A 71,810-nucleotide genomic window follows, 5' to 3' on the forward strand; every position below is an offset into this window, starting at 1 on the left:
TTAATATTAAATAGTGCGTGCTGACGTAACCTGGTAGATTTTCAAGAGCGTCCAATACGCAACGTAGTTAATATTCATAAGTCGTCCCTTCACCATAGTAGGATTCGTACATTCGTACTCTAGCCACAGGTTGAAATCCAGCTGCATGCACGAGACCATAGCAGCACCACACGCACAGCACTTTCAACATGGTAAGAGAAAACATATGTATATATTAAAAAAAATAAGTTTTTTTATTCTTATTATTGCATGTGGATTAACAACCACTTTAGTGTACATAACTCTCAACTTTGCAATTAAATGCATAAAATTGCCACAAACGAGATGCTTCAAATAAAACTGGAATGGGCTGAACAGGTATCGTGCTATTTTTATATTAACGGTGATTTTTTTTTTTTAAATCTGACGTTTTATTTTCGTATTATTCGTTTTGTCTTGTATACGTTTTTTCGTGTTTTGCAATACGCATTTGTTCATGTGTATATATATTTTTAAAAAGCACATAGTATACTGCTCAAGTTATCATTAACATATCAAGGTCTGTTATTGATTTGATAGAACTGCCATGGCTTTACTTCGCCTTCTTTGTCGTGGCGTGTCTGTTCGTTCAGCAGCATTAGCTCAACAGATTACACCGTCGCTAAGAGACCTGTTGATGTCAGTCTGCTTTATCAGTGTTGGAGCTTCATCATGACTGACATGTGTTTGCACAGGCTCTCTGACGCAATTCACTGATGGTTCATTCAGGGATTATAGTGTGTGGATAGTACAAAAGAAAATGCTGACACAAATCAACTTAATTTCCCTTTCATTCAATTAAAAGTGCACAAAATGTTTCACAAAGCATACAGAGAAAATGTAGAAAGCCTACATTTTCAAGTCCGTTACCTTTTTATAAATGCACATTTCAATATATTGTAATAATGTCGTCTTTTTGTAACAGACCTGTGTTTAAAGCTCATGTGATCTTTACTTAAAGGGGAAAGGGCGCGAAGGGTTAAGTTGCTTAGGAATTTCATTGCCCCGACCACAGTCATATGGTGGAAGCTCCTAAAAAATTTAAAATGCAAGTCATCATTGATTCCATATGGGGCTCACAACAACCAATCACAGTCCTTTTTTCTGAAACATCCCCCTCAGAATGGTTGCTTAAGAGTGTGAGTGTTTGCAAAACTGTTCAAATAGTATTTGTTCTATTAACAAATAATGATTATATCTTAGTATGTAAAAAATGTACAATTAAATGCAGTACTATTTAATTTTTATAAATAACTTTTGTTTAGTTATATTATTATGCAGGTAAACACACACACACACACACACACACACACACACACACACACACACACACATACTCCTGGGCATGGCAAAATATGGTATTTAAAATAAAATATATTTCTTTTAGGACCACGTTTATTGATTTATATTAGGAACAAGAAAATCACTAGTCAGGACCTTAGCAAGAATTGCAAAAATAACTAGATAAAGTAACTTACCATGGGATATCCTTTCCCTTTGTTTTCTTTAAATATTTAAGCTGTGTGGGTAAAACTTGCAGACAGCTTTTTGCAGGAAGAAGAGTTAGTGTTGTTCCACTCAATGTTAATGGCTTCAGACAGTTCATGAGTAGTTGAAAAAGGTCTCCCAGTCAGTTTGGGTTTAATGTGAGATCAAATATTCACTATAGGGTTCAAATCTGGATTCTGACCAAGGGCAAAACATGATCCTGATGGACTACTTCTTGGTTGGCTTTGCAGTTTGGACAGGAGCATTGTCTTGCTGAAAAATGATATCTGATCATTCCTCTTTAGAATATAACTTTTCAGTTGTGGGAAGCAAGCCATTCTGTAATATTCTCCTGTTACTCCAAAGCATTAAATGACTTTTCACAGTGAAGTAGCTCACCAATCCCAGCAGCTTAAAGGCTCCCCACAATGGCACTCTTCCTACATGCTTATCTGTGGTAGAGATTTTCGAGGACATCACTCTGGAGCATCACCATGTAATTTGTGTTACATTGTAATTCATCACTCCACACACATCTTCCCATATTCTGCCAAAAACATCATTCTGTCTTTGATGGTTTTCTCAGACCACAATGGTTTTTTAAAGTAGCGCATTTTCTTATATTTTGCTAATTTCCTGACCAATAATTTGTGATTTAAGACAATTAAAACCTTATTGTTCAGCCATTTTTGGCTTGGACATTTTTTGCCCAGGAGTGTATATAAACATCTTACTCACAGAGATGTGACACGCTTTGTAACATTCATTCTTACGAACTTCTCTTTAAGATATTTTCTAACCAGAACTGTTTTAAACACTAAGGCTGGGAAGATTCAGACTCTTACCATGGAGGAGAGGGAGCACATCTTGCCCATGATGAGGAATGCTCAGTGGGTGGAGGTGGTGGGGAGAGATGCCATTTACAAAGAGTTTCTCTTCAAAGACTTCAATCAGGTAATAAATTATGTAAAACTGCCAAGAGAGACTAAGGCTATAAAGCTATTTAGAGTGGCATACTTCACAACACATATAGCCTACCCTATGTCATGCTCTTTTCCCTTTAGGCTTTTGGGTTCATGTCCAGAGTAGCACTACAGGCTGAGAAAATGGATCATCATCCCGAATGGTTTAATGTGTATAACAAGGTAAGTAGATAGGCCCATCATCAGTAAGGCTAGCATGGTCATCGCTGTGATTGCATTAGTGCCTAAATAAGGAATTAGAAATTTTATTGTAATAATATGTAGTGATTAATCATTAAGAAGACCATGAACGTGTGTGAAGAACATAAATGCGGCCAGTTTTGATTTCATGTTGACTGTCCTGTCTGCCTGTTTTATCTCTGGTAGGTTCAAATCACCCTCAGTACTCATGAATGTGGAGGAATCTCGCAGCGTGACATCACCCTCGCAACCTTCATAGATCAGGCCTCTGTCTATTGAATGGATCCTCTCTCTTGACAGCTTGTCAGTCAACCTCTGTAGCCTGTAAAACTGGATCAAAAATATTGTAAATCTTCATGTATCACAGTTATCACCATATAAGTTTTGACTGTGTGTTGTCTGCCTGTTACACCTGATCTTTTCCCGATAAGTATTAATGGTACATTCAAGACAAATTTCATCTTTTAAATCATTTCACAGTACATAAATGATCAGAGAATTGCTAGAACACCACAGAGACCGGTGAAACACTATTACATTACTTTATTCTATGGCTTATAGTATTTTTTAAACTAAATGTATGGTGCCTTTATTTGCATTTGATCCAATGATGAAATGGTTTGTGCCTCAATGAATTTGAATAAACTGAATGTTTGTCAACTTTGTCATGTGAAATCAATGTATTCATTGTACTGCTTTTCAGCATTCAAGTTTTAAAAACCCATTTCAAGTCGGTGTGTTATTTTTCATTCAGTAGTAGTGTTGCATCTCGCACTTTAATACAGGCATTCTGTGTGATTGACAAAAGGTTTAGAGTAAGGTGTTTTGTAAACCTACACAAAGGCATAAAGAGTACAAAATGGCCCGTATTGGAATTAATGGTTTTCTTCAAATAATAGGTGTCCTATTAATGAAGTCATTCTAATTACATACACACATTACAAAAGATAAAACTTTTTTTTTTTTTTAAATGCAGTTGTACTTTTTCTAAACTAATTTAGATCTACTGTAAAGTATATTCTAGTCTGAGCCTTCACTACATTTCTCCACCTACATTTCTCACGTCATGGGAAAAATATCTTTGTAGACAGACAGAATATTTCACATATGATTTGCACTTTTCTAAGCATGACTTTTAGAAATTACCTCTTCCTTTTTTTGGGCCTTAAGCTGTCCTTCCAGTAGCCTTTCTCTACTGCATCTGAAATCGCATACTGTCTGAGAAGGTTGTACTTTTGATGAACTTCATGATTATTAAAGTATGCATGCAATTAGTATAAATAATATATATTTTTAAAAGTAATCCATAAAGTTAAGGAAAGTAAATATAATCATTGACAAATTTTAAAATAAAAATACTGAAAGTAGAAAATTCCATAGGAAATGAACACGGGTCAATTTGACCCCCTTTATGCATTTAATTTTTAACTTGAACGCAGTGTTTTAAAACGTGAGACACTGCAAGAGACCCGATTGCATTGGTCCAACATGTCAGTCTAGTGCATGTTTGCATGAATGAACAATGGAAAAGTATCAATAAAATTTCAAAAACGCGACCCAATCAGACATGTCATTCTGTAAAACAGTGAAAAGTAAATATATTATGCGACCAGAATATTCATATTTCTTTTAGGACCATGTTTATTGATTTATATTAGGAACAAGAAAACATTACAGGACAAACTTGAAACGGATTGCATGATGTGGTAAAGGCCTAGTCCCTGAGGCAGATTTAGCTACTATGTTAACCTAATAGCGCACACACCCTGACGACTGTGAAAGGCATTTAGGTGAATGCTGCTAGTTTTGTGCTTCATACAACCATAACCATAGAGGTCATGTAATGTTTCAAATATTCAGATCAAGGTGCCTCAGTTTCAGTAGTTACAGTAATTACAGATTATTGCATAATGACATTAAAATGCTTAATTTAGGCAAGAAGGGTAACTTTTTGAAGACAAAAATCCACATCTATGTCTTAGCCTAAGGCATGTTACAGTTCTTGAGAATACACTGTACTACAGTAGTATCATAGAAAAAAAAACTATCCTGCCTCCTACTCGAGTCCCCAAAAGAGGTACATGAAAATTACTGAAAAAACATTGAAAGATGAGACATTATATTAGTGATTTAAAATATTTAAAAAACACACAGTGGTCACAAATATTATAAATGCTTATGGGATTATATAGCTGACAAGATCTGATGTGATGTTTCCATGGTACCATGTCATCACTTCCTCATATCACTGACTTCATGCACAAATTAATTTCCCTTTTTGTTGTTCCAGGGCTTAGCTGTCATTCAATTGAACAAAGAAACCAAACAAAACACACAAATATAACTCAAAGGAAAACTCATAAATCAATTGGAAAGACCGCTGAAAACCTTCAAACCATACTGTGGAAAAACTTTGACTCTCTGAAAACCATAACCTGGAGCATGGCATTGACTTGTGATCAAAATGTCCACTTAGGTGACATTTCTCAGGATTTAGACAAAAGGGAAACAATCAATGATTAAGTTTACAATTATTTGAAATAGATTTGAGGTAGATAGGGTGAAATGTGGTCATTAAAAACCCATATGGATGGGAATTTCAACCAGGTAATATTGACTACACAACATTGCCCTGATATCAGGTAATTTAAAAACAGTGAGATATCTTTTCAGTAAGATGGATGTTATCAAATGTCTACTAGATATGGGGAATTTAAAATAAATAAATAAAACTAAACATTTGTAATATAGGTTCACCTGAGCAGACCTACCAATCTAAAATGGTCTGTTATGTTTTCAAGTTTCTATTGAGAATAAAATATTGGGAAACTAACACTGTGGTTTTTCCATGTTGATCAGATTATGGATTTTATTCTAATCTGCATTATTTAACTCTCAGAAATTGTCCAAACTGTTTGTCTATAACTTGGGTGAAAAAAATCACCAGATGTTAAAACATTGTGACAACATTATTCCCTGGTATCTTGAGATTTAAGTGTCAAACACTTCCAAAAATAACAGTGGGAGTGTGATCAAATACATATGGTGTGCACCGGTCATAAAAATAAGAAATGAAATAAGTAAATCTGCACTCACTGCTCACCAAAATTAGACTAAGATATCCCAGACCCTTCACAGATTCACATAGATACTTGTGCAGCTGTCTCCATAGTCTTACAGACAGGATACCGTCACTCCTCAGTCACGAATCCCAAAATATCAGGTGACTATGGCTTATACATAAAATAGTTAGTTGTAAATAGACGACTGAATGAAGTAAATGAATGATTAGATGATTGTGGTGAGCATCCCTTCGGCCAGCTAAGGGTGGAGACCCCTGGCAGTCAATCTCAGTGCACTTTGGAGTTTCCATTCATGTGGTTCTTATGGTTTTTGTGGGGCTTCTTCTGTATCTTGGCCACCTCAGTGCTATAGAGGCAGTCCAAAAAGCCCTGTGAGATCTCAGTCACCATCGATCGGTCAGGAATGGACTGGGCCATGCCATAGATGGCTCCCTACGACATAAAAGAGGAGAGTTTACAATGGTAATTTCATTAGATGAGATTATACGTGCACAACTTGACTGAAGTGGACTGGAGGTGCAAAGAGAGGATTTTTACCCATCTGCTTTCAGGACAATGACCATTTTGCCAGAAAGTATATATACCGTAGTACTCAAAATGTGAAGTTTTCACTTTTGATTGGACAAACATCTATTTAAAGGTGAATTTGGTCAACTTCTAGGAGTGCAACAGTATAGGAATTACCATTCAGATGTTTGAGGTCAGTAAGATTTTTTTGTTTTTGTGAAAGAAATTAATACTTTTATTTCAATTAATCAAAGAATCCTGAAAAATCTATCAAGGTTTTAACACATTTTTCAACATTGATAATACTAAGAAATATTTCTTGAGCACCAAATCAGCATATCAGAATGATTTCTGAAGGATCATGTGACACCAAAGACTGGATTAATGGCTGCTGGAAATTCAGCTTTGCCATCACAGGAATAACATACATTTTAAAATGTGTTAAAGTAGAAAACAGTTCATTTAAATCATTATAATATTTCTCAATACTACCATATTTACTGTATTTTTGCAGCCCTGGTGAGAGTACTGTTAAGAGACTTTTTTCAAAAACATTACAAAATTTTACTGACCCCAAACTTTCAAACAGTATTGTAGATCGACGCAAAGTTGTAAGATTTTGACCTTTTATTGTTAAGCCAAACTTATGAGTAAAATTATAAGTGAATGGTATGTCAAAAAAAAAAAAAAAAGGAAACTCACCATTCCCGTGGTCTTTTCTTTAGGATTCCTCATGATAATGGCTACTTCTCTCTTCACATCACTGACGAACTGCTCTGCTACACTAGGCTGTGTGTGTAGCATTGTGACACAAATATGAATGCTGAAAGGGAACAACAAAAGATGTATGAACAATGATCTAAGAAACAACTTTTCTGACCAGAACCAAAAATGTAAAGTTATTATGGTGAAAATGTATAAACGTTTTTTTTTTTTTTGCATAATTTAATTGTGGCATTGAATTATGACCAACTTTCTTTTTCATTTCATTTTTTCACTGTCAGAACTTGCACAAGTAACTCATTTCTCTTTTTTTAACCATACCTAGATGGGAACTGCAGAGTGTTGAGATTCCAGCCCTTTGAAGTCAGTGCATTAGATAAGCGAAAGATATCAAAAACATCGGAGCCTAATGCCACCACAGACACCTCTGGATCCCCGAATACAAACAGCCCATCTATTTTACGGATTCTGTGGGAAGAGAGTTTTTTTAGATGTTGTTTCAGCACACAATGTCTTTCCTGGCATGTAAATGTTACCTGCCATGCAAATTTATTTGGCACAGTTGACATACATTCAAAGCAACACTTTGCCTGTGTCTCATTTACTATTATGCGTTATATTATAAATGACATTATACTGACCCTGCTTTGATTTTGCGGGCTGTCCCAATGATTTTCTTGGTGGCCTCAACGTATCCGTTCTCACCCATGTGCATCATAGTAGCCCAACAGGCTGCAATTATGCCTCCAGGCCGAGATCCAGCCATGGATGGAGACGCGTAAATTCCTCCCTGCCAATCTGGCGCTACAAAATACTGGTAGTGGCGATATTTCCTTTCACTGTAGAGCACCACTGAGGAGCCTTTGGGAGCATAACCATACTGTGGAGACACAATTATTTAATAATAATAATAATAATAATAATAATAATAATAATAATAATAATAATAATAATAGACTTTGCAGGTTTATATTTTCATTGCAATTACATTTGGACAGATTACTCTCAACAGATTATTAAAAAATATCAGTTGTGAATTTTTTTCCTTTTTGTTTTTAAATCCCAGAATAAATGTTGCGAGTAGCTTATTTGCATAATTGTTTTACTCATTAAAATAATAAAATGTACCTTTTTTTCCAAATACACTACCAATAAAAAGTTTGGGCTTGGTAAGACTTTTTAATGTTTTAAGGCTGCATTTATTTGATCAAAAATACAGTAGAAACAGTAGTATTGTAAAACATAATTACAATTTTTAAATAATGGTTTTCTATATCAATATGTAATTTTCAGCATCATTACTCCAGTTTTCAGTGTCACATGATCCTTCAGAAATCATTCTAATATGCTGATTTGGTGCTCATAAAACATTTCTTATAACTATCAATGTTAAAAACAGTTCATATTTATGTGGAAACTGTGATGCATTTTTAAAGATTCTTTGACGATTAGGGAGTTTGCCACGTTTGATCAATTTAATGCATCCTTGCTGAATGAATGTATTAATTTCCTTCACAAAAATAAATAAATTATAATCTTAGCGACCACAAACTTTTGAACAGTAGTGTATTTTTATTTATTAATTTATCTCAATATCAAGTTCTCACCTTATGTGTATCAGCTGAGATACTGGTCACACCTTTGACCCGGAAATCAAAGGGATCAAGTTTGAAACCCGCTTTTTCCATAAATACTATCAGGAACCCACCCAAGCATGCATCCACATGGAATGGGATGTTGTAGTTTATGGCAAGCTGAAAAAAAAAGTTATAGAATATATTTTAGATGAATTTATACAATGATACAAAAGCATTTTAATAAGCAAATATTACCTTTGCCACTTCAGCTACAGAGTCCATAATTCCATGCGGGAACTGAGGAGCTGAACACACCAGCATTGCTGTGTTTCTAGAGATGGCCCTCTTCATGGCCTATGGTCAAAAAAAAGTAGTCGTTAAAATTAGATGGACGTCAATATTCACAAAAACATTGAATGAATTAGAAATGCACCCAATTACTGTGAACAAACCAAACAGAAGTACCTTCACATCAACTTTCATGGTCTTCTTGTCCAGAGGTACATGAATGAGCTTCATCCCAAAGTAATGTGCAGCTTTGTCAAACGCAGCATGGACGCTCACGGGAGCAATGCTACAGCATAGACAAAACAAATCATTTAATCGTTTTTTACAGTGGATTTGAATAAAGTGACTGCACTGCACTGATTAAAAAAAATAGTTTCTTCAAGTAAAATAAAACAGTAAACAGAATAGAGTACAGTGTTGGTTGACCTAAGCAGAAGAGAGCATCATAACTGCAAAGGCTGGTTTTATTTACTAGGGCGAGACAGTACATACATCTCTGGGTGTTTGATGCCACGTTCATGAGCCATGTCTCTGTATGCCTTGCATGCCATCAGGATGCTTTCTGTTCCACCTGAGGTAACCTTTCATGATAGGAACACACAAAACAAATAATTCAATTTCAGTGAACAGTCCTCTAATGAAAAATTATGGACTGGCAAACTTATTCTGTTGCTGTGTGAATGTAGCCCATGTATGAGACCCTCATAGCATTTAGCTATTTTCTTAAGTGCAAACAACTGTATTAATATGCAGCAGAACCCTTTTTGCAAATGAGTTCAGTGAGTGAGCAATTGGAAATTGGCGTGAATTATTTGGAACCTCCATCAGGGAAGATAGTGAGAAGAACTCACTGTGCCACAGGAGTCTGGCCCTCCATTAAATAGAGCGCATGCCATCCGCACCACTTCTGCCTCCATCTTCCTAACCCCGGGGAACAGGTCTGGGTGGAGGGGGTTTGTCCAGGCAAAGTCACCATACACCTAAGGGACACAAAATCCAGGATTTATTCAGGATTAAATCTGGTAGTGTACAAATGGTAGTGTATATTCAATTAAATTAGGTATTATACTGGATGCAATTTATCACATTTAATACTTAAACTATTATTTTTTTATTTGATTTTATTATGATTCAAATCACTAAAAGCAAATTAATACTTTGAGTGAAACAAAGACATCATATAGCACAAATATTCTGCATGTGATCCACAAAAACGTATAAAATCATTGAGCTGAATCATGAGACTAATCTTTTCTTTAATTTTGTCCAGTTTTTCAGGTTAAAGCAAAATCAAAAACACCCCCTTGAACACACACTCCCCTGTTTGGGATTTAAATGATTTAAAAGCCATTCTACCTTCACCAGGAGATCTGTGAGCTTCTCATCCCCCCAGTAGACTGCACCTGACACTTTGCCTTTCGCCCAGTCTACCTCACCTGAAATCAGAAGTATTAAAAAGAAATTGATGACAGTACAACAGTGGGACACTAACTTGTAATATAAACCAGCTGCATTATATCCTAGTAAACAAACGTGCTTGCAAAGAAACTGCACGCACACTACCGTAGGGCATATTCAGTCTGAGAACATCTGGCTGACACTTTAAGAGTTTCTGATTTATCTTTGATGCCTTTGGGCTCTCCATCATTATAACAGATGGGAGTTGGGACAGGCTGAAGGTGACTCACTCAGTGTCTCATATTCCCTGATCTTGTCAAGGAGCTGTGTGTGGGTGAGGCCTTGTGCTGGTAGGTGTTTGGTGTAGCTCATGCCTTCCTTCAGTGTGCACAGACTCACTGACATGTCATCCAATGCTTTGTTGAGCTGACTCTGAATCTGATGAGGGAAAGGTTAGGGAGAAAACAAAAAGTGTCAAACAAACCTCTGAATGTTTCGTTAAAACCAGAAATATAGGGGACAGAGGAATTGAGGGGAAAATAAACCTTTATAAATAAATTATTAAAAAATATTTAACTTCAACAAAAAACATTAAGGTGTAAACAGAGTATTTTACATAAAAAAATAAAATAAAAAATAAATTCTATATATATATATATATATATATATATATATATATATATATATATAAAACTATTTCATTGCAAAATGTAATTATTATTATTAACAACTATTGTTTTATTAAATAATCTACAGTTCTTGAAACTTACGGAATCACAAAAATAATTGTTTCAAGTCTCAAATTGTTCAAACAAAAAAAGGTTAGGGAAAAAAAGGTTAAAGGGATACTCCACTTTTTGGGGGAAATAGGCTCATTTTACAACTCCCCCAGAGTTAAACAGTTGAGTCTTACCGTTTTCGGATCCATTCAGCCGAACTCCGGGTCTGGCAGTACCACTTTTAGCATAGCTTAGCATAGATCACTGAATCGGACAAGACCATTAGCATATCTCAAAAAAAAAATGACCAAAGAGTTTCGATATTTTTCCTATTTAAAACTTGACTCTTCTGTAGTTACATCGTGTACTAAGACCGACGGAAAATGTAAAGTTGCGATTTTCTAGGCGCTGCGTCATATCATTACGCCTGCTGCACTCATGGTACGGCAGCAAAGTTTCTTGATTATTACGCAGGAATGAGAGTATAGTTCCTAGCCATATCAGCCTAGAAAATCGCAACTTTACATTTTCCATCGGTCTTAGTACACGATGTAACTACAGAAGAGTCAAGTTTTAAATAGGAAAAATATCAAAACTCTTTGGTCATTTTTTTGAGAGAGATGCTAATGGTCTTGTCCGATTCAATGATCTATGCTAAGCTATGCTAAAAGTGGTACCGCCAGACCCGGAGTTCAGCTGAATGGATTCGAAAACGGTAAAACTCAACTGTTTAACTCTGGGGGAGTTGTAAAATGAGCCTATTTCCAAAAAAAAGTGGAGTATCCCTTTAAGAACCACTGTCTAAGGGGTGTTTAGGTTGTAATAATTTGTAATGTTAAGCTGGTTAGTTGCATCTCAATAAATATCAAAAAGAAGACAAGACAGACTCAAATCAAAATCAACCTGCAGTCGGTTCTGACTGGAACCAGACATATTGTAATCTATTCAGGTTAATGACCTAAAGTAAACCCTGGTATAATCACAGGATCATATTGTGAAAGTGTGCTAAAAGCTTTATTTCCACTTAGGCATGGCAATGGTGACTTAATCATCCATCAGTGAGTCAGAAAGAGAAGTCTGAAGGAAGAAAGGGAACTATAAAACCACTAGATGCTTACAGTTGCTCCGACAAATGGGATTTTTCTGATGATTTTAAAGAATTGCTTCTTTACTCTTGACGTCAGGCCTAGAAAACACGAACAATGAACAAATTGTGGTGAAGATGTAACATGAAATGACTCCACAGAGACATTTGTTCAAATCTGAGTTGCTTTACTAAAATTCCAGCCAGTCAATGCTTGAGACTTTCTAAACAATCTCTTATTTTAGACGTAGAGTCAATAGAAGTTTGGCATGTAAAATTAAACAAATGAGAGACCTCTGTGTAAAAGTTTGGGGATTTTTTCCTCAGCTTCCTCAGAAACCATTGTTTCAAATGTGCTACAGATTTTGTTATTTTCAAGTCGCCTTGACATTTTGCAACTTTGTTTTAAGACTTCCTGACTGATGAATACCAAAGAGGGACAACATGATTATTTACCTACTATTTGCTTGCAACATAATGATGTTTCAGATTGTTTCACAGTAACAATGAAAACTGTAGCTTATGACTATGAAAAGACTGTTGATAAATCAACCATTATATGCACTGACTATTATTAACCATATTAGAAAAAATAAAAAAAAATAAAAAAATAAAAAATTCTCTCTTCTTTATTGACTCTTGGAAAGACACCTTCCAGATCCTGTACACATTTTGAGGTTTTGAAATGTTAAGTTTGAGGTCAGTAAACCTGTTTAGTAAAAACCTTTTAAAAAAAAAGAAAAAAAAGAAATGAATTTTATTCAGCAGGGATGCATTAAATTGAGTGACAATGAATACTTGTATAATGTAACAAAATATTTCCATTTCAAATAAATGTTGTTCTTTTGAAAATTCTATTCAAGAATTCCAAAAAATATTAATCAGAGCAGCAAATCAGCATATTAGACTGATTTCTGAAAAATTATGTGATACTGAAGACTGGAGTAATTATGCTGAAAATTCACATCACAGAAATCAATTACATTTTAAAATATATTAAAATATAAAGTTATTGAAAATTGTAATAATATTTCACAGTTTTACTGTTTTATGTTTGATCAAATAAATGCAGCCTTGGTGAGCATAAGACACTTCTTTCAAAAACATTAAAAAAAAAATCTTACTGACCTCAAACCTTTGAATGGTAGTGTAAACCTGACCACATATTTAATATGCCTGATGCATTCAGAAGTTCAAAGACATGAATGATCAATAGCACTTACTATCTTGCTGGAAAAGGAAGCCCTTTAGCCACACCGCACCGAGCGTGGACAGCAAAGTGGTCGCAATGATCTGCCATGGCTCCAGACCAGCACATTGAGTATTCACAAAGCGCCGAGCCTCCTCTATGTACAGCAGCACCATCTCCTTATACACCTCCAAGGCACTCTGCATGAGGAAAGGAGACATGTTATTGTCAATCAAGGCAACTTAACCAGAAATAAACCCAATCTGATTTCCATAAACAGTTGGAAAACTTCAAAGCTTAAGCAGATCAAGACAAGACTCAACACATAGACCAATAATTGGCTACTTACCAGCAATTACAAGCCTCAGCCACATTAATCAATCAATAAACATTGACGGAAGAGTCAATAAACAACCTACTACTGAAATTCTTCAGGGTTAGAAACTACTACAAAATGCTGGCTATCAGTTCCCAGATTAGCATAATAACAGCTATAGCAAATTAAAATCTCAATAAAAACCATTCAAAATTATACTTACTATAGAGAATTGACTCATACTTAATTGTCTCAAGAGCTTGGCTTCACTAATGACACTTAAGACAACTGTGGGAGGAGAATGTCTAACTTCAGCCACACAAATCAGGGAGAGCTTAGTAGATAACTACATTCACAGATATTGTTCCTACTCACCACACCTTATTCATTATGAGAAACTGGCCGCACAAAACCCAAAGCAAAGACTTAAAATGGGCCTTTGCAATAAAAAAAAAATCCCCTAAAAAAAAAATACAAACTCGAGTCTATTATACTGAAAAGTACATATTTATAAATGGCTAGTTTATCTCATTTAAACGAGCGGAAAAAAAAGCATATCTGGTGGACGCATTTCACAATCACTATTTTTTACAGCACAATGTGGTCTTGCTTGATAACAGCGCAGATTGTGTCCCATAACAGAATGCGGGAAACGTGGAGGTCAACAGAACAAAGTCTTAGCCAACCATATTCATGATTATGTCAACTCCAAGTAATCTGCAATGAATGAGCATCTCATTTCTTCTTCAAAAGCCAGACTAAAAGCTATAATTTGCAATCGGAGTATGTAAAGAGCACTAGTTATATTAGAAGCATATATTATCTTGAATGTAGCTAAATAAATGACACGCAATTAGACTACTAGACATATTAAAACTAAATTAAAAGGTATTCATTTTGTCAAGGAGATAAATGAATAAATCAGACAGGAGCTAAACAACACCCCCTGAATGGAGTCCATGACAAGCTCTCCGACAGGTTTAGCAGGGTTTGCAAAGTACAGCGGATTTAGAGGAGCAGGTAAACAGGTCATGTTAGTGAACAACTGAAACTTTGACCAGGACTGAGGTGCATCATATGTTCGGGATCCAAATATAACAAAAGCATGAAATGTGGAACCTCAACTGCACTAAAAACGAAATCTTTAAAGCCAGCATCCCATCAGTCGGTGAACGTGATTTCACCAAGTACGTGTTCCTGGATCAACATCTTTGCTAATCCTGGAACAACATTTCAATCAACCAATCAGATTTGAGAGACAAGTTTACACTTCATGTTAAGTTTAGGCTTACAACCAGAATAGGTGCTTCTTCACCTATCATTTCCCTCTGATTTTAGGGAGAAGTTATGGGTAGGGTTAGATTTAGGGGTAAGGGTTAAGGGTTAAAAAAAATATGTTGATAGAGGAACATGTCTTACTTGGCAAAACCACAGTGACCATCAGTTTTATGTAACAAGACCTACACACAGCTTCTCAGTGCATGACATGCCATAAAATGCTGAGATTATGTTATCTTGTAAAAGGGGCAAAAGGCAAAGACAGCAGAAACACATTGCAAAAGAGATGAAGAGATGTACACGTCTGCTATGTTATAAGTCTTCTGAAAATGACAGATAACACGATTGTGATAAAAGAACATGTATAAAGCACTTGGATGGGTTTAGTTTGAATCAATATGTTTATAAAAAAATATGCTGTGGCCCCTAAACGCTTGCTTTCAGGTCCTAGTGTACTACAGACAATCACACCCTCTTTACTCAAGCTTTGATTATTTGTCCGTTGTTGAGTCAAAGAGCTCATGATTCCAATGTCTTAAAGAGGATCACACATAAAGTGCTGTGTGACAATATGTCTATGATAAAGTGTATAGTAAATAAAAGTTGGAAGTCTACATGAAAAAAATTTGGTTTAATTCAAATAATTTAAATGGCTAAGTATATACATTAAATTACACAATTGCTTTTATATGCAATCACCCATATACACTGACTACTATACCATTCAAAAGTCTGGGGTCAGGACGAATTTTTTAGATAGAAACTAAGACAATTATTCAGCAATGATGTTTTACATTGATAAGAAGTGACAGTGCAGACATTTATAAGGGCACAAAAGATTTATATTCAAATAAACGCTATTCTTTGGAACTTTGTATTTATCAAGGAATACTGAAAAAAACAATTTCCACAAAAGATTTCAAGCAGAACAACTGTTTAACATTGATAAGTTTATGTTCAAATGTTATGTACAAATCATATGTTTCTTGAGCAGCAAATCAACATATTAGAATGATTTCTGAAGGATCATGTAACACTGAAGATTGGAGTAATTATGCTGAAAAATCAGGTTTGCCATCACAGGAAAGAATCATATTAAATAAAATATATTACCAGAGAAGCCAGATATTTTAAATGTTTAATAATATTTCACAATGCTACTGTATTACTGTGTTTTTGATCAAAAAAATGCAGACTTGGTGAGCATAAGATACTTCTTCCAAAAACATTTAAAAAATATTACTGACCCCAAGCATTTGAACTGAAGTGTACATTAAAGCATTAGGGAAAACAATAAACACAAACTCATATAAACACACATACACACATATGGATGACTGAGGCTGTCATTCTTCATAGTATCTGTAATGCGTATTTGGCGTGCTGTCCAGAGGGAGGGCTCCGAGCTCGGAATTCAGCCCGAACCCAGAGTACTCCCCCCGCATGTAAGTGTTTAGAACTAGAAGTGTGGAGAAGGGGTGGTGGGGGGATGCTGCAAACTGTCAATGGATCGAGGTAAGACTGCTGAGTCTATATATATCCTCTTATCATTGATTGCTGAGTGCTATCCACTCGTGTTAATTCTCTGAACGTGCTCCTCCCGAACTTAGTTAATAAAACTTCATTTATTTTTGGGGTGAAATATCCCTTTCATAAAGCCCTGAATTTAATTCACACATATTAAATCCCTAGCATTCACACAGCACCAGACGAGCCAAAAACAGTCTCAACAGATGCTGCTAAACCATAGTCAAAACAGATCTTGCCCCCATTGTACACTCTTGTTAAGAATAGCACTTCCTCTGGGTTTGAGTCTGTCACAGGAAGGTTTCTGAAGAACACATACACAATGAAACATAAAATGTCCCTCTCTGCACCTGGCTGTTCTACAAAGACAAGTGATTATTACAGAGAAACGGTTTTATAATAGCTCTCCTCTCACCTATATCACCTATATCAAACAGTGCATGATGTGACTCCTTTACACAGCAGCACAGAAGACATACACAAAATTTGATATAGGACATGATAATAAACATGACATTTGGGCCCAGACACACTCTCTCTATAAAAAAACAACAACACTTCAAATGGACAATAAACTTTCTACATGATAAGATCACCTGAATTCCCAACAGTGAACGTGATTTTTTTTTTAAATCAGATAAAAGTGTCACCCATAGATCTGATACATTGAACCATCATTACAGCTCTACAGGGTAAATGAAGTATGTCGACTAACAAAACAAAGTAACATAATACGATGGACCAAAACATGCTTATTTTCTATAGTCGAAGCTTTCGTTGTGACATAACCATGGCTTGTTTGTATAGCTGGCACAGACTATTTTTAAAGCACAGCTGATTTCTAATTTACATTATACCCACTCACCCTGTAGTCCATTTTGTTTGCCAAGGTTACACCCCGTCTGGAATAAGTCGCTTCTTCAACTACTCCGGGAGAAATGGGGAAGACAGTCTGAAAGATCTTTGTCTGGCTTGTTTTGAGAGCGGATGCCCCGTTGCATGACACAATCAGAGGAGCAAGCTTATATCAGGAAGTGCTGTATGAGTAAAAGGGGACGCGATTTGCTTTCAGGCGAGACTCCGCATTCGCTGATCTTCATATACTGCAAGCGTCCTTCATCACAGTGATTAGTCCAGCACACATGCTGTTAGAATCTGTGAAAGTCACTACCTCCTGCTGCCGATTCGCAGATTCGACACGGTTTACATGGTCATTTCCAGGGAGGTCTGTGTGTGTAGTAGAGTACCTTTTTATTATTAGTCTGCGAAATTATCTTTTAATGTACTGTATTTTTATATATTGTTTTTGAATGTATTTATTATTATTGTTGGTTCATATTTAATCATTTTATGTAATGTTTTTTTTTTTATTATTATTAATTAAGTTTTAATCATCAGAAAGCAACACATTTACGTGTTTTTTTTTTTTTTTTTTTTTTTTTTTTATAAAGGAAGGGACTGCCTAGAAAACTTAATTCTTATTCATTGAATGAATAATTTTATCATAGGTTATTTGCAATAATGATCTACTGAGTTGGGCTGCATTGATATTTTCTATGATAAGTCAAGTCACCTTTATTTATATAGCGCTTTTTACAATACAGATTGTTTCAAAACAGCTTTACAGAGATAACAGGAAAATAATGCAACAAAGTTTGTTTCGGCTGTACAGCAGATCTGGAAAAAACTAGCGTCATAGTCCAACTTAAGTAAGTTCAGTGATGGTTCATTTTTGTTGTAAGTTATTAATTTTGTTCATTTATATAGCCGCTCTGGAGAAAACATAAATTTGGCAAACTTTTGTGTTGGTTTTATACAGTGTGGTTTCATGCACATGCAGTGCTTTGAATGGTCACTTGATGGCGCTATTGATGTTTTTAAAGGACAGACTGGGTATTTTGGTAAAATGTTTCTACCTTGTTTTGTTTAACCTTTTATAAAAAAAATAATAATAATTAAAAAAACTGTTAATAGGTCGTTCATATAGTTATGGTCATTTACATTTATTACAGTTCGTCATTAAGAAAGTGACAGATTTAATAGCCTAAAATCGCTTTTTTTAACTACAATATGTAGCCTAACGATTTTGTATGCAAATGTTTAGGCCTATTTGTGTGTCTGTGTGATTAAATGTTTGTTTACCTATTTAGAGAAAGGTACATTTACATGTATTCATGTATTTAGCAGACGCTTTTATTCAACGCACTTAGGCCTATAGGAGAGGAACAAAGCAATTGTCAAGAAGCCAGCAATATTCGTAATAATACCATACTGTAAAACTGTCAGGGTTCTGCCCTGACAGCCTTGTTTTGTTTTGTCTTTGTTTCATGTTTCTATGTTTGTCTTGTGTTTGAGCACATGGCTCTGTCTTTGTTTGTGTTTGCCATGTGCTCCGCTTGTCCCGCCTCCTTGTTTCCTGTTACCACGCCCCTTGTTTAGTACACGTCTTGTCCTCGTTTCACTAATTGTGCTCACCTGATCCTCATGTGCTCTGGTCCCTTTATATTGTCCCTCTTTCCCCTCATGTCTTTGCTGGTTTGTTTTGTGCGTTGTCTGCATTAATTGTGTGCATGCCGTCTCGCTTTTTTGTCAGTCAGTGCTAGATTTAGTTTCTCTGTCAGTTCTAGCTTTATTTGTTTTGATTTTTATCTAGTTTTTGTTTTTGTTCCTGATTTTAAGTCTAGTCAAGTTCTAGTCTTTATTTTGATCTAGTTTTATTTTTGGTTTCTCTTGTTTTTGATTATTAACTAATCTTTTATTATTTTCTTTTTAGTTTCCTACAAGGTTGCTGTCTTTTCTTTTGCTAGTTTCAGTTCTTTATACCTCTTATTTATTTTGCTAGATCCTGTTATTTCAGTATTGTTTTTTTTTTCTAGTCTTTTTATCAGTTTTATTTTGCTTTTATTATTGTCTTGGCCTGTTCAGTCTTGTCTCGTGTTGGTTCCTGTTGCACCCTGGTAGTTGACTCTGGCAGCTAGCCTGGTGCTACGTCAAGCCTCTGATTCCCTGAGCCGCTGCCTTGTCTCCATCTTTGGCTGTCTCATCTTCGACCTACCTGTTCTCCGGTTTTGTGTGCCCTGCCCTATTGTTTGGACTGTTTCTGCCTGTGTTTTTGTCTTCGTCAATAAATATCACTCCCTGTTCATTATGCATGTGCAGGGTCCTCCCTTCTCTGAATCATGACAAAAACATTATATGATTAATGGCAACATATGTTTTTACATCGCTTTAACTCGTCAAAATAAGTTAAGCAATTTTCAAAAAGAAAGAAGTTATACAAAATTCAACTAATTTTTTTCAAGTCAGTTTTATGTAGGCCTTATTTAAGTTACAGTTACTTAAACATCCAAGTTGATTTTGCTTAATTTCAGACAGTACTTTTTTTTCTTTTTTTTTTTACAGTGCAGGTTTATTAGACAACTAGATTGGAAATCAAACAGATGAATTGTGGGGGGGGTTTTTTTCGTTTTTTTTTTTTTTTTTTTTTTTGCATACGTTTTTGTGGAAAGTAAAAATATGCGACCGAATAAAACAATACTTCAATATAACTTTTTTCTTCATATCAGATTTCCTTTTCTTTTCTCTTCTTTTCTTTTCTTTTCAAAGAATAGAACAAATGTAATTTACTTGGTAAAGATGGAATAATTGAAATTTATTCTGTGGGACTATTGGTAACCAAGCATGTAGGCCTAAATGATGAATAAAACTTAGGCTAGGAAAAGATTGCAAGTCTGGGTATGGGATGAAGAAAACACAACAAAATAGGCCTATTAATTAAATAATTTGAAAAGTATATCGAAACGATAAAAGCAAGGTAAAAGTTTCTAAGACAGCTTAACAACAAAGTTGAAATTCTGCTAATTTAACCCATGGGACATAAAAGTGCCCAAAACAGATTTTTTTTTCTTAAATTTGTTTTTAAAGAAAATAAAGTTTTAAAATATACCGGACTAATCCATAAAACTACACATGTAATAATACAATACAATACAAGTAAAAAAAAAAAAATGGAAATAGTAGAACAGTGAAGTTCATAGAGAGTTTTTCAAAAATGATCTACAACTCTTAATATGTATTTATTTACTTTTTTTTTTTTAAATATATAATTTTAGTCTATTTTCATCATGCCAAAACTTGGCAAGTTACAGCAATAGAAAGACAAATTCGATTCAAGTCTGTGCTGAATGTGGGTACAATTTGGAGAAAAGCTGCAGTTGAACCCACGCATTCACAGCAGCACCAAAGCTTAATTATTGAGGGTGACCCCCGATTGCTCAAACCAAATAGAGTTTTAGCAAGAAGCTCTTGCCTATTCAATTATAATTGGTGTATTCGGTTCATAACAAGCATATGCGGTTTAGCACAATGGGTGGACTCTAAAAGAAAGCTCAAAAGCACATTAAAACTGCATTACTTCTTCCAAGAAGTGTACTCAAGATCTTTCGGGTCTCGATGCGCACACCGTTCCAAAAGCGCACACGTCTCCAAAGGTGCACGTTTTACCACACAAAAGAGTTGACATTGTTTGAGTTTTAACAAGAGGTGTACATATGGCATCCGGGTTGTAATTAAATGTTTTTAAGTTGTTGTTTTTGTCTTCTCAGTGAAGTTTCCTTTTCTTCTCTATGTGCAGCCTTTTCCGCGTCTGAACAAGAGAGAAGAATTAAATAGCTTTTCTGCCAGTTTGGGACAAATGGATGGCAAAAAGCTGGTCAGCGAGTTTTGGTCCTTGATTGCCTTCTTCAGATGCCCTTCAAACAAAGGCTGGGGATGAAAATAAAGCCCCACCTGGTACTTCTGTTTGTTAAAATAATAAGAAATAGATTTCGTTTCATAAATAACTACAACAGATTGTAAAGTGCAGCAGTTGAAGAAGTAGCCTATCAATCAAGAGAGCGAGGCCAGGTATCACCTGCTCTTCAGTATAGGGCGCATTTATTGTTAAATCATGTTCTTTGCGATATCTATGATTTCCACAGCAACAGGTCGCCTATGTTTGCCCATACTTTGCATAACAAGCAAGATATTACTCTGCACTGATAAAAATCGGATGACAAATCTGACAGTCCCAAACCCACACCTGTCCCGCGATATCCCAATATGGGTCTGGCATCAAAAGTTATTTGTAAAGCGGTAATATTTGGTTTACTTTGGATTATTTCGAGGACTTTATAACAGCACGACAACATTCCCTATCTCCTTGCTTTATTTGTCCATTTTATTGAAAGCATATGGTTATCAGATGTCTTCCAAAATACATATTTAGTTAGACTGGCGATGAGTGCCTTTGTGGACACTTGGGAACCACGGTAAATATTTTGCGCCCATAACAGGGCTCTTGGTCTCTCCAATAAATTAAGATTTATCAAGACTTGGGGCCAAGTGTAAACTCGTGCTATCCGACCATGTTGAAAGTCTTGTTTGCAACTGCGACTATATTTACGACGCGCACCTAATGTACCTAATAACGGACTCCATTTGGAGACATCAGTGCGCACGCATTCTATTCTCTGTGCAAATTTTGTTGTGCATAATTTTCTGTTTTCATTGCACAAAGGAACTGCTCCTGCACATAGACACACGTTATTCCACATTTTCTTCGCTTAAATATAAATGCCCCAGGGTTTTGCGCACTACAACACAATTTACGCACAGGAATCTCACCAGAAGGCGCACAACGGCAATGACACTAAAATAATATTGTTTATCAGTAAATATGTTCAGCTCTGATTATTGAAAATGACTTGTTAAAAGTTATATATAAGTGCCTCTAAAAAGTCCCCGAAGCACGTATGTTCATAAAACCTACATGGTCTCTATGTTAACGTAGTAAGGTTACCAAGTCACCTGCTGCGACTATTCCTGCTCCAGATCCATTAACTTTTTATATCACCCATTCCAGAAGCTGGTGTTTGAGAAAACTTCATGCGTATTCAGTGCCATTATTAACTCAATCGTGATGATATAGCATTCATTGTGGGAAAAAAAAGGCTTAAATGCCACTATATATTTGCAGTAGGCTGTTTCGTATGATTTTTAATATAAACGAGAAAAAATGACTAAGATAGAAAATGACAGACAACTATAGAAAACGATCCTGTTTTAAAATCCTCTCTTAGTTTATTTCTGAAACTATGAATGTACATTTTTGGAAAGGACCGTCTCAGTTCTGATTGGCCACTTGACTCCATTTGTTTGTCCTAGAGCGCAGACAGGATAAAGGGACATCATTGACGAATGGGCGCATCACCCTCTATTGTCCTCTTGATTTATATATTAAGGGAATGAATAAAGAGACTGTATGTTGCTCACTGATAGACAGGACTCTCAGTGCTCTAGACCGACACCCTCACGGAACTTCGGCTTCACCGAGCCAGTCTGCAAGAGGTAAGCATCTAAAGTATGATAGGTTTCTTGTAGATTGTTATTCGAGACCTTGGACTAAGGATGTCCAGTTGTGATTTATGTTTACAGAATGACTCCAAGATCCACGTACGCTTCGGGAGGAAGGAATGGGACCTTTAAATCTAACTGGAGTTCGGCATTAGATCTCAAGTCTGGATCCACAGACATTACCAAAGGTCAACAAATTAAATGCAACAGAGAAAATGAGCTTGGCAGCACAGACTCTGCGACTAAAGGATGCTCATCTACCTTCAGCGAAGAGAATACAAGAAATAAAAGAATGAAGAAAAAGAGGCCAGTTAAATCAGCAAGCAGACAACGTGGGAATCGCAGAGGGAAGGCAAACGATAGAGAAAGGCACCGCATGCATAAGCTGAACTCTGCTCTGGATACTCTGAGAAGCGTGCTTCCAACTTTTCCAGATGACGCGAAACTGACTAAAATTGAGACTTTGAGATTCGCGCACAATTACATTTGGGCATTGTCAGAAACACTGAGAATTGCAGACCACGTTCGACAAATTTCAAATCACGTTCGGGATCAGGGGAACCTCACGGTGCCAAGCGCTTGCTTGGAAGCGCGTAACAGCGCATCAAGCTCCTGCGCGTCCAAGTGGCACTCCACAAACTCATCATCAAATTGGCAAGAAACCCAAGGCTACTACTCTGATATGTTGCTAGAGGAATTTAACTGCAATTTTCAGGACAATCTGACATTTTGATTTGCTGGGGAAAGTCTAATCTGCGAGTAGCAAAACAAATCTGGCAAAAGTTAACCATTGCTGACAACGAGTAGGCTATGACACGCTTCAGGGTAGCTCATAAGTGGATTCATTTGACTTTTCGTTTATGCCTGAAAAACAACAACATAATAATTTTATCATTTTAATTATTCAAACGTTTTATTGCATGCTTCCATATGTCTATGACGATGACAGACAAATCAATGTTGTAAATATTGTTTCTGATATGTCCTTCTTCCCTTTTTAATTCAAGCAAATAAACAAAAAGTTATTTTTTTTATCTTTTTTTTTCATTCGAGTGCTTTTGTAGAACATAAATAGTACAATCAAGTATAATAAATTCCTATAAAAATGCTTTAGTGTCTCGTGAAGTAAGCTTGCGTGTTGTAAATTTACTGACAGGGTTCTGCGCATGCGCTGTACACCAGCTGAGCTTTCCGAGCAACAGGTGCTCACACTCGGGAAGACCGTGCAATATCTCTAATGGAAAAAAAATACATTACAATATCCCAAATAAGTACAAATTAAACCTTCATTTCTTAAGTAAAAAACAAACAAACTCCAGCCACATTCAATGTCTCTAAATATTTAATTTCGTAAACAAGCCTTATTATCATTATGCTTGGTGTGTGTATGTTTTTCCTTATGCACGTTGTGTCAAATAACTCTGTGTTTCAATTAGTATATTCTTGTAAGAACTGAGTAATTGTGATTAGGTTCACTTTTGAGATTTGTTACAACTATTGCACTCTTGACTGAAGTATGAGAGTGTTTGTGCTTTCAATGCAACATTCAAATATTCAGTCATTTATTCTGCTATAATTATGCTTCTGCAGAAAGGCTTTTATTGAAAGTCCAGCACGATTCAAATGAATAAACATTCCTAATCAAAAAAAGCCAGTAAAAAGTCAATCTTTTAATAAATAAACCATAAAGAAATTTCACAATGGATATGCAACATTTTATTAATATCTAGCATGGCTGAACAAGTTATTTCATAAAAAATACGGAGAATCCAAAAGACAATATACATACAGGGAATAGATTTTACATACCAATGTGTGTGAGAAATATGACCATGATTACATAATACATTTCAATGATCAACTTATGAAAAACTGCTAATGCAGTAAGTGGTCTTAATATACCCTAGCACCAATAATATGAGCCTTTTATACAAAGAGATATATGTATGGAATGACTAAGACATTGGAATGTATGATAACAATAGCACTTATCTGGATAGACCCTATATTCACATATTCAGGTGATGTCTAATCACATGTCCTGATTATTGTTGCCGAAGTCCATTTAAATCCATGCACTTCTGTCTGAGCATGTAAGAGTTGTTTCAAACATTCATGCTGCCAACAAAGCAGCCTCACTGAAAGACTATCCAAATAAAGTGTTACAGATTTCTGAAGGAATACCCCACATAAGGGAATGTGCAGTTTTAAAGTAGAATGTTGGTAAGATTCTACTTTGGAAAAACCGTGACAACGTCATAACCCTCTGGAGGAGTGACGCGTTCGCGTGCGTGTTTCTCGCAGTAAATCTTGTCCTCAACAAAAAAGTGTCCTTTCTGCTTCAGATTGATCCCGCAGTCTGTGCAAACGTAGCACTCTGGGTGGCGAAACTTATCTCGAACTTTGACAATCATTCCTCTTTAAAACAAAAACAAAAAGAGAGAGATCAAAGTTAGTCACAGAACATGTTTGGGAAAAATTCCTATTATTATGAGAGGCTGCTCACTGCAGAACCAATGGGTGGAGCTTGACATGAAATCTGCCATGTCCAAATACCCACACTTGTGGTCTTAGCCACTTGAGAGCGCGTGCTCGCGACAGGAAGTAAGTGCGCAAGACTGTCCCTTGTCTTAAAAATGCCAAAATGCAGTTCCCTTAATGTACATTAAAGCCACACTATCTCAAATACTGCTTCGGAGCGGTATTCAAGGCTAAGCGTATCCCATCATGCATTATGTTCGAGAACTCATGTGCCCCGAAATCACGAGATGTCGAGGAAAATATTCCACTGTAATTTAAATTAATCAGATTCATATAATTTGGTAGTAAAACATTTTATTGGTGCAAAGATGAGTATGGTATGTGTAGGCCTGCAGCTGTTTTTATCACTTAATTAGAAGCACCACAATTTTAAATTTGTGTCTTCTGATAGTTACATAGCGACTACTGAATAGACATGTAGAAGTTTATTTTAAAATGCAAAGTGTTGAAAATATAATAAATAAAAGCTCTGTAAACACTTGCATTTTTTGCAACACTATAAGTGTGACTGTGTCCCATCAAGTAATCAAACGTTTTACAAACACTTGCAGTCTTTACGCCTACGCCAAATAGAGGAAATACATCATGCAAGTAGACAAGTGGTCAAGTGCAAGTGTGGGTATTTGGACAAGGCAATCATTTGGCTCTGCAATGAACACCACTTGATCATTATGGAGAAATCCAAATCCAAAGAAGATCATATAAAGAGATTCAGTTCCAAAATGTTCCACTAGATGGCAACACTGGACATGAAACTACAAAGTACTTGCAATTGTTCTTGGATGCATGAATTTCCTTAAAACTCCTAAAAAGATATACCAAAACAGTGAAACTTACACAATCCCTGAACCGCATTTGTCACATAGAGAGAGCTTTTCAGGATTCCCAACTGAGGCTCCAATTTTTGGGGTGGGGGCCTTGACGCTTCTGAAGCCAGAGGGTTTATCTACATCACCTGACACAAAGAAACAAAGATGCTTAGGCTTTTTTTATAGGCCAGATCATCTGATGCCATTTACAAAACATGTTTCACAGCTAATGATTATGAATGACCAGAATTGCAGATAGCCATTTTGTCAACAGAAGCTAAGGCTTGGTCACCTTCATGTAATTCAGACACAATGTAGTATACACAGTGCGTTAGATATTATACCAGTTTCCAGGATCTCCTGCAGAACTTTAAAAGAGGCAGACTGGCGAGGAGGCTCATTGGATTCTTGATTCTCCTGCAGCATTTTGTACACCTCAGAGTCTGCAGGTAATGCAGGCTTTGGCTGGCCAGGTTTACAGGGATCTGAGCTATAATACAGGAAGAAGGTCACATATGACAGTCACAAGACAAACAATGTTATCTCAAAAGTATTATGTCATTTACGCCAATCCCAACTGGCTCGTTTCAGCCCTGACAGCCATAAATTCAAATAGCTATACTTATACAGCACAGAACTGGAATGATTGTTGCAGTTATAATGTCGACTTAGAGTGTTCATGATTAAGACAAACATCTTTTAAAAATCTAGTCCAGAACACGTGCTTAATTCTTAAAACTTTATATTCTTGGTGATTTCGTATGGTTTTGAAAAACTCATTTTCGAGAAAGTTTAAATGTAATCAAGTAAACACTAATAACATATTTTCCTTACACACTGAATACATCTCAATCCTTTCTTAAATCATTAAAAAAAATAATAATAAAAAAAATACACTACCGTTCCAAAGTTTAGGATCAAGATACAAAAAAAGGACCCATTAAAATGATCAAAACTAAAAAGTGACAAAGACATTTATAATGCTGCACTTTTGAACTTTCTATTCATCAAGGAATCTTGAATAAATATTACGGTTTCCACAAGAATATTAAGCAGCACAACTGTTATTGATAATAATAATATTAAAAAGAAAAGTTTCTTGAGCACCAAATCAGCATATTAGGATGATTTCTGAATGATCATGTGACTGGAGTAAATTCAGCTTTGCCATCACAGGAATTAATTACATTTTAAAATAGAAAATTATTTTAAATTTAATATTATAATCACAATGTTACTGTGATATTTTTGCAGCTTTGGTGAACATAAGGGACTTCTTTCCAAAAGATAAAAAAAATATAATAATTGACCCCAAGTTTCTGAATGGTACTGTATTTTTCAAGGTACAATTATTTTCAAATATCATAAATTAATCATTTATTAAACACCATTAGGTTTTTGAGGAGTTGCCCCACATGACATTTAACAACCTGTATTAACCTTGCCTTATAAAAAGGTCAAATTATTTGCTATTTTAGAGACTTATAGTCATGAAGGTGTCCACTCTATGATATCATTTACTGATTTATGTTTTTCCTACATGTTGGTTGCACCATATGGCTTTGTGACAAGTACGTCAGTGTGGTGTGCATCATGCTTACTTCTTACTGGCTTCATTGGAGACAGCAGAAGTCTGGACATCATCCACTGCGCTGTTGAAACTCTTAATGTTCTCAGAGGAATACAGGCCAGCGGGGTTATTGTAAAGGTTGGTGACCACCCTGGGACTGCCAGAATTAAATGGAATAGCACTCCTGTTATGAGCAGAGCCTATTTGTTTTACCTCCTACAGAAAAAGACACCAGCAACTATGAGACTACAAATCTCAAAAACACGGCAAACAGAGGAGAGAAGCGTAGCTTTAAAAGCATAATTCACTCAAAAATGAAAATTCTGTCATCATTTACATTTACACACCCTTATGCCATTACAAAACTGTGTGAATTTTACCCTTACATTTATTTATAAGAACATTACACATTATAGTTTCTGTAAATATGCCATTAGCCAACTGAACATTTCCAACTGTAGTTCTTTGCCCAGATGCTAAAAGACAAAATGTACGGAAAAATACATAAAGAAAAAAAAAATGCCTTCAAAATGTCTTCACAGAAGAAAAAGTCATAAAGGTTTGGAACGACATGAGGGTGAGTAAATGATGACAGAATACAATTTTTGGGTGAACTATCCCTTTAAGAGATTGAAACAAAGCCAAAGACATTAGGGCCCGGTTCACAGACAGGGCTTATACTAAGCCAGGATTAGGCCTTATTTCAATTAGAACATTTAAGTAGCTTTTATAAACATGTCTCCGAAAAGGAAAAAACATTACTGGTGTGCATCTTGAGATAAAACAAATGGCAGTGACATATTTTAAGATATGTCAGTGCAAGTGGCTTTCAGTTAGAACAGCTCAAACATGTATTTTAGTCTGGGACTAGTTTAAGCATTGTCTGTGAAACCGGGGGGTATATCATTTCAATAAGGAATGCAGTAATATATAACTGTTAGACCAGAAAAAAAATTCTGAGAATCAATCATTACTTTTTTTAAATAACCAAGCTGATGTGAACTAAGACCATTAAACAAAAAACAGACATAGAAAAGTTTTGCCAAAGACTGAGGTTTTAATGACACTGTGAAAGTTTCCACTGTTAACAACATATTTAGCAGTTGTTTTTTATTATGTTTCGCTCTCTGCTTGAATCGGGAAATATTTATAACACCAAAACTATGTAGTCAAACTCCACACACTTCCTATGATCACTCACATTCTGACCCTGAGTTTCCAACTTAGCCTGCAGGATGTGGGTCTTGCGTCATGGCTTTGGCTGATAAACTCACCGGTCTCCATGGATAAGGCTTGTTAGGACATAAACAATGACTTCACTTTGGCAGCCTATAAGTGACGTGCCTTTATTTGTTTAGCGGATATGGTCCTGTTATGTATGACAGCCTCAGGCACACCGAATAGCTTTAAAGCTCATTGAAAATAATCAGGGGTCCATTTAAAAATCCCTCAGCTACCAGTTAAGCAGAGCTGAAACGTACCTGTGTATCTGTATTTGACAGATTCATCTTGTATGGATTGGGCTTTCCTTCTTCAGTGACTAGTGGGGACCACATTTTTGTCTCTGATCTAAAAAAAGAAAGAAAAAAAGTGTCATACAGTGAATCAATAATATAAAGTATAAAATCAAGGCTTAGAAGTAAGAATGGCCTGATGACCAGTGTGAGACAGTTTTTGGGCAAGGTGATGTAATTGTACTTATCTTGTATTGTGTAAGTTTGCAAGGCATAAAACACATTGGGTTTTCTGTCATGTATTGAACAATATTGTTGCAAATTCTGACTTGCCACCAATGTAGCGTTTTCTAGCTGATTGACACAGATGAGGATATGTCGAAATTGTAAGAATGTCTTTTGAATGACTTCAGTAAAAACACCCAGCAACATTGTACAATGTATGCCATTGTTTTCCACGGTGTCATTGAATTATATTATACTTTCTAGCTATTATAACACATTAAAAAACTATTGATTTTTGTAACATTTAATGAAATGTTCTTGTACAAATACAAATCCTCATTGTTGAGCCCATTAAAAGGTGCATGGCCAATCTGACCATGACCAGTGGAGTAATGGAACCCTAATGGTTCAAAATATTAAATCTAGATTGTCTGGAATAATTTATAAATAATAATGTATTTTTTAAAAGAAGTTTTGTTATATCATGCTTTTATGTGTGCATTTAGCAGATACCTTTATCCAAAGTGACTTACAAATAAGGTTAAAAAAAAGAGCAATTTGTCAAAGAGCCAATATTCGTAATAGACAACACCTGGTTTATTAGTCAAGGCAAGATTACTCATGGCTAATGATATATATTTGGTAATTCAGACAAACCACAGCATGTTTCCCTCACCTGTCAATGGAAAGCACCATTTCCTCAAGGCAGGCTTTGATTTTATTCTGTGCTTCCAGGTGAGTCATGCCTTCTGTTGACTCTCCATCTATGGCCAGGATCATATCCCCAATGCAAAGATCAGCCTGAGCCGCTTTACTTCCTGGGGTCACCTAAAAAAAAAATCCCAAAATGAGTATCATCATCATTGTCTAAAAGGAAAAATAGGCTTTTTAGTGAATGCAGACAAATCACCCTTTGTTACTTTAAAATGAAATTGTGCCATTTTCCATTCCCAAATATAAACTGAAAGTTTTTTTTGCACAATAACTGTGATCAGCTTTCACTTGTTATGTGATGACTTCCTCTATAAAGTGTAAGGGTGTGCACCTTGTTTATGAGAAGAAACTTTGTGGTTTAAGGTGCAGTCAGCAAGTTTTTATTTAGGTTTAGCTGACTCTTATTCATCCCAATAGTACCAGTGGTTTATATCAGCCTGAATGCATGAGGTTTGTTTTAAGACTATCTGCAACTTGATGCTGAAACCCTTTTTGTCTGTTTCTCTCATGATGCACACATATATTCATCCATATACACGTTCAGAACTTTTTTTTCTAGCTTATAAAAATCAGCCAATCAGATTCCACTCTGCTTTAAAAGCTGGAGCATTTCGTGTGGCAGATGACATACCTGCAGTGCCTACTTATAATGAACAGAACATTATCATGAATTGTTTTTGGAAGGTAACAGTTATTGTTCTTGATGTGAACGGGCCTTAATTTTTTACATAGACCGCTGACAGGAAGTGCTATATGAAGCAAAGTGAATATAAGTGGAAATTAATATTTCTGTATGTAAAATCTTTTAATTAACAAAACATATTGGGTGCAAATTAGTTGACAGGCAACTTGTTGCAATTGAAGGTATGCTACACTTTTGAAACTCGCGCGTATTGTGTCATATTATAACGTGTCACTAATGCCATGAATTCTTGTAATGTTTTAAAAACAGTTTCGGTCTATTTCTACGGAACTATATGGAATCACGTAGCCTAGTAGTTCTATTTAGATAAAGAATCAAACTTCGTGTCCATATAACTTGTTAGTTTTGGCTTCCATGTTTTAAGAGAAAGACAGTGGCCATTTAATCCAAGAGCTCTAGAGTTCACGTGCGTTTCGGTTGGATGCTGCGGCATGCGTGGCACGTTCTTGAGAAGGTTTATCCGTTTTATGAAGCATAATGTTTTGGCCTAGTTGTGTCTATGAACGCCACTTTTTCTCTGTGCTAAATTATTAACAAATCCGAAGTTAACGTCTTACCCTCGAGATTGTAAGAGGCTGCTCGAAATCTTTCCCTCCGACCAGACGGAATCCCCACGGTCCAGGGCCTTGTAAAACAACCCGTACAGGCATTATACTTCCAACACTTAGCCTAAACGGCTGGCGTAAAGTTGTTCCTGAACTGGTGCACTGTAACTGTGCTATAGCCTAAAGTCTGTAGTTTCGTGTTACTGTAGCGGGACAGGGCGTTCACTTTGAAGAGACGGTGACTGGGCGGAGCTTCCTCAGAAGTGAGCGAATAATGTCAGGTCTCTGTGCTGATAAGAGCTTATTTCCTATGTTTGTTTAGGGGTGGGCCGTTACGTCATTTTATATTGAAGTTTACCATGTATGGAAGAGTCAAATCCTGGGGTTTGGTATGTGCCACTCCCAATCCAGTAGAAATCCTGGCGAATTCCTGTTCGCTCAAAACATATGCTTTCCAGGACTATGGGTCACATTCTCAGCATTCCCCAAAAGTGGAGCAAGTGCAGACAAAACGGGCAACGCGGTAGCAGCACATTGTTTGATTTATATCAAAGGTGTGTGAAGAGTTCTGTAAACTTTATAAAGGTAAGCACGTCCATAGAATGGATAGGCAAGAGCACAAGTGAAGACATGCTGCATCATGATTTGTGAGCCTTTGAAATACTGAGGAGGACATTTCAAATGCTCCTCCAGTCAGTTTTCAACATGTTTCTAAATATTTGTGAGGATATTTGCAAAGGTTTGGCCATCAAAAGTGTAACCAAACCTGGACACAAATACTTTCTACATTTAATACATTGCATCTAGCACATTAAGTCGCACAATTGCTGGCATTGTAGCTTAAAACATTATAATTGTTTATGCAAATTCAAAGATGGTTTGAGATATGGGAGTGCACTCTTTGATTTATCTTTACCCAGTTCAGGAATAAGTGTTAAAGTAGCCTAGGTTATGTGTTTGTATTCACTTTTTCAGATAAACTGTAGGCTATTAGTAGTCCAGAGGCTGATCTCTTACTTTACAATTTAAAAATATATATTCCAAGTAAAATTTAAATGGTTACTAAACAGTTAGGATTCTGAGTCAGGATGGTTCTGTAATATGGTCCCAGGGGGCCTGTCTTATCTATTTAGTAACCATGGTGATTTCAGTTAGGATCTCATTTAGAACACTGAACTTATCTTAAGACTTCAGATAGGATGTCTCTGTAGTTAACACCCTTCCTGCAGAGTTTAACCCTGCTTTGGCACACCTGTAACTAGTGATGTAGTACTCGAGTCCGAGACCGGTCTCGAGACCGATTTCTGCTTTCTCGGACTCGTCTCGTCTTGACTCGGTCTCGACCCTTCAAAGACTCGGTCTTGACTCGGACTCGGCATAGGCGGTCTCGTCCCCATCACTAGTCCAATAGTATACATACCACTAGAAATTTTTTATTTGCTCTGCATGTCCTAACTATGATTTAAAAAAGTCAGGGTGGGCTTAACATGTTGATGACAGAGCAGTACTGTTGAAGCAGTTTAGAAAAATAGGCAGAAGATGATGCATGTGGTAGGGATTTTTTTAATGATAGTAAAAGCATAGTCCATATTAAGACGTTAAAGGGATAGTTCACCCAAAAATGAAAATTTTATCATTGTTTACTCACCCTCAAGTTGTTCCAAACCTGTATGAGTTTCTTTGTTCTGCTGAACACAAAGGAAGATATTTGGAAGAATGTTTGTAACCAAATAGATCTCGGTCCCCATTGACTACCATAGTATATTTTTTTCCTACTATGGAAGTCAATGGGGACCGAGATCTGTTGATTACAAACGTTCTTCCAAATATCTTCCTTTGTGTTCAGAACAAAGAAACTCATACAGGTTTGGAACAACTTGAGGGTGAGTAAATGATGACAGAATTTTCATTTTTGGGTGAACTATCCCTTTAAGACTGCTCCTCTAAACAATTCCCAATCTAGCTTAGTCTGTAGGCCTAACTGTTGATTATTAACTGGGGTGATATTAAATCATGAATATGAAAACTGACATGTTTTTATGGTCTTGGTCTCGACCCTTCAAAGACTCGGTCTTGACTCGGACTCGGCATAGGCGGTCTCGTCCCCATCACTACCTGTAACTATCAAGGAGTCCGAAAGTCTTTCAGTAACAGTTTTTCAGGTAGCCTATGCTTAACTAAACTATACAGAATGGAAGATTTTCTAAATGTGATCTTTGGCCCACACGGACTAATTTCTAGCAATGTGTCCCCTCCTCAAACTCAATGCGCTTGAACCTTCTTCACATTTCTGGATTAGGAATGTGCAATGTATTAGGGTTAACTCTTTACCTATAAAGGTAAATGGAAGACTGGTATATGTTACATTCCCATAGCATTCAAATAGGGGAAATAGAGAAATGGATTATGGCAGTTAGATGAAAGATGTCAAATTGAAATTGTATCAGAAACCTCATCACAGCTGTGTTGACTATTTTTTTAATATTTTAATGTCAGTCTAATAACGTACAGTGATATAAATGTACATACATTTTTTTAATACATGGAAAATATAAAAAACAAAGTTAATTATTGCAGAAATGTCATCACATTCTGTAATAAAAACACATTTGTATATGGCTTGCAATAAGAAATTGTGCAATGTAAAATACAAAAAATAAGTAGGCTAATATGAACAATTAGAAATATCAATAGTGCAAAATAAGAAAAAGTAGCCTAAATGAAATAACACTACAGAGTAAAAAAAGCGATAAATATACACAAAGTAAGCTTCTGTTTAAAAGTGAAAAAAAAATATATATTTTTTTTTTATGTTTTTGAAATAATGTCTTAATCTCACCAAGGCTGCATTTATTTGATCAAAAATACAATAAAAACAGCAAAACTGTGTAATATTATTATAATTTATCTGGTTTCTGTTGTAATATATTTCAAGTGTAATTTATTCCTGTGATCACAAAGCTGAATTTTTTTAGCAGCTATTTCTGCAGTCTTCGGTGTCACTTCTTCAGAAATAATGCTAAACAATAAACACAGTGATGCTTAATAATTTTGTGGAAACTGTTTTTTTACAGGATTTTTCTGATGAATACAAAGTTAAAAATAACAGCATTTATTATAAATAGAACTTTTTGTAATATTTAACAATTTCATAAACGTCTTTACTGTCTTTTTTTAAATCAATTTAATTAGCCTTTGCTAAATAAAAGTAGGTTATTAATTTTTCTTCCTTTAAAAAAAATCTTACTTACCCCAAACTTTTGAATGACAGTGTATCATGAAAATATAAATAATAATAATAATAATATAGACAGCTAAAACTGTTTTCAACATTATTAACAATGATGTTAGAATGATTTTTGAAGATCATGAGACACTTAAGACTGAAATAATGGCTGCTGTAAAGTCAGCTTTGCATTCACAGAAATAAATTACATTTTAAAATATATTACAACAGAAACAAATTAATTTAAATTTAGCCTAACATTTCACAATATTACAGTTTATTTTTGATCAAATAAATGAAGCCTTTGTGAGATTAAGAGACTATACTTTCAAAAATATAAAAAAAACCTTAATGTTTCCAAACTTTTGACCGGTATGCATAAAGGGACCTATTTATTCAGAAGGATGCAGATTTTACAATAGCTATTGTATTCAATTGTTTTAGTCTAGCTAGCCTACTAATAAATACGTCTATCAGTGGAAATGTTGCCTCTATACATAAATAACAGAGGACTAGATGAAATACTTTAACGCTGACAAAGTTCAGTTAAAAAGCAAATTTGTCTTTTGATTCAAAGTTGAAGGCTACTACATTTCATACAGCCTGTTGGCGGCACCACCGGTGCATCATAATAGGAGGTCGGAGTTGAATTGCATAAATCAGATGTGATGTGAACTCACGACCAACAGAGGTCATCCTCAACCCTTTGCACTCAAACACACAGACAGTTTTGAAATGTCTTGGTTTCGTTTCCACTTCTTTTTTCCGTGATGATAGCACCGTGAAGGACATAACCACAAACACAATGCTCGTTCTCAAATGATAAGCGCCTATATGTGTGTCTTTGCTCTATCTCAACAATTAAAGCGTTTGAGCGCGAGGTCAAAACATTACTGGAGTTCTGTAAGTTTATTTGTGTAGGCTATTCAAGAGAGTGTAGCCTCTTGAATAGATACAGTGTTTATAGTGCCTTATAAAATCATTATTTTAGTGTTTGCATCAACAGTATAAAGATAGAAAATATCTAAGTTCCCTAAGCTGTTCTTTTTTAACACGGTTCCTCTTTATCAGCGAGCTCTACCGAAAAGCAGAAGTAAAGCATGTGACCTGCTGAAACTATCAGTACGAGTCGATGAGAAGTAGGCTTGTTTAAATCTTGTGGTCAGGCCTCTCTGCCCCTGGTCCCCCTCAAAATCTATCATGAGCGCAGCTAGAAAGGTGTCTCATGATGTCATTGTGTGAGTTCACCAATGACAGGTGAAGCAATAGAACATATAGAAGACGTCACATTCGTGTGGGAGTGGGGGGTATGGCTTTGTTAAGTACGGGGCAAACGGTGACATTTCGAGCTGTTAACACCTTCTCTCTCTCTGTCACACTCCCCCACCCACGGGCTGTGACGCAGTTCGGCTTGACCAATGTGAGCAGGTGTTTCAGTGTGGCCAGATCTAGAGGGTGGTGATGGGGCATATTGTAAAATAGAAAAAGAATAAAACCCCTGAATAATGAAAGCATTTAATACAAGGCTTAGGATATTGATATCTATTATTACATAAATACATGTTAAGTAAATAAAAAAATTTCTTTCATAATATTTAAATAAATTAATATTATTATTCAATGTCATTTATCCTTATTCAAAATGTTTTGTTGATTATTTTCTTACACTAGAATACTTTTTAGTAAACCATTGTTTTTTGTTATTAAACTAATGAACTATTATTAAGATTAAAGTGATTTAAAAGATTTTTAAAAGATTTAATTCCATTAAATATTTTGCGTAATATTTAAGTAAACAAAAAAATAAATGATCATTCAAATTTTGTCAGCTGTTAATGTACAAACAAACTTTGTTTTGTCGATCATTTTATAACGCGATGTAGATCACAACATCTTTTTTGATTAAATCATTATTTTATCTTAATAAACGTATTAAAGTATTTAATTATATTGTAAAACGTTACGTTTTACAGTGTAATCCTTGAATACAATATATGCTGCTTTGGGAAAAATGGTCTGCCAAACTGTCGCTCTCACAAAAGCACACAGCGCAACATATACTGGTTATGTCAGGTGTGTATAATGATATGTAGGAATCTGTACAATGTGTTTTTGTTATTTATTCAGAGTGAGTGTATGAGAGCAAGTGTGGAGATGTGGCGTTAAGTGAAGAAATTACATTGAGTATGGATGGAATTTAAGAATTGAATGGTGGTAAGTTCAGTATCAAATTCAGATCAGATCTGAGGCAGATAATTTGCAAGCACACCATGTTAATGCAGTTCTCTCTGAAGGGTTATAGGGATTTTCCCTCTGCTGAAATCTGAGATTCACTGCACATGAGGTAAGCATTTCAGTCAAACACACAAGCAATATGTAATTAGACAGACCTTCAGGACAGTTATACATGCCTCTTTTTCTCCAAGCAAAATGTTTAATGAGTACCCTTGAATTTGAAGATGTATAAGGTAGGTTTTCTTGGTAGTGAATTCAAATGGACACGTTGCTTTGCTTGGTGTCTTTTATTAAGACATTTAGATCAGAATAGTTTGAAAGAGGCATGTGAGTCCATATTTTTGTATTTTTCAGGGGAAAATTGTATTATCAATCCTTTTCTCTATCTTTACAGAAGTGAGCAAACTTCGGCACTGAAGCTTTCATTCAATCATCATTCATAAACATCCAGTACATTATTAGACTGTAATGTGATCTTTCCTTCAGAACTTCCTCATTCTCCTGGTGAGAGCAGCACACAAGAGAAGGCAGCTCTGTGAGGCGTGTCATCCATTTCCCATCACGCAATGATATGTGTGTTTGTGTGTGTGTGTGTGTGTGTGTTCGTGACGGAGGACGGGGGAGGAGCTTGACTGGAACTGAGAAGTTTGGCTCTGTTGTGTTTTGCCCTGGCTCTGTTCCAGGGCAGAAATGCTCTGACCGAACATGCATGATTCTAAGGTAGACTCACACTAATGACAAATAACTTTGGAATCCCTTTTTACTCCAGCTCAGTGTTGAATGCAGGTAACGAGATAATGATATTGTTGTGCTAAAGGTTTATATGCTCTGGCCAGGAGCCAGAAATCTAACTCATGTTAAACACAAAAGCACTTTTAGCCATAAGGAGGAGTATATTAGGAGTACACAGCAACTGCATCACTGTGGTCATTTCAACCCAACATCTTGTTTTTGATCGATATGCTTTGCAAATATCAGTTGATGTTATTATGTTGGTGGTTATTATTTTCATCTTCTTCATTAGTTCCAGGAAGGTAGAACAAACAAACGTCACTTATTTAATTCACTGACATCTGCTCAAGTATTTCCCCTCAGATCTGTGCGATTATTACCTCATGATGGTAGCTATGACAACATCAGGTTTTTGATATGATCAGAGGGACTCTATTGAGACATTAACCTTTGCCCTCAATAACATGCATAACAGAAAACATTTTCTAATGACAACTAACTTATTAAAATCCTACCAAAATGCTTGTGCTTTCCATGCGTATGACTGAATTGTTTCTGTTTAGGAGCTGCATTGTGGTTTGCTACGGATAGACAGACAGGAAGCCGCAATTTTAAACGGCATTATCTTCCAGATAAGACCATAAGATGAGTCTGTCTTCAAGTGTGTCCTGTATTCACAGGTGTTGACGTCTCTATGGGGAAAGCAGCTCTTGTTCATACTGGCTATAAACCACACAATTTCAAGAAATGTTGTGAGCATTATTGGAATATAGAATGCGATTATTATAAACTCCATGTATTGACGTATAAACGCTTACCTAAAATGAATGACTTAAGGCCTACGATTGTTCCTGTTTTTGTACAAGATTCAAAAGCATTTTTCTTTGAAGCTTAAGTTTCTCTTGCACCAATTCATGTATTAAAGGGGTGGTTAATTGAATAAACTTTTTTTAACTTTAGCTAGTGTGTAATGATGCTGTTTGAGCATAAACAGCATCTGCAAAGTTATGACGCTCTAAGTTCAAAACAAAGGGAGATATTTTATTTTACATAAATCAATTTTTAAGGACTATACAACAAACGGCTGGTATGGGACTACAATGAGCTTCTTCATGGGTTAGTGACATCACTAACCCTAAAATTTACATAAAACCCACCCCCGGGAACGCAATTTATAGATTATCATGACAGAATATGCTAATCAATGACTAGAAGATAGTTAACTCCACATCAGCTACATAAATTCATCAACTAACCATTCAGAAATGTCCTGTTGCATTCTGCATGTTGTCACTTCTTCTTGAGTCTCTCCATCTTTGTCCAGCTCCGGATTGAACATAAAAGGCTAAAAGTTTTAGAAATTTTCAGTGCATGTCTGTGTGAGGTAATTGAAGAAGCTAATGCACACACAAGCTGTTGAAGCCCCGCCGTCTGAACCGCAGCTCATTTGCATTTAAAGGGACACACACAAAAGCCTCACAATTTTAACATGCTATAAACAATTATCTGTGGGGTATTTTGAGCTAAAACTTCACATACACACTCTGGGGATATCAGAGACTTATTTTACATCTTGTGAAAAGGGCATTATAGGACCCCTTTAATCACACTGTTGTATGGATGTAATTCAACAATTTGGCTATTGTTATTGTTTTTATGTACTATTATGTTCATTTAAGTTTATTTCGCATGTGTGGATGTTATATATAAAATACAAAAGAACCTGCTTATTAATTTTACGTTAATTCCAAATTAAATCAAATTATAAAACAGATGTTACTTTATTACCTAAATTTTACTTACTCTTCTCGGGTTTCACCAAAATATTAAACAGCGCAACTGTTTTCAACATTGATATATGTTGATAAGATTAGCATATTAGAATGATTTCTGAAGGATGACACTGAAGACTGAGTAATGATGCTGAAAATTCAACTCGCCATAACAGGAATAAATTACATTTTAAAGTAAATTTAAAATATAAAACAGTTATTTTAAGTAGTAAATATATTTGTCAGTATGACTGATTTTACTCTGTTTTTGATCATAAGACACTTCTTTCAGAAACAAATACGTTTGAATGGAAGTCAGGTGGTACGGTGGTGGTCATTTTTGAATTTTACCCCTGTAGCTCATTTCTAATTTATTATCACTTAAGTAATTCTTATTGTTTTACTGATGTTGTTCGGGTTATGGTTACAAATCATGCCCTGTATGCAATGCCAATATACCTGTAGGCTATATATGCAAAATATAAAAACCATCATCATTATTTTGTAATCCTTACACTACTGAAATGACATAAAAGAGAAACAAAAAGTAAGAGTATATTTCCAAATTGTGGAAAAAAGTCAAAAATTCCCAAGTTGCAAAATCAATTGAGTAACTCATCAACATAACGTGTTTCTATTAGGGATGCACCGATGTGAAAATTTTGGCTGATAACCAATTATTCTTTTTATTTGAAAGCCGATAAACGATGTATTGGCAGATAATATATATACTATATATAGCCCTGTTGGGAGTTGAAACCTCTTGAATGACACAATGACTGCTTTATTGGTTTTCATATTCTCATTGTTAGGAACTTATGTCAGTTGCATCACCACTGCATGTCACAGAGCTCTTTGTTTAAAAAGATTCAGAATTCAGATTGAGAAATACGAAAGCTGGACTGTAAATATTCGTATCTAAAGGCCCATCTAATAAAACAAATATATAGACCCAAATTAGAGAGTTTATTATTTTATTTACCTGAACTTTGGAAACAGAAACATATGATGCAATCAAATGGCTAGTATGAATGAAAACAAACATGCGTCTGCTCCACTTAACAGTAATGTAGCCACAATTCAGCTCAGAATGTAGCAAATACATAAACAAAATCACATGTTCAGTAGTATAAACTTTCATTTTATAAAAATACAAAAATTCACTCACAGAAAATGTGATGTAAAAGCAAATTTCACAATTAGCACAAGTGTGTCATGAATAAAGTAAAAACATAACGAGACATTGGTAGTAGTTTTCTAAACCTATAATATCACTTTCGAGTTATCAATAAAAGACCTTGCTTTAACTATTTGAGAACCTTGGATAAGAAGCATGTTTAAAATGACATAGCCATTACCCAGGGACAAATCCCTGCTAGTTCCCACGGTAAGGAACACAATTACCCTGCCATACTTAAGCGTTTGTGGACAAACGGTCCCAAACTTTTCCAATATGACCATCAGACTGTTATACATAAATGTTTCATCAAATCTCACTGCTTTACCAAATTGGCAGAAGCATCTTACAGTATTTCAAGGACAACGAACTCTTCTGATCTTCAGAAAAATACATTCAGTGAACATGAATCAGAGCCTTTGTTTAAAAAACAAAATCATGAACATGTCGAACACTTATGGAATTCAAAGCTATTCTTGGAAGTACTGCCAGGCAAAAGATTCAAGATGGCTCTCCTGCCCCATGCTGCTGGAAGGATACGGTATCTGCGAGACCATCTGATTGGGCCCACTGGCCTCCATCTGTCTCATGGTCTCCGGAGTACTTCCACTGGGGTTGGGGCAGTTCAGGAGGGCGGTGAAGGACTGCCCACAGTCTGAAGACGGGGTGCAGGCGGGCCCAAGCACAGCCATGTTGCTCTGCCCTTGAGTTTCCTGTTTCAAGTGGTGGTTGACCATGAGGTTTTGAAAGAACTCTTCATCTATGCTGCTTGGATACGGGTACCCCGTTCCCGGTGCCCCACTGGTGCCTGTTACTCCATTCTGTGTGCTTTGAGGCTGTTGGGAGACATAGTTATACCAAGTATGGGCTCCGTCCAGTCCTAGTCTTTGAGATGGCTGCTGGGATTGCTGGACCTGCTGGTTTGGTTGGTCCTGTCGAGGCTGGCTGCTGGTTGGGCCATTGGGTTGAAGAATCTCCAGATCGAAAGAGGTCAGTAGAGGGAGGCTGTTTCCACTTTCCCCTGTGGTGGGCATGCTGGGACTTGGGTTGACCTGCTGTAGGCCCACCCCATTACTAGCTCCGTTGCTGTTGAGTTGACTGGGCCATGCTTGACTGAGCGTTCCTGGGGTTGGGGTTGGGTTTTCCGATAGGGGTGGCATCATGGTGCAGGACGAATGGGCTTTGTTAAAATAGGCTGGCTGATTTGGGCGCACCACCCCATGGTTGGAAGGACGATAATAATTTAGTGGCTCTGTAAAAATAGAGTATGTTGTGTTAAATATTGATTAAAAAATGTTCATGTATTATTTAGTATGGGCTACATGGAAAGTGACATGCATCTTACCGGTTTTGATTCTCGGATTTATTAGGTTGGCTGAAGGCACAGCTTTCGGTCTGTTCATGAAGCTCATGGCTCCTTGAGAGAAGCTAGGGAAGGATTTCATCTGGCTTTCAATTTTACGTTTCTTCTCCTGACAGCCATATGGATCTGAAAAAAAAAGAAGAAGTATGCTCATTTTTTGTCTGCCAAATCGACCCAACAAAATCATGTGATGCAATCAACAGAATTCAAGGCAAGGTTACTTCAGGTTGTAAAATGTCATGTGGGGCAACTGTCCAAACATTTGAGATATATTTTTTAATTCATAATTTGATATTTGTTAAATAGATATTTCATTAAAAATCTTTTTTAAAACATTTTTGAAAATAAGGAATACACTCAAATATTTTTTTACTACCACAAGATTTAAACCTTTCTTGAAAATGGAGTAAAGTTTTTCAAAATGAAACCTACATGAACAGAAAAAGTACATTTCTAGGAAATGTGTGTGTTTTAAACCAGCATTTAAAAATATTTTCCCATCTCTTTATCAGATACTCCTATTTGTCATTGACCCACTTGTAACAACAAAGAAGACATGGGCCAAAATCACGAAACTGTAGGCTGATGTTTTTACCTTTGTCGTCGGGCAGGAATCTGAACTCCATGGGCTCGCTGACCTCCTGGTCTGTGGGACGACGCAGCTGCATGCGCACTGTGACCGGGGATGTGATGGTGGTGTCACAGTAGGCGGGTGTCTTGAACACTATGGCCACTTGCCGGTGTACGTCTGCCTGAGAGAAAGCGCCTTTGGCCTCCCAGGTCTGAGTGAAGAACCTCACCTCAATGTCATCTAGAATAAGGTGATGTTATGGTGTGAGAAATGGGTTAAACGAAAGAATGGCATAAAATAACTGGAAATGGAAAGATGATTTTCAATCAAATAAATAAAAGGATGATGAAGAGAAAAGGACATATGAGACTGTTTGAATGAATGACTTAATAAATACCTAAATCAATTTCAGATCTCCACTTAAGCTTTTCATTTTCTTTAATAAAGGTGCTGTAAGCCATTTTAAAAGAGAATATCATGCATAAAATGTAAATATCCACATATCTCCCTATCTCTGTAACAGACTGTTTTGGTTTGCTGACATATCTTTAGGGGTGAAGTTTTGGAGAGGACGTGTGTTAGCTGAAATTGCTTAAAGCACCTTGAAGTGTTCTAAAGATTTAAAACAGTCCTGTACCTTTCTGCACTTTATCGCAGAGGAGGAAAATCTCATCGCCTCCCTTCACACTGCCACTGTTCTTGTTGACCCGGCAGATTCGCAGTTCGGCCGTGTTCGGGGCCCCTGAAAAAAAAGAACGAGGCACTGAGAATGAAGATTCGAAAACCAAGCTTAACAATCTTGAAACACAGACACGCACCGCTATTAGCAATAGGAAACGATCTCTCATATATTTTGACTTTATCTGAGTATCTGCAGGCACAGCCACACTTGCAAACATGTGCAGAGGCTAAAAAAAGCAGTCAAACCTGTCATGATTTAGACAGTGAGGGCGAGGTTGTTTATTACTTCCTCTTTTCTGTGGCTGAATTCATATTTATGGTTAGATTTAACAGCTAACCTTATTAACACTGGCTGCAAATATATCAAATATTTCAGGTCAAACATACATAAAAATGCTTTTTTGAAACATCTACATGTTTTCAAGCTCGCTTTTCTAAAAATAAGTCTACTTGACTGCATTGTCGTGAGAACAACATGAACGACTTGAGAATCAGCCTTTACAAGCAGATGAAAGAGTTTTAACCCATTAACCAAGTCATGGCATGAGCTTCGTTTATCCGCTCTGACTTATTTAGAATCGCACAACCGCATGAAACACTCTGCAAGCACTGCTGTTTTGCTCGCCCTGTACACAACCATCACGTGAGGAAGTGTTAAAATGGACCGTGCTCACTTCCTGCAGTGAGGGATGTGGCCACTGACAGCTCTCTGTCACCTGAGCAATGCATTGCTACAGCTATATCTTCATGCTCTGTGACAGTAGTAACTTGCATCATGTCAAACAAGTCAAAACTGACACAAAACTATTCCGCCAAACCACTTTCTTTTAAATCTAAAATATACTGTAGCTAATATAGCAGATACTGAAAACCAATACCCATATTAAATGCAAAGGTTTTTTTGTTTTCTCTGTACAAAATGTAATTATTAATATCCAAAGCTTTAAAATAGACCCATTTGTTTTTGAATTATAATGAATTTAGATGAATTATAGAACATGATATAGAACAATAATTTAACAACTTTCATACTTTAAACTCCACAAAAACCTTTTAGCTTATAATAAATGTCACATTTAGCTTGGAGTGGAGTGAAATTTTAATTACAAAAAAATACTATCATTATTTTATTACAGTAAAAAAAATAAAATACTGTAATCTTTTTATTTATTTATTTAAATCAACAAACTAAAAACTAAATATATACATAACATATTAAAATGAAATAGCTTTTCTCATACACCTTTGCTAACAAAGTTGTTTTTTGCCACATCATTTAAAAAAAATTTTTTGTAAATAAATAATAAAATATTATATAAAATTATAATGAAAAGAAATAAATATGAAGATCATAAGAAAACAAAAACCTCCTTCTTCTCAATCCAACATTGTTAATGAAATCAACATCAATATTTCAGATCAACTTCCTCATATAGTGAAGTGTAATTCTATGCGTTTAGTGGAAATGGCAACAAACACAACCCAGGTCTTCCACTGAACAAAAACAGGTTTCCCCGCCCCAATTTCACATCACTGGCTGAGTCAAAGTTATGTTGTCAAACAAACAGTTTCCAAGTTTGTTGCCATGCAAAAATGACACACTTCACATTCAGTGCTGTGTGATTCTTATTTGTGCCAACTCACTGTTGTCATAGATGGGGTTGGAGACGATGGGAGGCAGCATGGTGTTGTACATCCCGGTCTCATCTTGCAGGTAAATTTGGAAGCACAGACGCACCACGTTCAGATCATACTCCTCAGTCTGTAGCAGCTGTTCCCGGGAAACTGTGGACACAAAACCAACGTTCAACAATTGCAGAGTGTGCAAAACAAACAAATCAACACATTAATCATAGGTGTAATTTGTGTCAAAACTGAACAGGAGATATTCAGAGAGTCATGTGAATGAGGTAAAGGAGGGGAAGAGGGAGAAGAAAACGGCACGAGAATGAAAACCAGGTCAGTTAGTTTGAAACTAGCTGACACACTTATGATGTTTTTAGAATTTCTTTTTCCCGTGATAATGAAGCCTCAATATAATAATATTGTTAATATAATAATATATTAGTGTTATCATTTTTACAGTATTTTGTAGTAATTTGTGCAAAATACATACAAATGTATAATAATCCATGCACCAGGAGAGACAAAACACAGATTTTGATAAATAAGCATGATATATTATTTGAACATAGCAAAGTTGATTTATTTATGTTCTCGCTCTTGCGAGAGCCTCTATATTTAGTTGTTCACTTCGGACCACCCGCAAAGCTTCTTAATATAAAGTGTAAACGGAAAAGCAAGCGGCATAGTGCTCTTGCATATTCTACACAGCAGCATCACCACCAGAAATGCCACTGACACATCACCCTATAAGCACACACACAACCACCCACGCGTGTGCATGTGTAGACATTTCTCTGTGTGCATCTCCACTCTCCACCCACTCTTCACTCTCAGGAGTCTGTCTCTTTTCACCCCGCGGCTATCCCGCCCACGGCCGTGACGAGCTTCTGAGGTCACAGCAGGTGGAAACATCGCAGCGGGTTAGAAAAGGCTCGAACGACAGAGTATCGGTGACGACTCTGTAGTGAGGGGGACGACCCCCTGACGTGAAGAGACACCTTCATCCACACCACAGGCCCAGAAGTGGGAAAGAAAGATGGAGATGGAAGCCTAGCATGTGAGGAGCACAGCAGCCAGATGTAAAACAGACCAGATGTATAGCGAAGGAACAGAGATAAAGTGGGAGGAGATGAGTGGGTGCGGAAGATAGCGAGAGGTGGAGTGTGAGAAAGGCGACTGCGAGCAGTGGTGTGGTCATGTTTATTTGCGTATATGTGCGCCTCTGGTTCTGCGTTCAGTGGAGACAGAGAGCAAGAGGAACGAGTGGACAGCAGTTGCAGGTGGGGGATGATTTAGGTTAGCGTGGGCTGGTGGAAGGTGAAGCAGAGGGTGAGAGCTGGAGAAAGAGAAATGGGGGCAGGGAGGTGAAGATTCTCCGTTCTGTGGGTATACCACCATTCCCAAGCCTGACACTCATCTCTCACAACCTGTGCCCACCGTCTGTGACACCTAACACCATATTGAGCAGCCCACTCAGTAACCATCATGGCAAAATCTGCTATGGGCAACCTCACTTTTTCTTTTTCTCGCAACGTGACACAAATGCTTACTAATTTAACTAATTGTGAATTAGTGTGATCTTTGTATTCTAGTCCAACATATTACCAACCAAGTAAGGGAATTGTAAGCAAACGTCAAAATGTTCAAATGCTCAGACCAAACGACAGAATAAATAAGGTTTTTAACGTGAACATGTAGCGCTCTGGATTCAATGGCAAATATTTTTGGATGTTACAGTTTGGACCAACATTGGCATATGAATATTATATTATGTTATTTAACATTATATTATATTGTCTGAATAAAAATGGTAAAGTATAAATGGAAGGAGAAATATTTATATCATATCTAAAGTCATTTAAGCCTATAAGGAAATATTATATTTTAAAAAATGACTTCAAGTCCAATGTGAATAAATGATTTCTTGTTACATTTTCAAAGTTGTAAACAAACCAGATTATTGGAGTATGTTTTACAAGAAAATACTATTTCAGTCTTTCTACTTCAAAATTTCACAGTTAAATTCAATGTGTTACTTGCAGTTTCTTTGTGATTGTTTGTGAAATTTACTAGCAACTTCTGAGTGAAAACTGTTTCAAATTAAACCATTCACCAAATGCTTTTTCAGTGTATGAGTATTAAGCAGAAAATGAAACAATAACATAATTAATCTCAATTACTGGTATGACAATTCATCATCAGCTACACTTTCATGTTCGTGACAGCCCCAATCGCAAAATGAATACCTCGCCGCAAAAACAGCCTATTACCTACTCAATAGAAATGAACGACAATATATACTGCATATGCATATGCGTCATCATTGAAATCATTGTGGGATAACGTCAGTGCAAATGAGGTCATTACTATAGCAGGTCATCCCTTCAACACATGACCAAACTTCAAAAGTAATATCAAAACTAATCTCACTACGACTGCCACCATGACTAATCAACATAATTTCGGAGAAATGTTAGTGTTATGCAGCCAAAGAAGGAGATCTTTATTTGGTTATCACAGCAGAAGTGAGAGCAGTGCCTCAAACAGCCCGTCACCACAGAGAGCACAGCGGAACATGCATGCGGAAGCAAACACAGATCCGAAGTCACAATCTGATATTCCCTACGTGACGACCTGTTGCGAACACTTTCAGAATTTCTCAAATATTGTTTGGGTACACATGGAATTAAACTACATATTGATTCTTTCAAAGTACAATCAAATCAACCAAGTCAAGTGAACACCGAAGCATTTCCAACAGCTACTCTTTAGGTCAACTACTATGTACTTCCATTGGTTTAGGGGGCTCTGAACCCTTGAAGGGGATCTTTTATAGATACTAAACACTTTTAATTCAAATGTTTCAGTGACCACAAAAGCTGCCAAAGAAAATTACCTAGAGAAGTTGCTTTAAATATGTCGACCCCGTCATAATTTCCTCCCACACAATAGTTTGCATGGAATTCCTGAAGTATTTGGCTGTTTGCATACTCGAGGCAGAGTAATCCACAGTTGTCTGTTTCACAAAAACGTATAGTTTACAGTTCCTCTTGACATTCCTCCCTATCTGAATAAGTTCCCCCTGATCATGTGCCGCTCAATACCGCAGCCAGTTTTGCAACATCTTCACTAAATAAAGAGAAGTGATTCTTTTTCTACTCTACCTGCATTGTCAGATGCTAGTCTGTGTCATACAGTATTGAAGGAAGGAAAGAGAGAAATGTGTGAGCATTTGCGTTTTTAACAGCGTGATGTTGTTGACCATCGCCTAAACACCGTTCGTCTCATAACGAGAGTAAAAGCCAAAGAAACTGGGTCAGTAATAATGATAAGACTTTTTAACATAAAAAGGGTGATTAGATGGCCCAGATGGAATCTGCATTTTTTATGAATTTCCCCCAATTCTGGGAAAATTTGCGGAATTTTCTGCATATGCAGACTCTATTTGGGCCTGGAGAGAAAACATGGTGTTGGATCTCACCATTGAAGGGGTTGATTCCTCGTGCAAACCTCTGCATTATGGCATCTCTCACTTCTCTTCTCCGCACACACTGGATGCCCAGGTTCTGGAAACTAGGGAAAAACAATAAACAATCTGTTAAACTGTGTAGTCTGCTTTTGAGCGCCCAGATTTGTTTAGTTAAATGTATTGTCCATCTTGAACTCTGATCCCAAAGACTAAAGCTTACAGGAAGAGTGAGGTTAGAACTAACCATACTGACATACTATTTAAAAATTGAGGGCAGACTGGAGCACTAAGGCTCTCATTTTCATACTGGGGGAATCCCCTGCATGGCTCCCTACTCTGAAACAACATGCTTCTTTAAAAAAAAAAAGAAAAAAAAAAAAAAGAAGAAGAATGGACAGCCCTTCGGAAGAGAACTGTGGTAGTGTGTGGGCTGGAGTAATACGGAAAGCACATTGGAATGGCTTTGATGTGGGACACAGAGATGTTTCATTTCATTAAGAGGAAAATAGTAACAGGACCAAATGAGATTAGAGCAAAGCATGCAGATAATATTAAATCTAGAGCTGTTAAATCGATTAATTGCATCTGATATAAAAGTTTGTCTTTATATAATATATGTGTGTGTGTCTGTATGTGTGCATGTCTGTGTGTATATACATATACACACATACATATACATGCATACATATATGTGGGTATAAACACAAACTTTTATGTTAGATGCGATTAATCACGATTAATCGATTTGACAGCACTAAATCAAAAGGTTTTTAACCTTCTTTTTTTAAGTGACATCAAAATTATTTAGGCATTTTAACATTAAAAGCATCAACTTACGCGATGACCCTACGTTCAGGTCCAAACTCTGCCTCGTAATAACCATCCTTACAGTCCTTACCCACTAGGTCATGGGGATGGGGTTTGTATGGTTCGCTTTTGGTTACCAACGTAACACGTACTTTTCCTTTCCCGCTAACATTTAGTATCTAATAGAAAATGATAGGAAGAGAGACACAATTTATAAAACCTCTTAGTAAGTAATTAAGTTGAATTATACAGTGAAGTGTAAGCCTTTAAAAAACAGGTACCTGAATGCTTGGGTAGGTTCTGTTATTGTCAGAGCTTCTTTCTCCCGGTATGCTGCCCGCTGATCGACCCTCACATTTGTACCTGAAGCGCATGCCTCTCTGTTTTGGCTGCTCGAAGATCTGAGCACAGGGCTCTCCCACTGCACAGAAACCAGCAAAATGACACCAGTCAGTCTCAGAGATCTGAATATCATTCATTTAAATATTCAAAAGTGATTTTACAGACTAAAAGCATGTTAAAAATTTAAATTAGTTCTGTGTCAGGCAGAAATATCTACTGTTTATTAAAATGGCAGCATTGAAGATGCATAAGAACATGACATGGGCTCAAAACACCTGCAGAAGCAACATCTTGTGTCTTTCACAGAACCTGACCATAATCTGACCACAAACAACGCAACCTGCTGGTAAATAATTTCCCGCTCTCTGCACCTGTCAGCACAGACCCTTTACGAGCTCATCCAGGTGCCATTATGCCAATAAGCATATATACTAATCATAACTTGGTCAGACACCTGCACACACAGCTGGATTTGCCATGCAATATAGATTTGGTTGTTTTTAACACACTTGCTTCTGACACCGACACAAATAGGTCAGATCTATTCGCATAGGCATTCTTACACTGTGAAATATAATAAAATAAGCTGGGGAAGATATCAAATCTATGGTTATTATGGATGAAATGGATCCAATGATATAGTGTAGGAGCAGATGTCACTCACTACTGCCTGCTCATGAGATTTGTCACATACAGGAAGTCATATCTTTATCACAAAAGAGGAAGTAATGTAAGGACATCTGAACATTACATCGGTTTTACAAAGGGAAACTGGGTGACGTTTGAACATATTTGATGAGTGATTAGTCAGAGTTTATGGTCCACCCTAAACTTAAATCTAAACATGTTACTAGCAACGACAGAATGTGTTTCACACTTGGCACAGATGTTTATAATGTAGGCTACTTACTTAGATTGGGATCCCTGTGCATTGAGAGGGGATGCACTATACAAGAAAGCATGGATAGAAGAACATAAATCAGTATAGAAAATCAGCAATGCATTTTATATTGAGTAAGAATTAACAACTGTTCAAATGAGATTAAGAGAGCTGAAACTGCTTTTAAAAGTTCCCCATTTTTTTATTTCCTGGTGTTACTTTGTCCCTCATATATTCATGTACTGATAACGCATTTGATTTGTTTAGTTTACATGAGATTTATCTTAAGTTTAGAAGACTTAACTTTAGAATTTAGTTTTCAGGTAATGCGAATCTTCTTTCGCAAGAGCTTTATGTGATTGTACACTTGCACAAATAAAACTCTGCTTTTCATTCCCTATAATATATAAAACTACAAGCCTGTATGTTTTCTTAAATAGAATTTTGATTAAAAAAAACATGGAACATGTTACATTGTAAAGATTACAAATTACATTGTGAAGATTTACCAACTCAAGACAACAGAAGAACATTGTGAAGATTTACCAACTCAAGACAACAGAAGAAAACAGTCATTTTTATTGAGACGGATTCTATATAATAAAATTATGAGTTAGCAGATTAAGTATCTGTAATTTACCTGAACAACTCGACTGTTCCGATTTGACTATCACACAGATATAGATTGGTAGCATAATTTAATTAAACCGCAAAGAGCAAGAAAGGGGAAATAAAAAAGATAGTTACTTGATTAACTTAATGGTACTCACCACCATCCATATTATGCGAACACCCTTGACTTCGCTTGTCTTACGTCCGAGCTCTAAAGTGCTGAACAGATATACAGTAACACTTCAACACAGAAGAGTACTGACTGGGAATTCCCCACTATATACAATATGCCCGCCCACAGAATAAACACACACGCCCCCTCTATGGCAAGCCGGTTTAACATTTGTATAGTTTGCAACACAATAATGATTTTGTTTTTGTCAGGGTTCTGTCACTTCGGTCTAGTTAATTTCTTGGTTTTGTGACAGAGCTCTGACACTCCCTGTTTTGTCTCGTCTCTGTGTGAGTGTGCGGTTCCGAGCGCGCTCGGGCCGTGCACTCACTTGTCTACGTGCCTTGTTATATGTGCGGGGCATGGTGTTTGGATCCCGACACGTCTGTCTAGTTAGGTTTCGGTTCTGTGTCGGGATTCGGACATCAATGCTCCGCGTGTTTGTTTTCTTTTGTGAGCGCACAGAATGAGCTTTCGCTCGTTCTCGTGCGCTCTGTCTTGTCACGTGAGCGCGCGCGGTTTCGAGTTCGCTCGAGCCGCGCGCTCTTCTGTCTGCGTGTGTTTTTTCTTGTCTTGTGCGGTGTAGCACACAGCTAGTTTTTCACTGGCTGTGTGCTTTCATGTTATGTTTTGTGTGAACACGTGGCTTATGAGTTTTCACTAGCTGTGTGTTCATGTCTCGTTTTGTGTTCTAGTCCTGTTTGTTGTGAGCACATGGCTTGTCATGTGTTTCCTTGTGCCATGTGCTCTCCTGTCAATTGTCTAGCCCCTCCCATCTTGTTACCGGATTATTAGTTCATTTTCCCCACCTGTCCTCCCTCGTTACCTGCTTTGTTTGCTCTCCCTATTTATGCTCCTTGTGTCTTCAGTCCTGTGCTGGTTCGTCGTCGTACACTGTGTGTTTCCCTGCTGTGTGCCTCAGTCAAGTCAAGTCAAGTCCAAGTCGAAGTTCAAGTCCAAGTCTAAGTCTGTCTTGTTTTCCCCCTTGGGGTAGTTTTTGTTTGTGTTTTGTTTTATTTTGTGATATATTGAATAAAAGACCTTTTTCTCGCAATTGAGCCCTCGCTCCCTTACTCAACCTGACAGAACCCTGACAGTTTTCAATTCCATTGATAACTATTTATTAGATGCTAGTACGTATTCCTTTGCTATACTCACTATTTCAATAGTGACAAGTATTTATTCCATTGTTACTAACAAATTTCACATTTTGCCTTTATATTTAATGTATTCTGTATTTTATATCATCTGCTGATAGGCCATTAATTGCTAATAACTATTTATTATTTATTCATCTTTAATTATACATTTATGTACATAGTAGGCCTAATATTAATTAACAACATGTTATAATAGGGTTAGTTGCATATAATTATGCACAGTTGCACAACAAAACTTGTAAATAAATTAATTTCTATACAATTTAGTAACATATAATTGGGTGTTCTTCAACTGAAGGCATGTTGTCGGATTTTTCTGTGTTGACAGCTCCGTTAAATAGACTATATATGTAGTTTTGCTACCATATTGCCTACTACAAATATGAAAAGTAAAATACAAGAATAACATTTTAAGTAACTTCTGTTTCTGAACAAAAAAAAGCAGTAAAAAAAGCCTGATTTTTGTTTTAATTGTCAGAAAAAAAAAATCACAAACATATGCTAATAATTGAGGCTATAGCCTATTTTAATGAATAAATATTTCAATAGTAAAATAATTGTATATATGCAGTTAATTAATAAAAAAAAAATTTTTTTTTTTTTTTTACTTTTTTGCCCACCTCCGGAGGACAACTTTATTTATTTTTATTTTATTTTTTTTGTAAAAATAAATAAATGTTTTTAAACAAATGAGGAAATTAAAGTGGGTTGAATCCGGAGCCCTAAAATAATTTTAGAATCGTTATCTAAAGCTAAACGCAGCATCTGCAACTGAAGGCACGCCGCCCGCACTCCTTTGTTGACTGTTGCTGTAGACCATTTAAAAATGTTAAATAGCTAACCAAATAACATGTTTAGTAACTGCACCTGTCTCTGACTCTCTGCAATTTTTATTGTTATTTTCAAATCTTAGCCAATTAGCACAAACTCTCATTAGGCCTATAAAGTGAATTAACGTTCTTTTATTTTGCTCTGGAACCTGACTAAATGGAAAAATGTTCTTGCTACTGAGCCGAAATTAAAAAGAGGGAAATCTTCCCAGGGCACATCGCATACTCTCTTGTACTTATTTTGAATAAGCAATTACTTAGCAACTGCTAGAAAAGTATGTTCTATAGTATATAAATGTGTGTAGATTGAATGTAATCTGGAAGTACAATACATTCGCCACTACAAGTGTCAAGTTGTGTTGCTTCACTGCCATTCACAAATCCTTGGCCTTGTGGGATAGAAAAGTGTCCATTATGTGTGCACTTAAGTATCTTGCTGGAAGTAGGTCATCCAGGTAATTTTTGCCTTCTCTTTTATGAGTACAGTGAACTCGGACATACACTCACCTAAAGGATTATTAGGAACACCATACTAATACTGTGTTTGACCCCCTTTCGCCTTCAGAACTGCCTTAATTCTACGTGGCATTGATTCAACAAGGTGCTGAAAGCATTCTTTAGAAATGTTGGCCCATATTGATAGGATAGCATCTTGCAGTTGATGGAGATTTGTGGGATGCACATCCAGGGCACGAAGCTCCCGTTCCACCACATCCCAAACTGGGACTGTGGGGGCCATTTTAGTACAGTGAACTCATTGTCATGTTCAAGAAACCAATTTGAAATGATTCGAGCTTTGTGACATGGAAGTAGCCATCAGAGGATGGGTACATGGTGGTCATAAAGGGATGGTCATGGTCAGAAACAATGCTCAGGTAGGCCGTGGCATTTAAACGATGCCCAATTGGCACTAAGGGGCCTAAAGTGTGCCAAGAAAACATCCCCCACACCATTACACCACCACCAGCCTGCACAGTGGTAACAAGGCATGATGGATCCATGTTCTCATTCTGTTTACGCCAAATTCTGACTCTACCATCTGAATGTCTCAAGAGAAATCGAGACTCATCAGACCAGGCAACATTTTTCCAGTCTTCAACTGTCCAATTTTGGTGAGCTCGTGCAAATTGTAGCCTCTTTTTCCTATTTGTAGTGGAGATGAGTGGTACCCGGTGGGGTCTTCTGCTGTTGTAGCCCATCCGCCTCAAGGTTGTGCGTGTTGTGGCTTCACAAATGCTTTGCTGAATACCTCGGTTGTAACGAGTGGTTATTTCAGTCAAAGTTGCTCTTCTATTAGCTTGAATCAGTCGGCCCATTCTCCTCTGACCTCTAGCATCAACAAGGCATTTTCGCCCAGGACTGCCGCATACTGGATGTTTTTCCCTTTTCACACCATTCTTTGTAAACCCTAGAAATGGTTGTGCGTGAAAATCCCAGTAACTGAGCAGATTGTGAAATACTCAGACCGGCCTGTCTGGCACCAACAACCATGCCACGCTCAAAATTGCTTAAATCACCTTTCTTTCCCATTCTGACATTCAGTTTGGAGTTCAGGAGATTGTCTTGACCAGGACCACACCCCTAAATGCATTGAAGCAACTGTCATGTTATTGGTTGATTAGATAATTGCATTAATGAGAAATTGAACAGGTGTTCCAATAATCCTTTAGGTGAGTGTATACTTTAGTCAAAAACTGTATTTTGCCTATATATAGTAGGGAAGTACGTGATTTCGGATGCAGCCCTTGTCTGTAGTCCTGCCCTTACTTCCGTAATGCAGCTGCGTCACCCTACATTTGCATAATGCCACCTGTTTGCTAATTTGGCTTGCCCTCAAACAAAAGTAGTTGTAAAGCCATAAAAGTTTATCACTATATTGAGGAACAATTCTTTTCACTGCAAGGGCAAAACATCATTACATGGATTTCCAAAGACTAGACCAGACTATTGGGATAGTGACTAGAAAGAATGAATAGTGACTAATTGAATAGATAATTACTATTGGATTACATATTAAATAGAAAAGTATTAGCAACTAAAAATAGATAGGGTACAACGGGGCTAAAGGCTACTTTGATTTTATTTTCCTCTAAACCACTAGATGGCACAAAAACTTGCAGCAGCACTTTCCAAAACATCAGATGCATGTGGAAATTTGGCTGATCATTGGCGATAGCGGGCAGCAGTGCAAAGTTAATTCTGTGTTAATTTGATCTAATATTTGATGTTTTTAAAATGTTGTAGATTTAGAATCGCTAAAATTATTGAATATATTTTGAGACAAAGGACTTCTTAATGATTTGTTCAAGCTAATTAAAGCAACAGTTTTTCAATAACGGAAGAATATGTAAAAGGCGCCCCTGCAGTCGGGTCTAAAGGCACAATTATTAACATGATAATAAATAGCTGGCTGATTTTCCCATTTGTTGACTTTATATGGTTAGATTCAGATGGTAGATATCATATATTGAGTTGGGTGTTCACCTTAGAATTAATCACCATAATGAAACCATATTTAAAAATCTGATATTAATAACATCATGTAACAAAATATGATTTACTGTTACAACTGTAAATCTATCTTAATTTATGACATATCTTTTAATGATTTCAGAACCTTTACTTTTAAAAATAATTGTTTATGTACTTTTTTAATTTACTTTTATATTAATATTTTAATGACAGTATATTTATTGAACAAAACTTAATTCTTTTATCAAAATAATTCAAGTATTAAATTAGACAAAACATTTTAGCTTAAGTATATATTAGTATAAATAATGTGTGATTTATTATTTATTTTCAGACAAAATCTGTTGATCTATAAATGTTCAATACATTTCGTTATTAACAAATTTTTTTTGTTAATGTGGCTTGCCATATTATTCAGCGTCTGCGCAGCCAATCCAACTAGGGAAGTGCATAGTGCGCAGTCAAATTCAAATTACACAGAAATGAAATGAGAAATGTCAAGGTACTTGTAATAATGTGTTTACTTTTTATTTGTTGAAATGGAAAGTAAATACATACTTTTTTGAAATCCCACGAATTTTTTTATTTCATACTACAAGATTCACTTCAGTAAGTCAGACACTTGGGAGTTTCTTTACTCTTGATGTTCTCCAGCATTTTGAATTGATAGCCGTTTCTATCCCATTAAGAAACAAGGACCTAACGTTACTTCTGACAGAATAAATCAGCTCGTTCTGACACGGTTTAGCTAAAAAAATTTAAGAGATTGAATGACCAGTATCATATTATTCTTTAAAATGGACGCCGCTTGTATTTACTAAAAAGTTCACGCAACTGATCAACCTATGAAAGGGTAATCCCCTGCACGCAGTGGGAATCTCCCACGAACAAGGAAGTTTATTTCCAACAACAGAGAAAGAATAACACTTCTTCGAGAGAATTTACGCTTTGACTCTATATGGGTAAATATTTTTGCAATTAACAGTTTAGTTATTCATAGCTTATTAGCAAATATCCTATGTGAGAGTTGTGGTCAACGCGACATGAGTGTTTACAACTTCATTAACTACGTCACAGGGATGGCCCATAGGAGGTGACGTCATCGTAAGCTGTGGCACTATTACCTGAATTTGCAACATGATAACCTACACTACATGTAAAGAATATATGTCCCGTTTTCTCTTTAAAATCATCGTTGTCATGAACAAGAACACTTTGGAAAAGTGGGGGGAAAAAAAGACAGGAGCCACTTGGGGTTTTGTGAATTTTATGTTCTCAAATGTAAAGAAGGCAGTTTACATTACATACAAAAATACCCTTTCAAATACAACTTTTGCCCTACAAAAGAATATGACAAGTAGATTTTTTTTTAAATTGTCCTAAAGGTAACAGGAAGATTCAAACTGAGCGATGAAATGAATGTCTAGAAGAAAAAAAAAAGTTAAACTGCAATACCTGTGATATAAAAAATGATAATGGTACAAATAAATAAAATGTTAAGAAACCCCAAAATGAAGAGTAAGCCTATGTTCTCTGTACACCCCAACAGGGCAGGACAGTAGGTTGTGGAAAGGAAGGGGGGATGGAGGAAAAATGGAAAATAAATGGAAAGTGTTCAAAGTTAAAGTTCAAGAGACACTGCCATTCAGACCTCCATGGGAGGCGCAGGGGGTGACGCCCTAGACGCAGGAAATTACAATCATGCACATGCACACGCAAAACCAACATGGACTCGTTTATCATTTAGCAAACTCACAGTAAAAGCAAACCTGCTTTGAAATGTAGGCCCAACAAACCCATACCTCAGATCTAATACTGCTCTTTTGTTCTGAGCTGATAACGAAACTATGGAGTGGCAGCAGCGCTTGTGACCTGTAATGGGAGTCATGGTTTTGAGTTACTAATGCTGGTCCATCTACACACTCGCACACATACGCACCCCACACAAAAGGTCCTCCCAGAAACTGTACCAGAATCAATACAGCCATTACAAAAAGACTGCAAGGAAAACCTTTGGACAAACAAAGAATCTCATTTACAGTGACAAACAGGACAATTTTTTTTTTCAACTTTTTTTGTTAATAAAAACTACATTAAGGTGGCATAGAAAGACTAACAATGATTTTTAAAGTTATTTACAAACTACTCTACTGTACAAGTTGTTTCAAAAGCTCAAATAGATGTCTACGCAAGCATTCGGACACAGTAAGGCATAAAAAAAAAAAAAAACTACTTGGGAAGAAAAAAAAACAAAGACAAATCAATACTTTACACTAACTCTTTAACAAGCAGGAAGACCAGCCAAATATCAGTAGCAGTTTAAAAGCAGCACTGCTGTTACACAGGTGTGGTTCCACTCTTTAAGGGAAAACCTGTGTAGACAAATGCTCAAGAAAAGGAGAAAAAAATAGATTAAAGGGCAAACCCAAGAGTGGCAGCAACAGTAACAATTCATGTCACCTGTAGATAGCTCACTGTTATCGGTTAAGGGTGAGCCTGATTGAATTTTTAATCACACGGAGGTTGCTTGTGGGGATTGGGGAAGATGCATCCGGAAGCTCTTTACTGGGTAGTCTCTGAAAACAAACGACTATTAAATTAATTCCAATTTTGACATTAAATTATAATAATAATTGCATGTCAATTACCTGTGATCTTGATGTATCGATTGTTGGTATTGGCATAGGTTTGGTTGCTGCAAAACCCTCCTGTGTCAAAGAGGGGGTGGGGTGGGGAGGGTGTTTTCAGTAAATTTGTTTTTGCACAAACATTGCGTGAGGTCTTATTGTGTTGATGCGAGAAAACTGTTTCAATTTCAGTGAAATGATCCAATTGTGGTGTACACCTGTGGTTAATGCAATAAACATGAAGAAAAAAAATAGAAATACACTCACCACTGTTTGCCCATCATCACCATCCAAGCCATTGGTAGTTGGAGGGTTCGGTTCTTTAAACGCAGAGTCATCAGAAAACACCTGACACATATTAAGGCATGCTTGAAGTTAAGGCTGGATTGGATTTGTCCATTTTTATTAGGGTTCCTCAGAAATGAAGAGGTTGACCATTCATAATGGATTTCTTTTTGTGTGTGTGTGTGTGTGCTTTTGAATGGTAAATAAAAAAAAAAATGCAAATAAAGAGCTTTGTGAGACCTCTGTGTCTTTGTGCCTCTTAGGTGGATCCTCCAGAGATGGAGAGTGAGGTCTCTTTGGTGCTCCATTGACACTGTTGGGCAGGTCAGTTGGGCTAGGGGAGGAAGAGGTAATGCGTGGTATCACACTGCGGCCCACCACTGTAGGAATGGTGTTGCCAGCGGGAGGTGTTGGGGGCTTGGCAACTGGAGTGGCGATGGGCTCTGAAAAGAAAAAAGTAGTAAATTAGTGGAATCAGAATGAATTGCAACTTACAAAAAGACCAACAAATGTGTTTCCCCATTAGAAAAACAGGAACAAGTCCATAACAGAAGATATGATGGCACTTACTGGAGCCGATGACTGGAATGGACATTCCCTGTTCTGGTTTTGGAGGCGACAATTCTGATGCTGGTGGGCTGTCCATGAACACAAGGACTGGATGACTGGGTGGGCTGATACTACTGAAAAAAAACAAAAACAGGGAGATAAAAGACAGGGTTAATACAGAAGAAGCAGAAGGTTAAAAAAATACTGCCAATGTTGAAAAATTAGGTAATTGTAAATAAGTTAATTTTATCTAACAGCATTTTGACACTACGGCCAACTCATATTTCTGCATTTCTTGTGCTTGTGAATGAGGCCATAAAATTAGCTTGACCACAAAAACTAAATAAAAAAACCGCCTGCAATTTGTGACATTTATAATTTGTGCACTGAAGCAAGAAAAAAAAAAAAATCTTGTTTTCTCTTCCAACCCCTAGACCTCTAAAAGCCTGCTAAAAGTCATGTGTGATACAATAAATTGAAAAATGCCATTTCAGTCCCTTGGGCAGGTATTTGAGATTCACTTAAAAACTCACAATCTTTCAGGAATCCTTTGGTGTAAACCAGCTAAATCAGGTACAATAAATCACAAGCATTTAATCCCAATCAGTGACACTACCTGTCTTCAGGTGTGGAGACTGGTTGGCATGGTTGGCTGACTGGTGTAGGCGAGCTGAACGGGGTGCCAATGTCTGTGTCCCTGGAGCTGTCCAGCTGACTGCTATCCAGTGAGCAGCGCTTCGACCCACCACCATTTGAGCTTCGGTTTATATCTCCCAAACTCTGCCATGAGATAGAGATAGGTTATGGATATAGCTTCTTTAGAGACCAAGAGCATTGATCATTAATGTAAACACTAGAAGACTATGTGGTTTTACCTTCTTCTTCCTCTGCACAAGTTCAGGAGGCAGGTAATGATGCAACTGTTTCTTTTTCACATGTGTGGCCTCAATAGTCATGCCATCCTTCAGCATGTTGATGTTGCTGGCCTGCCTATAAACTACAAAGAAAATCCAGCTTTTAGACATTAAAAGACCCTAAGTGTCCTCTGCATCCAAAATAACCAGTAACTTTAACAGGACGATGGAGGAAAACAGAATGCACAGGCAGAGCAGCTTACCAGTATCGGTGAAGGACTGGATGTCATAGGTCAAGTCAATATTCACACAGTCAGAATTGTCCAGTTTTTTGAAGCTGATTCCAATAAACCACATGGAAACAAACTCATTCCTGTGAAAAGAACAGCATGCAAATTTATAACAAAAATTAATTTCTCTATATTAGTCCCTATACAGAGGCCATTAGAGATCAGCAAAATAAATATCGGCATTGTAAAATGGTGATTAAAGGTGGCTGTATGAAGCAGAAGCTGAAACCCTGAGAACAAATATAAAATTAAAATAATAATCAGAGCAAATCCAATAGTGTCCTCACATCATCTGTCCTCGTGCCTTAATGAACAAAACATTAGCCTCATGTTTGTTATGATGGCAGGATGACAATACGATAGATAAAGCACAATAGAAATGTCAGCTGGTAGAGATTTTGCCATACTGTCTGCAACATGATAGATATAAATCTGTGCAGGACAGCTTTGCATTTAAAGGAATCATTACCTTACGTTTAACGAGAGTTGGTCTTTTACATAGGCACTTCGTATGATAAAAAAACAAAAAAACAATTTGCATTCAACAAGTTCCAGATAAAAAAGAAAAATTACATAATACATTTCACTTGTAAAAGATTTCTTTCTATTATTATGCACAAATAGTCCCACGTTTATTTGAAGTGCAGAGCATTTTCACTATGAATGAATATAAAATTTAAACCCGACAAAGAAAACAAAAACAAACAAACATTATATTGCGATAAAATTACTCATACCTAGACAATTTGTTGGTCACGCCACCCACCAATCTATTACTTACTCATTGCGGTTCTCATTTGAACCGGGAAAAGACTGTGGGTTGACATGCGCAAGGGTGATGTACTCATTGCGCTCCAAATTTCCAACCAACACTCTTATCTTTGATTCCACCAGTCCAATCCTGTGGAGACCAGAACATCATTATTTGAGGAGTCTGTGGTTCCAGAAACAGAACCCAATGAACGGATTTCAGAATGTAGATCGTGAATTTGAGTTTAAGTGTAGCCTTTTCTAATATTATTATTATTATTATTATTATTGTTGTAATGCTGTTTAAGTGGAATGAAAACATTTTAGTACAAACCCATACAAACAAGCCAAACTATAGTCCTCTTTTGGGGGTTGGGGGGTAAATTTTAAATCTCTGACAACTATTACTAAGTCCAATTAAAATTAGAACAATTTTTGCAGACACACAAAAAAAGAAGCAGCAAGAAATTAATTTGACTAAGATTTTACCACTCTAGATGGTTTTCCTCAGTGGATGCACTGGCAGTAAGGACAATGTAATGCCTGCAACAAACAAACCAACATTAAGTTCAATCTTTACTGGAATTTATCTCTGATATGACACTATGGATAACCACTTACTTGTACTTCTGGAAAAAGTTGGGAGGTTCAAACAACTTGGACCAGTCTGCTTTACCCAGAAGAATTTCATCTGTAACAGTGAGACCTTAAAACAGAAAAATTGGAAACATGAGCAATGGTCAAGGGAGATGGCCAATATCTGACCTGCTTTGATTTAAATTTCATACCATTCTTGAACTCTTCACTCATGATGGTGCGTGTGGAAGTAGACACATTGTAGGTAGAGTTCTGTTGTGGGTATGCAGGCGTGATGATTGGCATCAGGTGATACCTGTCTGATGGATTCACCTGAAAGTAAAACAACAGAGGGTAGAGTGAAATCAGAAAACTATCATAAAGCCTAGAAAAACTATATACAATGAACATAATAATACTAACCCGCGGATCCCAGACTGGCAGATTCAAATTGCTGTCTTCAGGTTGTTTTAAAAGCACAGCGTTTGGCCATTCCCTGATGAAGTAAAAAAAAAAAAAAAAAAAAAAAAAAAAAAAAAAAATGCATTGAAGAGATGAGAAGGGGAAAGCAATGGACATTCCATGACTACAGGATATGGACTTGGACATTAACAGCACACAATATGTGAAGTTTCAGTTCCACTATATGAACCACATGTGCTGTGATCTCACCATTTAGAGAAGACCAGAAAGAACTTGTGCACAAGTGTGGCGGCAACAGCATTTGGGTAGAGCTGACATGTTCTGGCCACCAGCATAGCCCAGGACACTCCACCCAGAAAGCCTAGCATGTTGGAATAGATTCCACGGCCTAAAAACAAAACAACAAAAACAAAAAGTCAGTGGATTGCATTCTTAGCAAAGTCAAGATTTAGAATAAAAGAGATCAGAATTTCAAATCAGACATCAGAAACTAGTGGTTAACACATGCTAGGACACATTGAGCTGGGGTGCTCATGAGTGCAAAGCATTTTCATCAAGTAATTTCCCTGTCCCATTTCACCTTTTTCTCCCCATCATTTCTGTCCTTCTCTACTCGATCAATAATAATAAATAAAAAAAGTCTCAAAAGGCAATAATTTAAATCACACTTACGTTTGGCCCACAATTTAATCGCTCTCAATGTTAATCTGAAATTCTCTTTATTAGGCACCAAATATAGGATCTCATCCGTAACACGGCAACCTGCAAAAATGTACAAAACAACAAGTAAATCTATGAAATAATAGAGAAATTAAGACTGTGACATTAAAACATAAAATCTTGAAGGTTATTGCCATTTAGACTGCGAATGCATCTGATGTCCAAGTTTCTGAGGAGGGAGTCTCCTCTTAGGTCCAGGTTATCAGGAATGGACTGTAGAGCCAGCCTGGCAAACAGCAGATCAATCTGAGGGGGTGAAGAAAAAAAGTAAATAAATAAATATCATGCAGGCTTATATCATAAACAATTTGTCATCAAATGCTTTACCTCAATGCCATCAAACTTGAATTTGATCACTGGCACAAAAGCATCCTCCACAGCCTAAACAGGAATTATACACAAGATAAAGTCACTCTTAAAACAAAGCAGTGGCAGAAATTATGGGTAATGGAAAAGGTACTCACCCGTAGATCCTTAATCTCATCATGCCGTTTTAGTTTTTCGAAGAAAGATGAAAAAAAGTCAGTTCTTTCAACATGACGTGGGGCAACACACAAAGCATCTATATCAGCACCTAAAAAAAAAAAAAAAAAAAACCTTGATATGCAAAGGGTACATATATTCCTCTTTATAACTTAAAAGATCTGCAACCTTAAGAATTTTCTGCTGCTTTACAGTACAAGAAAGCTCTTCAAATGTACCTTTTGTGTGCACTCCCAACCTATATGATCCAAAAGTAAAGATTTTGCCACCAACATTCGCAACGGCTGACGGTGGAAGATTCTGTGAGGCAAAAGAGATGATTTAGAAAAGCCACTTGTAATTCTTGATTAAAAGAAATTTAACTTCTTGAGTCTTGACATAACAGGTGATGTGACGATGACGTAACAGGCCAAGAGACCTGTGGTATTATTTACCTTTGTTTCACTGATTTCTGAAATCCACTCCTTAACAAATGAATTCAGCTTCCCAAGAACTGCAAGCCTATACAGACACAAACATCTCTCTTAGTCATTACAAAGATAGAAGACACATAGAAGTGAGTCAGGGTATGGCACGATTGCAATATTTTTTCAAATTTTATGCTTTTTATGTAAAATAGAGTGCCACTGTCATGAGAAATCAGGTCTTGTGTCTTGAAATCGGGTCTCAGGACTCCATCAGGTACTCTCTTTAGAGCCTGCTTACAATTCCCACAAAATCATGTTTTATGTTATATGTTTGAACTACGTTTTAATGACAATTAAAGTCTGTTTGGTTCACTTACACATACTAGAATAGCATACAGATACACAATAAGCCTGATAGCTTAACTTATACACTACACATTTGCACATACATACTCCACCTGTATTTACAATACGTAATTATGTAAAATGTTAAAATATTCCAGTTATTAAAAGAAAAATCAAATTATATATAGAATTTAATTGTTTTATTATGCACTACATAGTAAGCAATTACATACATATTTAAAATTTTATGTTTCACCAAGGAACAAATCTCCAAGACACTTATCACAATATTTTCAGGGTCAGTGTTGGTCCCATGATTATCAAGTGGTTACTGCTATTTCAGTGACATCTAAGCCAAGCAAGAACTGGAAGCTGCCACCCTGCGTTTAAATTTTCAGCAAGATTCTCAGCAAATCTTTGGTTTAAATCAGTCGTAGCCTGCCTCTCAAGTTCACACACTATAGGAGTGACTAAATGTTGGAGGATGAAACCTCAAAAATGACAACCTAATGCTGGCAAGACAGGATTTTAATAAAACTTGGCTTTCTATGGGGTACTAATTCTGAATTTGTATAAACTGTGCTACATTACTTTTTTTTTTTTTAAAGAGAGAGAGAAAAAAAAGAAAAAAAAAAGAGAAAAGGGCTACGCCCTACAAAAAAGTAGTGCTACTTCAACACCTGTAATGAACTGGGCTTGTTGCCTTTCCAAAACATACAAAAATGCTCAAGTATGATCTGTAGTTTCCATCTGACGGACTTAGCTGACAAATAAACAGGGATATCTGGATGCAAGTAACATTGAGAGAGAATACACATTGGTCATTTAAGGACTGGATAGTGTTGATTATTGCACTGTGTCCAAACAGTCATGAAGTTTCCAATGTCAAAAATAATAATAAAAAGTTCAACATCACATTTTTCAAAGACAGTAAACAATAAAGAACATTTTGCATATACAGATAGCTCCAGATATGTTGACTGTAAAGATCCTTCAAAGGTTTATGTTGGTACTTTCATCAAAGACACTACACAGATAGCAACAAACATGTGGCAGTCTGCAATGCACAAACCCCTGTCTCTAACCACTGGAAAGTTCCATAAATGAAAGCCCTCACCTGTGATTGAGTTCATCTTCACCCTCAAACACTCCAAATGGTTTCATAGCCTCAGTGAGCTTTTGAGTGTAGATATGGTCAATCTCTCTGGGAAAGGCCAGGCTGATTGAAGATGTGATGCCATAATGTTTCCGAGGCTGCTGCCCGCCAAGCGTACTGTCACCAGTCCTGCAAATGAAGACATAATCATGACAATAATAATAGGTTCATTGTGCACTGTAGAGACATTAAATATTAAGATTAATAACAAATCAAAATACTATTAAACAACAACAACAAAAAAGCCTAAAAGCTTTTTAAAAATTAAGGGGCGCTCTAAACATATGACAGTACAAAATAGTAATATGTAAATATGTATGTCACACATAGGCCTATATATTATGTGTATATGCTTAACTCGATATAAATAATAGCAGATCATATTGTACATTCAAATAGCCTACGCTTCGTTTCATGAAACGTAAACAAGCTTTGAAAGAACCGTGCATTGCCCAATGTTTGAGTAAACAAAGACAAGATTAACGTTACTTGGCAAACACCACCGAAATACTTTGTTTAAATGCAACGGACTAAAGCATGCGTGTATTTAACCACTGTCAAGTAATCATTTATTAAATTAAAAACACACAATCATGCCGTTTATCAGCTAACGTTACAGTCTGCATTCTCTCACCGTTATCTTAATAAACTGGCTAAACTAGCCTAGCATGGCAATTTTTAAACCAACAACTAACCCGTTTACCCTACTAAAAGCACTTTGGGGCATGGAACACTTACGTTGACATCTCTTTCATGACCTTGCGTATAAATATCCACTTATTTTCAGAACAAACACGCAGAAAACATGTAAACTCAGCCAGCAGCAGCCCCGTCTCAATTTATAACAATAGTTGTTGCTCCAATATGGCGCCCACCGGACAGACATCTCCCGACATGCTCTGCGCCCTGACACTTTCAGATGAATGTTTTCTTCTTCTTGTTGTTACTGGCCGCTCACTCCTTTGGAGTATTACCGCCACCTAATGTACAGCCTACATGGGTGATGCATCCAATATTCCTTTTATTTTAAATAACCTACATTCCTTCCCTCTTCTCTCCTTTTATTGGTGGATGTAGCAGCTAATGCCTCAACCACCTTCTCCTGGCGCTGAGTGTTCGGCTCCCCCAACGTCCGTCCGCCCTGGGCTCCTCAACCATAAAGGTGGGCAGAAGCATCACAATCCTCATGCAATAGGCTATAGCCTATCCTATGCTCTAATCCTGTATTCTTTAAAAAGGTTAAAACAGCCCCATATATCTGAGAATCTCTCAATCCCTTTCCCAATAGGTCCGTGACATTTCAAATATCAATTACGATTTTATTGGACTACAGTGAGCAGAGCAGCATGCGAGACGACTATCAAACAGTCATTTTTTTTTAAAAGGTAAAAAGTAGGAATCCTGAAGAGATCGGGGCTTGGATATTTCTCACAGTATGTTTAATTTTGAAAGTCAAATCATAGAAATGTATTTTAAAGATTTTTGTTACCAAAAAAAAAAAAAAAAAAAAAAAAAAACAATGCACATTTCCTCAGTTACTGGCCTGGACATAAAAAGTATTTGAACACACGATGACCATTTGTGACAACGTGCCCCTCGCTATCTGGCAACATCACGTGACCAAAGCCGCGTAAATAGTAGGCCTATACAACCGACTGCATGACAAGTTTGGTCCTTTTTCAACATAATATGTGGGATGATCGATACTGAAACTTTATTTGGACAGTCGCCTACTGATGGGTGAAAGTGATGTAGTTGAACAAATAACAAACGACATAAAAAGCTTCCCAAGAACTAGCCTACAGAACTCTTCTGTGGAAAAATACACAGGGTCTACTCCTCTGTATTTAGTAGCTGGTATTGAACATTTGGTAAAAAATAACTTCTTATTGTTTATAATACTTGTCTATCCGTATATATTACACTGACAGGGATACATTTTTATCTGTTAAAAATCAGATGTCTGTGATTTTGGAGGCATGTATGGCCTGCTTCATTTTTAATGTAGCCTACAGTGGAGTGATACATTTAAAATAGTTTGGAAATGGCTTTAAATCCCCTTTCAGACTCATAAGACTCAACAATCCAAAACTCAGAAGGAGTGACCTAAAATTGAAAAGGCAGCTTTATATTTTCTTGTTGTATGAACAACATTGCAAATATGTGTAAAATATAATTTGGAAAATATTTCGTTTCTATTAAATTGCATTAGGTTTGTTTATTTTTTTTTATTCATTTTCAGTCTAATTTATTTATTTTAATCTTCATGATTTAAATATATATATATATATATATATATATATATATATATATATATATATATATATATATATATATATATATATATATACTAATATAGGCTATAATTAATATTTATTTTTTATTTATTTTTTATATGTTTTTATTGAACTTTTCTTATAAACAGAGCACTGTTACATATCATTTACATATAATATTAATCATGTAAAGTAAATAAATGAGCAATAAAAAAATTAAAAAAGTTAAAATAAATACACAAATCCTTGACAGCATTTCAGAGAATACACCACATACCAGTACATTATCTGCATTGTTCAAACATTAATATATATTAATATTAATATTAATATATATATTAAATCTATTTATTTCAAGCAAATTTTCAATTAGTGCCCACTTCTGTCGAAAAATGTCAGATTTTAACTGCAAGTCTGCTGTCATCTTCTCAAACATGTATATCTGTTTCAGTCTATGTGTCCATTCTGTCACAGTATGAGCAAAACTTTATTGATTTCCCTTTTAACAATACACTTATTTTGGGACATTCCCAGAATATATGCACATAGTCCCCCACCATCCCACAACCTCTCCAGCATTGTGATAATGGCGAAGTACTGTCAAATTTGGCAACCACCAGTGGAACTCTAAAGAATCTCATTTTCATTTTCCAATCAAATTCCTTCCACATTTGACTGCTGATACCCTTATGACAGCCAGCACATATATTTATCCACATCTCATCCTCTATTACAGTATTTAACTCTAGTTCCCGGTTTCTTTTGATATGAAACGTGTCATCAGATCGGTCCTGCATTAACTTCCCGTAAATATGTGCTATATGGTTTTTAGTAGGTAGATCATGTTCAATAATATTGATAAAATATTTTTCAACATTTGGTGGAGATCTTTTAATTATGTCCCAATGTTTATGAATTGTGATATAGTGTCGTAATTGTAAATATCTAAAGAGATCATTCGATCTCAGTGTAAACTTATCACATAATTGAGAAAAAGATCTTATGGTTTCTCCATCAAAAATTTGATTAATTATCTTTAAAACCATTCTCTTCCCATCTACTAAAGGCACCATCCCATATAGAAGGGAGGAAATCTGGGTTACCTTTAATAGGTATTGCACGTGATAAGGTGATTACTCTAAACTTTTTTTGTATTGTGGACCAAATTTTGACAGTATGCTGTATCCATATTTGTTTTCTTCACTCTTTTCTGTGCTTGCAAGTCCATGAATGGCAGAACTGTCAAAGAGACTTCAGCAAGCGAATTCTGTTCAATATGAACCCATTCTGCCTCCTTATCGATGCCAAGCCAAGCAGCCATAGCCCTAAGCTGAGCAGCCCAATATCTAAGATTAGGAAGGTTCAACCCCCCCCCTGTCCTTATTTGACATAAGTATTTTAAGTCTAATTCTTGGTCTTTTATTTTGCCAAATAAACTTTGAAATCCATTTTTCTAGTTTATGAAATGCTGAGACTGGAACCAAAACAGGAAGAGATTGAAATAGGAAGAGAAGCCTCCGCAGTATATTCATTTTTACTGTTTCAATCCTTCCAAACATGGAGAGAGGTAGTATCTCCCATCTCGCCAAATCTTTTTTTATGGTCTCAAAAAGCTGTGTGTATAAGTATAAATGTGATGCCATGGGTGTAAGGGTAACACCCAAGTATCTGAAACCCTTACTAGACCATCGAAAAGATACTTCATTATCTAACTGAGTGGGCCAATGTCCTGAAATCATCATTGCTTCTGATTTCTCAGCATTTACCTTATATCCAGAAACTAAGCCATAGTCTCTAAGGCACTCTAAATGGGCCCGGGATAGATGAAACAGTGTTTTCAATGAATAATAATACGTCATCGGCGTATAACGATATTTTATGACACTTCCCTCCTTTATCGGTTATCCCCTGTATTTTGCTCCTTATTACCTCCGCTAGTGGCTCAATACTAAGAGCAAATAAGACTGGAGACATAGCATCTCCCTGACGAGTTCCCCTACCTAAATTAAAAAACTCTGAGCAGTGACCAACTCGATATATATATATATTTAAATATTAATTAGCCTATTTAGTCTCCCTGAACTTTTCCAGACTCCCTACCACTCCATTGAGTCCACTTGGTTTGAAAACCCCTGGTATAGGGAATACATTTATTTACGAACAATTAGGACATTCATTCAGGGTTATAATGGGCTGTATCTGCTCCATTTCATGAAGCGTAATAGTTTTAGTTTAATACGAGCTTTGGCATATGTTTTGATTGAATCGATTAGACACAAGCCAGGCTTTGGCAAGATTGTTCCAAAGAATGCGTGTGCCGTGCGTAATCGCTTATCCACAGCACCATCTAGTGGCTCAATGCCAGTGGTGTGGCGTGATGACGTCCAGCAGCTCTCCAATGAAAACCAGAACAGGAAATGTTGCGTGAGAGTTATTTTACTATACCCAATAGTGTTTTGTTGTGATATATGGTATTGTAGTAAAACATTTTTTTGTGTGTGTATGGATGCAAAAGGCTATTTTCACATAGATTCACACTTTTGCTGTATTCTATTTCACTTTAATGTGCAAGAAAAATGTACACCATTCACGACTTGATGATGAAGATCTTTTAAAGAATCATTTAAGGAAATATTAATGGAAATAATTTATTTTATATAGCCTAATATTACAAAGTTTTATACATGATAATGTTACAAATTCACAATGACTGTGTTCCAGTGACTTGAAGAATAAAATTACTCGATCGTTAAAAATGAACGAAGGCTATATTTATACTGGATCTTAAAGGTGTATAAAAGCCGCACAGCTTTACACTGTTAATCAAGCTTTCTGCTGTGCTTTAACATTGGCATTCTCAAATCGTTATATTTCAGTGTGATTTATCACACTTTTCCCTCAAAACCACGTTGGTCAACATTCTAGTGTAATGTCTTCCTCCAATGTTGCAGTCGATTGTATAAATTTTTTTATAGGCTATGTATGTTATTGACTCATTTAAGACCAAGAAACGACCCTCACAACGACATTTTCTTTATTAATTACAACATTTTAACACCATTTCAAATTTCAATGATCATCTTTATTTTCAAAAACATTTCAAGTACACTTTATTTTAGATGCAGCATTTACAAAGAAAATGTTCGAAGCAGAAAGTAAAAGGTCCGAATGAACAATGGAACCGAATAAAAGAAACGGTAACAAAAAGCACTTTGTGAAGTATTTAAATGAGATAAATGCAATACAATGCAAGACAATATTATATTAGAAACCACTGTATTTAATTCTGTATTTTAACATGGCAACATAACACTTCTATAGACTACTGCAGAGTTTGTTTTCTTTTCTTTTCTTTTCTATTCTTTTCTTTTCTTTTCTTTTCTTTTCTTTTCTTTTCAACAGGTAAACAGCTGAACGTGTTCCTCGTTCTCTTAACCAAGGCATGTATACAGATAGCCTCAGTCTGCAGGAAAGCATTTAGTAATGTAATCCGAAGCAGTTGTCAGATAGAAAGATTTTGTTATTTTTTTTAGCTGGTCATCCCGCTATGGTATAAAGATCATTGAGTGAATTCTTCAGCAGTATCGTGAGCCGTGAAAGCAACGTGTTTCCCGAGCATGTTTACAGAGACGTTTTTTTAATGGCAGAGTTTGTGTGGCTGTGAGAAGCATTTGCAAGAGTTGATTTCGTGTAGTCGCTGTCCATGGTTCTGAAGCAATTATAACGACCAGATTTCCTCAGTCTGAAATCAAGTCAGTCAACTAGCCAAATTATTGCTGGATGCAAGTGGTAAGCAAATATATTCGGACCAAGTAATAAATTGTAAACTTTGCATCTCTGATTCGTGATATTTGAAATTTCGTTCTTTGTATATCAAAACTAAAGTGACTGATCATGTTCAGTTCGAGATTCTTCAGTTTAAGGCTGTCGTTGAAAAAACAATGCAATGCAGTGTAATGAATTCTTAATACAAAACGCATTTAAATGACAAAAATATAGGAACGATTCTTCCTTCAAAAGCCTTGTTTTGGACGATTTGCAGAATTTATGTCTAATGTAATTATAAAAAGCTTCAAGAAATCTACATCTTACTCATCTTTCATAGAAAAATGTTAGAATTGGGGCCTTTTAATTTTCATATTGTCTTATTATAACAAAAGATGATCATCCTCCTCTTTGTCAAGAACAAAAACAATAATTGTATAAACCTTCACGTCTCTTTCTCCACAATCGTCACACTGCAGTGCGTTTTGTAGCCTATAGCCTATAGTCTTTAGCAAATCGTAAAATCATAAACAGAATTAGTCAACCGTGCAATTAAATAACAAACCATTCTTTACAAGTAACTCAACTGTAAAAAAATAAAAATAAAAATAAATAAGAGGAAAAGAAGCTTCACATTGTAATGAAGAACCAGATTTCAGTTTTAAATCCCAGACGTATATCGCTGTAAAAAGTTGTGTTTATATTTTTTACTCCGTTGTGTTTAATTTAGTGGTCTGTAATGTCATAAAATCAAGTTGGTTCATTCACTTCTCTCAGTAGGATACGTTCATTTCTTTTTGTCAAGTCCTCTTATTTCTGAACAGCAGAGGGAGCCTGGAACACGACACATTGCTTTTTCTCTGAC

The 71,810-nt window shown here is 36.3% G+C and overlaps 6 protein-coding genes across 9 annotated transcripts; 2 read left to right on the forward strand and 4 right to left on the reverse strand.

Annotated features, from left to right (window-relative positions):
- The first annotated feature begins 51 nt into the window (after window positions 1–51).
- Window positions 52–3,329, forward strand: pcbd1 (pterin-4 alpha-carbinolamine dehydratase/dimerization cofactor of hepatocyte nuclear factor 1 alpha). Of its 2 annotated transcripts, none has more exons than XM_084391121.1 (4): window positions 52–191; window positions 2,329–2,460; window positions 2,571–2,651; window positions 2,856–3,329. In XM_084391121.1, the coding sequence occupies exons 1-4, from the start codon at window positions 189–191 to the stop codon at window positions 2,946–2,948; spliced, it is 309 nt and encodes a 102-aa protein (XP_084247247.1). In that variant the 5' UTR covers window positions 52–188; the 3' UTR covers window positions 2,949–3,329. The 2 variants fall into 2 exon arrangements, with proteins under 2 accessions (XP_084247247.1, XP_084247246.1); XM_084391120.1 differs by having other exon boundaries at window positions 169–357.
- Window positions 3,330–4,292: 963 nt separating this feature from the next.
- Window positions 4,293–17,484, reverse strand: sgpl1 (sphingosine-1-phosphate lyase 1). Its single transcript, XM_084391094.1, has 14 exons — window positions 17,224–17,484; window positions 13,272–13,437; window positions 12,083–12,150; window positions 10,536–10,683; window positions 10,204–10,283; window positions 9,699–9,827; window positions 9,340–9,428; window positions 9,025–9,133; window positions 8,815–8,913; window positions 8,590–8,736; window positions 7,624–7,862; window positions 7,304–7,450; window positions 6,962–7,082; window positions 4,293–6,184 (listed from the first exon to the last, which is right to left on the reverse strand). Exons 1-14 carry the CDS (start codon window positions 17,233–17,235, stop codon window positions 6,020–6,022), a joined length of 1,719 nt encoding a protein of 572 aa, XP_084247220.1. The 5' UTR covers window positions 17,236–17,484; the 3' UTR covers window positions 4,293–6,019.
- A 5,349-nt stretch (window positions 17,485–22,833) lies between these two features.
- Window positions 22,834–23,484, forward strand: neurog3 (neurogenin 3; the record flags this gene model as incomplete). The annotated part of the gene is made up of 1 exon (XM_084391114.1): window positions 22,834–23,484. The coding sequence occupies one exon, from the start codon at window positions 22,834–22,836 to the stop codon at window positions 23,482–23,484; it is 651 nt and encodes a 216-aa protein (XP_084247240.1).
- Window positions 23,485–24,444: 960 nt separating this feature from the next.
- On the reverse strand, window positions 24,445–31,628 carry pdlim1 (PDZ and LIM domain 1 (elfin)). Its single transcript, XM_084391108.1, has 7 exons — window positions 31,325–31,628; window positions 30,027–30,178; window positions 29,153–29,240; window positions 27,703–27,887; window positions 26,446–26,591; window positions 26,130–26,247; window positions 24,445–25,169 (listed from the first exon to the last, which is right to left on the reverse strand). Exons 1-7 carry the CDS (start codon window positions 31,415–31,417, stop codon window positions 24,983–24,985), a joined length of 969 nt encoding a protein of 322 aa, XP_084247234.1. The 5' UTR covers window positions 31,418–31,628; the 3' UTR covers window positions 24,445–24,982.
- An 8,596-nt stretch (window positions 31,629–40,224) lies between these two features.
- Window positions 40,225–51,065, reverse strand: rel (v-rel avian reticuloendotheliosis viral oncogene homolog). Its single transcript, XM_084391093.1, has 10 exons — window positions 50,964–51,065; window positions 50,224–50,259; window positions 49,253–49,392; window positions 49,002–49,150; window positions 48,177–48,268; window positions 44,714–44,854; window positions 43,026–43,130; window positions 42,413–42,628; window positions 41,800–41,943; window positions 40,225–41,706 (listed from the first exon to the last, which is right to left on the reverse strand). Exons 1-10 carry the CDS (start codon window positions 50,971–50,973, stop codon window positions 40,925–40,927), a joined length of 1,815 nt encoding a protein of 604 aa, XP_084247219.1. The 5' UTR covers window positions 50,974–51,065; the 3' UTR covers window positions 40,225–40,924.
- Window positions 51,066–56,689: 5,624 nt separating this feature from the next.
- papolg (poly(A) polymerase gamma) lies at window positions 56,690–65,795 on the reverse strand (the record flags this gene model as incomplete). Of its 3 annotated transcripts, none has more annotated exons than XM_084391087.1 (22): window positions 65,643–65,795; window positions 64,866–65,033; window positions 63,431–63,497; window positions 63,215–63,296; window positions 62,978–63,087; window positions 62,841–62,894; window positions 62,648–62,759; window positions 62,466–62,555; window positions 62,043–62,181; window positions 61,794–61,866; window positions 61,583–61,703; window positions 61,416–61,500; window positions 61,284–61,337; window positions 60,826–60,945; window positions 60,018–60,127; window positions 59,776–59,897; window positions 59,517–59,680; window positions 58,922–59,031; window positions 58,592–58,794; window positions 58,334–58,414; window positions 58,088–58,147; window positions 56,690–58,015 (listed from the first exon to the last, which is right to left on the reverse strand). In XM_084391087.1, exons 1-22 carry the CDS (start codon window positions 65,657–65,659, stop codon window positions 57,917–57,919), a joined length of 2,241 nt encoding a protein of 746 aa, XP_084247213.1. In that variant the 5' UTR covers window positions 65,660–65,795. The 3 variants fall into 3 exon arrangements, with proteins under 3 accessions (XP_084247213.1, XP_084247212.1, XP_084247214.1); XM_084391086.1 differs by having other exon boundaries at window positions 58,922–59,034; XM_084391088.1 differs by lacking the exons at window positions 56,690–58,015; window positions 58,088–58,147; window positions 58,334–58,414; ... (8 more) ...; window positions 61,583–61,703; window positions 61,794–61,866 and having other exon boundaries at window positions 62,039–62,181; window positions 65,643–65,789.
- Window positions 65,796–71,810: the final 6,015 nt, after the last annotated feature.

Source organism: Rutilus rutilus (assembly GCF_951802725.1).
Source record: "Rutilus rutilus genome assembly, chromosome: 20".
Classification (NCBI taxonomy): Eukaryota; Metazoa; Chordata; class Actinopteri; order Cypriniformes; family Leuciscidae; genus Rutilus; species Rutilus rutilus.

Bases quoted from the DNA above. Each gene is read 5' to 3' on its own strand.
- sgpl1 (XM_084391094.1), bottom strand. The intron at 10,684-12,082 runs GTAAGCATCTAG...TTCCCTCATCAG, and splicing joins TCCCATTTGTCGGAGCAACT to ATTCAGAGTCAGCTCAACAA. The intron at 9,134-9,339 runs GTATGTACTGTC...TCTATGCTGTAG, and splicing joins GGCATCAAACACCCAGAGAT to CATTGCTCCCGTGAGCGTCC.
- rel (XM_084391093.1), bottom strand. The intron at 43,131-44,713 runs GTGAGTTGGCAC...CTTTTTTTTCAG, and splicing joins CAACCCCATCTATGACAACA to GGGCCCCGAACACGGCCGAA. The intron at 42,629-43,025 runs GTACAGGACTGT...ACCTTATTCTAG, and splicing joins CTGCGATAAAGTGCAGAAAG to ATGACATTGAGGTGAGGTTC.
- pcbd1 (XM_084391120.1), top strand. From the start codon at position 301: ATGCATAAAATTGCCACAAACGAGATGCTTCAAATAAAACTGGAATGG. The intron at 2,461-2,570 runs GTAATAAATTAT...TTTTCCCTTTAG, and splicing joins TCTTCAAAGACTTCAATCAG to GCTTTTGGGTTCATGTCCAG. The intron at 2,652-2,855 runs GTAAGTAGATAG...TATCTCTGGTAG, and splicing joins GGTTTAATGTGTATAACAAG to GTTCAAATCACCCTCAGTAC.
- pdlim1 (XM_084391108.1), bottom strand. From the start codon at position 31,417: ATGCCTGTACGGGTTGTTTTACAAGGCCCTGGACCGTGGGGATTCCGT. The intron at 29,241-30,026 runs GTGAGGGAAACA...TTCTTTTTTTAG, and splicing joins ATGGTGCTTTCCATTGACAG to ATCAGAGACAAAAATGTGGT. The intron at 25,170-26,129 runs GTAAGTTTCACT...TTTGTTTTAAAG, and splicing joins AAATGCGGTTCAGGGATTGT to AGGAATGATTGTCAAAGTTC.